We start from the raw sequence: 72,089 nt of genomic DNA, 5'->3' as shown, positions 1-72,089 counted from the left end.
CTAACCCTACCCCTAACCCTACCCCTAACCCTGACCCTAACCCTATTCTAACATTAGTGGAAAAAAAAAATTTCTTTATTTTTTTATTGTCCCTACCTATGGGGGTGACAAAGGGGGGGGGTCATTTATTATTTTTTTTATTTTGATCACTGAGATAGATTATATCTCAGTGATCAAAATGCACTTTGGAACAAATCTGCCGGCCGGCAGATTCGGCGGGCGCACTGCGCATGCGCCCGCCATTTTGGAAGATGGCGGCGCCCAGGGAGAAGACGGACGGGACCCCGGCTGGATCGGTAAGTATGATGGGGTGGGGGGGGACCACGGGGGGGGGGGGGGGATCGGAGCACGGGGGGGGGAATCGGAGTGCGGGAGGGGTGGAACGGAGCACGGGGGGCGTGGAATGGAGCACGGGGGGGCTGGAATGGAGCACGGGGGGGTGGAACGGAGCACCGGGGGGGGGTGGATCGGAGTGCAGGGGGGGTGATTGGAGCACGGGGGGGTGATTGGAGCACGGGGGGAGCGGACAAGAGCACGGGGGGGAGCGGAGCACTGGACGGAGGGGAGCCGGAGCAGTGTACCGGCCAGATCGGAGGGCTGGGGGGGCGATCGGAGGGGTGGGGTGGGGGCACACTAGTATTTCCAGCCATGGCCGATGATATTTCAGCATCGGCCATGGCTGGATTGTAATATTTCACCCGTTATAATGGGTGAAATATTACAAATCGCTCTGATTGGCAGTTTCACTTTCAACAGCCAATCAGAGCGATCGTAGCCACGAGGGGGTGAAGCCACCCCCCCTGGGCTAAACTACCACTCCCCCTGTCCCTGCAGATCGGGTGAAATGGGAGTTAACCCTTTCACCCGATCTGCAGGGACGCGATCTTTCCATGACGCCGCATAGGCGTCATGGGTCGGAATGGCACCGACTTTCATGATGCCTACGTGGCGTCAAAGGTCGGGAAGGGGTTAAAGACCGGGCCAATTTTCACAATTCTGACCACTGTCCATTTATGAGGTTATAACTCTGGAACACCTCCATGGATCCCGGTGATTCTGACACTGTTTTCTCATGACATATTGTACTTCATGATAGTGGTAAAATTTCTTTGATATGACTTGCATTTATTTGTGAAAAAAACTGAAATTTGGCGAAAATTTTTTATTTTTCCAAGGGTATCCAGAGAAATTGGACGGCAAATGTTGTTGTGCAATTTGTCCTGAGTACGCTGATAGCCCATATGTGGGGAAACCACCATTTGGGTGCATGGCAGAGCTTGGAAGGAAAGGAGTGCCGTTTTGGAATTCAGACTTTAGTGCAGTGTTCCCCAACTCCGGTCCTCAAGAGCCACCAACAGGTCATGTTTTCAGGATTTCCTTAGTATTGCTCAGGTGATAATTGCATTACCTGGAAAGGCAAGAATTCTATCACCTGTGCAATACTAAGGAGATCCTGAAAACATGACCTGTTGGTGGCTCTTGAGGACCGGAGTTGGGCAGCACTACTTTAGTGGAATGGTCTGTGGGCATCACGTTACGTTTGCAGAGCCCCTGATGTACCTAAACAGTAGAAACTCCTCACAAGTGACCCCATATTGGAAACTAGACCCCCCCAAGGAACTAATCTAGATGTGTTATCCGTACAAAGGAACAGCGCTCCACCGGGTGTAGTAATCCAAAAGAAATCTTTATTCAGCCATATAACATCAGCAACGTTTCGACCATATGCTGGTCTTTTTCAAGCATACAAACATGGCGGCAGGGCGGTCTTAAATAGTGTGGACACCACGCAGGGAGCCAATCACCATCCAGTACCACCCACCTTATATCTTAATACAATGTATCAAAATAATAAACATCAGACACTGGTGTATACATATAAATAACATTTGAACAATATTCCCATTACAATAATCGCATTAATTTACCTAGAATCATATAAAAAGCGCTTTATTTACACTTCTCCTCCATAGATTTATCTGCCTTTCCATAGCCATAGTCCTCAGCAGCCAATAGGATATCCGCATTTCCGTTACCATAGCACTCAGCAGCCAATAAGATATCCATTCCAATATGCTTCCCAATAGCCATAGATCTGGCCAGCGCCGGAAACTTCATGCAGCCAATCCCTTTGAACCTATCTTCCAGGCCCCCCCACCTCCCCCAATCTAAAACCTCTATACTTCATGTGTACTCACATGTCATCACCGGCTTCCACCGGCGACCATGCTGAACGGCAGACGCCTGGGCAGTGAGGCGCGCGCGCACCAGCGTCATCCCGGGCTATCTCATGTCACATGACATGATCAGAGACACGCCCAGGGGCGGCGCAGGCTCATGTCGCACCACAGCAGCCCCGCGTATCCACCAAACAAACCAGTTGTACGGGGGAAGCAACAACGCATCACCATGGGAACCAACCCGCACGGCAGGCCGGGTCGTGGAGCACGCACGAAGGCGCATCATGTCAGGGTTGTATCTCCTCTGGAATCACCTTCAGAGACACGCCCCCACATGACGCAACCCCGCGTAACCCGGCAACCACTCTACAGCCTCACCGAGCAGACAGGCGACCAGGGAGCCATGTCCACATGTACGGAGGCACCTGATCAAATATCTAAAGCTACAACCTATTAATAATCCTACCATGGCTCCGAATGATGCATATAGCTTATTAATTAGCAAATTGATACAAAAGTAGTGCAAAAATAAGAAATCTGACAAAAGCACCCATGTGAACAACACAGAAAAAGTAAGCATAAACATACAAATATACGCCAATCACATAGGGGCAGTCGGGAATCAGGAGAGGAAAGATAAATAACATTATTCTCATGCAAATAATCCACATTTTAATATATTTTGTTATAATTTATTATCTTCATCCATATCCATCCACCGACTGTCCCATGTGTGGCGAATCTAAAAAACATATAAAAGGTCAATTAAAATCTCAATGTCTAAAACAATAAAAACAAATGACGATTGCAAATATATCCTCGGGGGCTATAGGTTCAATGGGTACACATCTGGAGATTGAAATCTATGTTTAAACCCCCTGGTTGTAGTGAACCCAGGGTATAGATCCATTTAATTTCTTTTGTTTTTAACATTTGTAATCTATCCCCTCCCCTTCTCAAAACAGGTACATTGTCTATGACTCTGAATCTAAGTTGATTCACAGAATGTTTTCTCTCTATAAAGTGTTTTGGCACTGGCAGCTCTATAAGTCCTCTTCTAATCGTACTTTTATGTTTTATGATGCGAGCTTTCACTTCCATAGTAGTCTCCCCTATGTAGGCGAGTCCACATGGGCAGGTAATCATATAGATGACATAGTTTGATGTGCAAGTGTACCTCTCTTTTAGAAAAAACTTCTTCCCTGTATGGGGATGGCAAAAAAACTCACCTTTAATCATATTATTACAGCAGGTGCAACCCAGGCACGGGAAATTCCCGTATCTCGGTGCACTCAATACTCTTTGACCTAGTGATTTGGAGGTACCAAAATCAGATTTCACCAATTTATCACCCAAGTTCCTACCCCTTCTGTATGACATCATAGGGAATGATTTAAAACCTGTCACTTGAGGTAATCCTCGTTGTAGGAGGGCCCAATGTTTCTTTATCACATCACTTATTCGGTTACTTATCGAGCTGTATGTAGAGACAAAAGGAATGCGATCACTAGCATTTCTTGAAGATGACTTTTTACGGACACTCTCTCTAGTACAATTCCGAGCCTTATTTTTAAAGATTTCAACACCTTTCTTAGGGTACCCTCTTGCTATAAACTTAGAGCTCATGTCATCCAGACGTTGATCCACCAGATTCTCATCAGACACTATTCTCCGTACCCTTGATAATTGGCTCATGGGAGCGACTCAATCATCTTCCTCGGATGGTTACTGTCAAATGACAGTAAGCTGTTCCTATCCGTTTCTTTAATGAAAATGTCCGTTTTCAATCTACCTCCTTCTTTGTAAACCAAAGTGTCTAAAAATTGAATCTAAACAGCCGAATATACCAGCGTGAATTGCAACTCTGCATAGATCTCATTCAAACTAGTGTGGAAGTTTTCTAGCTCCAGTGTACTCCCCTCCCAAATCAAAAAAATATCATCAATGTAGCGCCACCAAGCTCTGACGTGGCGCCAGAGGATGGAATTGTACACAAACTTGTCCTCAAATACTGCCATATAGATGTTGGCATATGTGGGGGCCACATTGGACCCCATGGTGGTACCTCTCAACTGAAGGAAAAACTTATCCCCAAAGAGAAAAAAATTTCTCCTGAGGATGAGCTCCAACAGCGTGAGGACAAGCTGTGCACACTCCGGGGCCACGTCAGAGCTCGATAGCGCACACCGTACGGACTCCAGACCCTTCTCATGTTCGATTGACGTGTACAGCGATGTCACATCGAACGATGCCAGAATGGATGTATCAGAGACTGTCAAACCCTCGACTTTATCCAAAAAGTCACTGGTATCTCTCATGTAGGAACGTGCTGCCACTGCATAGGGGCACAACACTTTATCTAGAAAGATAGCTGTTTTGCTGAATAATGAACCTCTCCCCGAGACTATCGGCCTACCCGGGGGATTCATCAGATCTTTGTGAATCTTCGGTAACACATACAACACGGGTGTAACCGGAGCTTCCACAGTCAAGAACTCCGACAGCTTGTGGTCAATGAGTCCCGAGGTCAAGGAGTCACTGATCACAAGCTGTAGCTCCCTCTGAAACCGTAAGGTGGGATTGTATGTCAGTTTTTCATAAACGAGGTGATCACTCAACTGTCTAAGTTTTTCCGCTTTATATTTATGGCTGTCCATGATGACCACTGCTCCGCCTTTATCGGCCCTTTTGATAGTTATTGCAGTGTTATTCGCCAAATTATTAACAGCTTTTCTTTCAATTGCAGTCATATTTTGATATGTAGCGGATTTATATGTCTTTTTCAGTTGGTTAACTTCATTCTGAATCAATTCTATATAGGATTCAATAAAATGGTTTTTGACAGGTGGCTGAAAAGTACTCTTATTAAAGAGGCCTAGTTCTTTCAATGAAAAACCTCGCACCGATATAGCCGTGTTCATGTTATCAGACTTATCTGAAAAATATGATGACAGTCTCAGCCTTCTAAAAAAAAGCCTGCAAATCAATCTCAACCCCAAACCAGTCAGGATGACTGGATGGGCAAAAAGACAATCCCTTAGATATAACTTTAAGTTCAATATCTGATAATGTAAAAGAAGAGATATTTACCACCAGTTCTTGATTATCTGTCAATGGTTCTTCGTGTTCCTCGTCCTCATTGTTGTTGTCCTCCCTTGTTTCTGTTCCCTGGGGTGTCCTTTGTTTTCTATGCTTCCGACCCCCTCTCCGATTCCGTTTCCTGGTGTGGTTTTGTCCATCCTTCCTGGTTCTAAAAAATGCGCTCCCCTGCTACTTCCCGCGGTCGATTCATCTGTAGAGTCGGACTCAGCCGTAGTAAATCCAAAATTTGAGTACCTCCGTACCTGTGGTCTCCTTCTTCTTGCTGTCATATTGGTTCCTTTATTATTTTTAGAGAATTGGTTAGATCTCATGTGCCAGGCAAATACTCGGCCACCTTTATAGTCCTCCATATCTCTGAACCATTTCGTTCTTTTAGTGGTTTCTATATCAGATCTAAATTTCATCAAATTCTCTTCTGTTTTAGTTTTAAGAGGGCTCCATTCCTGGGCTGTCAGTTGATTCATTAGCTGTTCTTCCCAGTCAGCTATATTCTTCCTGGTAGTCTCCATCTCTTTATTCAAAAATGTGATATTTAAGAGCATGATATCAAAAGCGAATTTATTTGAAATCACTTCAAATTTTGAGCAGAATTGTGTATTCTCCAGGAACAGGGTTGGCCTTAAATGTGGTCGCAACCCCCGTGGGATCCTCTTCACCTTATAGTACTCCGTTAAGGTTATAGCATGGAGTTCAGATGAAATAAGCTTCCTTCTTTCATTCTCCCACTTCCTTCTCAGCATATCAGCAGTTGGTTTACTTAGAAATGCAGTGTCAACATTAGAGCCAGACAATATTCGTGTTGCATCGTCATTAGTATAAGAAAAAGTCATGGCCATACCAGAGTCACCCATCTCTGTACTGGTAATACCTTCCATCTTTGTGGTTTTGGTGCACGTCAGCCTGGGTCCAATCCAGCAAATAAAGCAAACAGATGACCGACAGCAATTCTATCACCTGTGCAATACTAAGGAGATCCTGAAAACATGACCTGTTGGTGGCTCTTGAGGACCGGAGTTGGGCAGCACTACTTTAGTGGAATGGTCTGCGGGCATCACGTTTCACTAAAGTTTATAATGCAGAGCAGTGAAAATAAAAAAAAAATTTTTTCCTCAAAAATGATTTTTAGCTCCAATTTTGTATTTTCACAAGGATAACAGAAGAAATTGGACCCCAAAAGTTGTTGTACAATTTGTCCTGAGTATGCTGAAACCCCAAATGTGGGATAAAATAACTGTTTGGGCACACGTTGGGGCTTAGAAGGGAAGTAGTGATGTTTTGGAATGCAGACTTTGATGGAATGGTCTGCGGGCGCCATGTTGCATTTGCAGAGCCACTGATATGCCTAAACAGTAGAAATCCCCCACAAGTGATGCCATTTTTGAAACTAGACCCCCCAAGGAACTAATCTAGATGTGTGGTGAGCACTTTGAACCCCAATTGCTTCACAGAAGAATATAATGTGGAGTTGTAAAAATAAAAATCATGTTTTTTTCACAAAAATGATCTTTTTGCCCCCAATTTTTTATTTTCCCAAGGGTAACAGGAGAAATTGGACCCCAAAAGTTGTTGTGCAATTTGTCCTGAGTATGCTGATACCCCATATGTTGGAGTAAAACACTGTTCGGGTGCATGGCAGAGCTCGGAAAGGAAGGAGCACCTTTTAGACGTTTTCAACGTAGAATTGGCTGGAACTGAGATCAGACGCTATGTCGCGTTTGCAGAGCCCCTGATGTGCCTAAACAGTGGAAACCCTCCACAAGTGACGCGATTTTGGAAACTAGAGCAGCCAAGGAACTAATCTAGATGTGTGGTGAGCACCTTGAATCCCAAATTGTTTCACTAAAGTTTATCATGTAGAGCTGTGAAAATAAAAACAAATTTTTTTTCCCCACAAAAATGATCTTTTCACCCTAAAATTTTTATTTTCACAAGGGTATCAGGAGAAATTGGACTACAAAAGTATGTAAAAGTATGTGGGGGTAAACCACTGTTTGGGTACATGGCAGAGCTTGGAAGGGAAGGAGCAACGTTTGACTTTTTCAATGCAGAATTGGCTGGAATTGAGATCGGATGCCATGTCGCATTTGGAGAGCCCATGATGTGCCTAAACAGTGGAAACCCCCAATTCTAACTCCAACCCTAACCTCAACACACCTAACCCTAATCCCAACCCTAACCATAACCCTAACCACACCCCTAACCGGAACACACCCCTAACCACAACCCTAAGCCCAACACACCCGTTACCCCAACACACCCCTAACACTAATCCCAACCCTTACCATAACCCTAACAACACCCCTAACCACACCCCTAACCCTAACTTTATCCCCAACCCTAACTTTAACCCTAACCCTAACTTTAGCCCCAACCCTTACCCTAATGGGAAAATGGAAATAAATACATTTTTATTTTATTTTTTCCCCTAACTAAGGAGTGATAAAGGGGGGGTTGATTTCATATTTTTTAGCAGGTTTTTATAGCGGGTTTTTATGTTTGGCAGCTGTCACATGCTAAAAGATGCTTTTTATTGATAAGGCAGTTTTATTCTTGGGGTCAGTACGATTACAGCGATACCTCATTTATATTTTTTTATGTTTTGGCGCTTTTTTACAATAAAAATTATTTTATATAACAAATAGTTGTTTTTGCATCGCTTTATTCTGAGAGCTATAACTTTTCTATTTTTCCGGTGATGATGCTGTATGGTGGCTTTTATTTTTTGGTGGGAAAAGATGACAGTTTTAGCAGTACCATGTTTATTTATATCCGTCTTTTTGATTGTGTGGTATTCCACTTTTTGTTCGGTATGATGATAAACCATTGTTTGTTGCCTTGTTTTTTATTTATTTTTTTACGGTGTTCACTGATGGGTTTAACTAGTGGGACAGTTTTATAGGTCGGGTCCTTACGGACACGACAATACTAAATATGTGTACTTTTATTGTTTTTTTTCTTAATTTACATAAAGAATTGTATTTATTGGAACAATATATTTTTTCTATATTTAGGAACTTTTTAAAAATATTTTTATACAGTATAATATTTTTTTTTACCTTGTTACATTGTCCCAGGGTGGGACATCACTGTATAAAGTCAGATCGCTGACCTGACACTTTGCACAGCACTGTGTCAGATCAGCGATCTGACAGGCAGTGAAGGAGGCTTGCCACTGAGAAGCCACCTCCCTGCAGGACCCAGATGGACCCCACGGCCATCTTGGATCTGGGGGCCTGCAGGGAGGAGACCCTCTGAACATCGTGATCACATCGCGTTCTTTTGAGGGTCTCAGGGAAGCAAACAGGGAGCTCCCTCCCTGTGCGATGCTTCTCTATGCCATCGGAACGCTGCGCTCTTGTTTTATTGCAGTGTTCAGGGTGTTAAAGTGCCGGGAGCGGTCCGTGTCTGCTCCTGGCACTTAGTACCAGGTGTCAGCTGTGATAATCAGCTGACACCCGGCCGCGATTGGCTGTGCTCCCCCCGTGAACACGGCTGATCGCATGTGATATGTACTATTCCATCCATTGGGAATTAGGTTCCAGGTCACATGGACAGAATAGTACGTCGGGTAGCAGAAAGGGGTTAAAAAAACCAAAACTTGTTACATGCTCAAATATGATCCCAACTGATACCAGTCTGTGTTGATTGATTCCAAAGAAGGTAGAAGCATTAGACATTTGTATGGTATGTTTGAGTATACAAGAGCTACAGGTTTATGAAGGGATTGTCTTGAGAAGACAGCAGATGTAGCTGTGTTAAATGTTATAGTTTATTTATATGTGTGCAGTTCCTCTCTAGACTATATTGTATGACCTCTCAGTTTTGTCCCCTTCTGTAATCTTCCATGTTGGGATGATGCTGTTGATAACTGCAGTATAGAGCGTATCACAATTTGGTCCCATTCCCATCCAGAAAAGGAGGGACAATTTTTTCCTCACTTGTCATCCATGTTGTCAGGAACATGAGGTATTTGATTGTGTATTATCATGCACACTGAGCTCTGCTACATTCCACAGCGGAGCACAGACACACGCTGCAGATTCTACTCCCCTTCTTTTCTCTGCCTGTGTGTGAAATCCTATACTTCTCCCCCCCAAGAATTTATATGGCTTTACGCTGCACAGTCAGACTCTGTGAAAATCCCTCATTCCCCCTCCCACCTGGTACTGGTTAAAACTGGTACAGAAAGCATGAGATTCTATTGTTCTCTGAAGGTTATGTCTATTGGCACCGATCAGGGCTAGAGATAAAAGAATCATATATTCCGGATGTCCATCAAGGGATCTATAACTCTGAAATCGCTAGAAGCTATACCCAACGAGTGTAAAGAATGGATTTCTCCATAAGTGGGCCAATTACACCATGTTTACACTTAAAAGAAATCTCCTGATGTGGGGCACATCCTGATCAGTGTGTTTTTCATATACGAGATTCATACATCGAGCTAGACATAAAAATGGTGGCCATGACTCTAAGTAAAGGGGAAGTTTCACCCTCTGAGTGAGGTCACCACAGTGGGAGTGCCTGGGTTTTAGGCTAGGAAATAAGTGAGTGAAACAGCAGTCTTCACATGTCTTTGTCTGGGGTCCTGCTGAGAGACAGGGGTGATGCATCTGGATATATGCTCGTCCGTCCCCCCACAGCACACGGTCAGCCATGAAGTGGTATGACATAATGAAATGTAAGTGTTTTTCAACCTTAATCCCATTTTATTTGTAATTGTATTGTACATATGATATTTGTCTTCTTTATAATATCTTTTTATACATCTGTAAACACTGCCTACCTTTTTTTGGAGTAAAATATAAAATTACTAGCTTGTCTCTCTTTGCTCTATAACGTACGGTCACGTCCTCTGAAATGAATTACGCTACTAATCTGGATTGGCTCCAGACCCATTAATAATTAAAAAATCGGAGCTGGTGGCAGCAAACTTTGTCCTGTGCAATTGGGAGGCTTTGTAGCGGCCGGCGGCATTGATAGCTATTGTTCCTGCCTGAGTGGGAGTAATTTTATCACCCTCACTGCAGTGTGCCCAATATCGAGAACATAGCAGGCAGCCTTTCAGGCGACCAATTACCCTAGGCGCAGTACCCTGACTGACCTGAGGGAAAGAAGAGCGCCAGAGAGCTCTAAGTTCCAAACCCGGAACTGGGAAGTGGGATATAGATAAATCCTCTTCAGAAAGAACCAGGGGAAACCAAACAACCCCGGTTCATGACAAATTGATGTGGGTGGTGGGGATGATAAAGGTATCCTCCCCGTGAACCGTGACACATGTGCTTTCCGTTTGCAATCTGTTTTTTTACTCAACAGCTCTTAATCTTTTACAAGACCATTTACAGTTTTCCATCTTACACAATTTCAATTGGCCATTCTGATGTTCTGTATGGATTTTGATTTTTTTCTTGCACTCATCCAATTTTTTTCTTGAACTCATCACAGCATGCTACAATTGTATTCCTCACGCCGAATACAGCTGAGAAAAAATAGGCAGATCTGCGCTGCCTCATTGAATAACATTGGTCTGAGTGCAATCCCTTTTTTTATTTGATTGCCCTTGTTCGATTTATATGGTCGTGTAAGTGAGCCCTTAGGCTATGTTCACACTTTCAATATTAAGTCAGTATTTTACATCAGTAATTGTAAGCCAAAACCAGGAGTGGAACAGTCAGAGGAAAAGTATAATAGAGACACGTCACCACTTCTGTATTTATCACCCTCTCCTGGTTTTGGCTTACAGATACTGAGGTAAAATACTGAACATGTGAATGCGGACAAAACTGATGATTATTCTTCAATATCGTCTGAATGATTCTGCTGAAATATGCATCATAGTATTTGTCTGTTAGTATATGGCATTCAATTAATTTTCTCATTTTGATTATACGCTTAGTGAGTGCTGCTTGAGAGGACTACATTTTGCGCTCATACTCCTTAAAATTAAGAATTGTATACAATACACAATCATAAATATAAAATTTTACAAGTGATGAAAAGTTTACCCAATTTGACGGCAAATATGTACAAATATAAAAGATAATGCATGATTGCTGCTATTTTAAATATTTTTTAAATAAAATGTCAGGTTTATTGCTATTTTATTATATGCTCTATAAAGTCACAATACTAATATTACATTTATCCAAATCTTAACATTTTACATACTGCTTTATTGGGTATTATAAACCCATTGTTTATATATTTTTTAAAAAATAAATACAAGTTAAAAAATCATTTATGAAAATACCAACTACAACCCTCTGAAGTTGAGTGATTTTTTTTCTCTTTCCACAGTTGTCAGATATTAGGAAAACAAATGACATATTACAGAGCGAGGCAGGAGACGAGAAGTGAAGGCGGGGGCACTGGGATAAAATATATTGTTTACTTTTACATGCAGAGATGAGTAGTGGGTGGTCTAGAACGTATTGGCATTTCAATCAAGAATATTTACAGCAGCATAGAAGATATTAATGCCCATCGTCTACCTTGTAATATATTGTAAAGATGGCTGCAGGAACACTTCATTAATTAAATCAATCAGCAGGCCTAATGAGAATGACACGTAGGTGTTAAATTTATTAGAATGGAATTACTCATAGATGGCAGGACACCGATATGTGCTGGGCTATTTACAAGTGGCATTAATAGCTCAACTGCTACCAGCAGTCTAAAATGTTGCTTGTATACCCTCCAATATTCTATCATTTTAATGGTGCCAATGAAGTGAGGAAATGGAATGGAAAGTGTTTGAAGCAGATCTGCACATCAGTCCAGAAAAATAAATACATTTCCGCATGCAGCCGACAGTCTACTTCTGCAGATCACTCGTAGGACTTTAATGAATGCTAATTTATTTATACATGCATTAATGGGGGAGCTTCGCATATTTCATTTCTGATGTTTACATAGAATAGTAAAACTAGGGTTACATGCATGGATTTTCGCTCTCATCAGATGCCTGTCATAGTCATTTGTATTTGTGGGACAATATTGGTCTGAAAGGACCATTTAAAAATGTTGAATTGAAAAGACTTTAATTACCTATAGTGAGATTCATGTTTCAATTACTATCATAATGATGGCAATAATGATGATATCTGATGGATTCAATTTCCATGTGCACAAAACCTACAGATAAGCGTCTGATATAGTGAATAAATTATCTCCTCAAATAATCCATGTATGTAAAATGTAGATTTCTAGGAAAGTGAGGAAAACAGTGCTTTTCAAAGATGTCGCAGAAAAATTAGAACAGGGATAAGGGCTATATCGAAAGAATGGAGCGCAGGCTTGTCATCTTAGCTGTGTAGACTGAGCAGGATACTGTATATCAAAATAATGGAGAGCACAGGATGGGCAGGGAAGGAGGAGAAGATATGGACAATGTCAGAAAGTGCAGCAGGACCAATCAGGGTCCTACCAGAGCCAGATACACATGATGTAGGCAGAAAATATAACTGACACCACCTGCAGGATGCAAACCTGAACCCAGAATGAGGAAGAGCAAAGTTAGCCCTTGACATGATCAGTCCGGGAAAAGAGCAGACAGGACTCAAAACCCAGACTGGATCATGACAATATTCAGGGGAAACAGTGCTTGCTAAATTTATATTCCGGCAGCACAATGGTAGTTTACATGAAATTCAGGGGCACAGCAATGGCTTGATGTATATTGATGGGCGGATATTGGTGGCAATATCGACAGTGAGTGAAATAAGTATTAAACAAGTCACCAATTTTCCAAGTCATTATATTTGCAAAGGTGCTATTGACATGGAATTCTCACTAGATGTTGATAACAAACCATACATTCTACACAGGCAAAGAAATCAAATCATAAATGTGTAGTAATGAGAAATGACACAGGTAAAAAGTAGTGAACACGCTTACTGAAATTTATTTAATACTTTGTACAAAAGTATTTGCTGGTAATGACAGGTTTAAGTTGCCTCCTGTATGGAGAAACTAGTAGCATGCATTGCTCTGGAGTCATTTTGGACCATTCTCCCACCCAAACACTCTTCAAATTCTGAAGGTTCCATGTGCTTCTTCTATGAACTCGGAGCTTTAGTTCCTTCCATAACCTTTCTATTGGATTCAGGTCAGGTGACTAGCTGGACTATTCTTACAGCTTTATATTTTTCTCTGAAACCAATTGAGAGTTTCCTTAGCTGTGTGTTTTGGATCATTGTCTTGCTGAAATGTCCACCCTCATTTTATCGTCATCATTCTGGTAGATGCCAGCAGATTTTATAAAGAATGTCTCAGTACATTTCTCCATTTATCCTTCCTGCTATTATATTAAGTTTGCTTCATATCATGATGTTACCACCCCCAAACATCACTGTTTGGTATGGTATTTTTCGAGTGATATGCGGTGTCTTTTGGCCTCCAAACATGGTGTGTTATGGCGTCCAAAGAATAAAATTTTGGTCTCATCTGGCTAGACTATATTCTCTCAGTATTTTGCAGACTTTTCTGACACAAAGTGAAAACATAAAGTAAATAGTCCATACATTAGTGTGGGCTCACCTGCTAGGGTAAGGGTAAGTTTCCACGGTCAGGATTGCATCAGGATTTGCTCAGGAATTGACGCAGGTAAAATCGGCACTAAATCTGCACCTGAGGTCACTGGCAAGTCACCTGCGTTTTTGATGTGTTTTTACATGAGTTTTTGATGAATTTTTTTATGCGTTTTTCATGCGGATTTGTGTGTGTTTTTGTAAGCTAAATAAAGATATGCAAAAAAAAAAAGAATTGTGATGTCATTTCTTGTCCAACCTCTTCATTTACATACTCCATTGAAGAATAATGTTTACACACGGAGATAGATAGATGATAGATAGATGATAGATAGATAGATATGGGATAGATAGACAGATAATAGATAGATAGTAGATAGATAGATCTATCGCTCCTATCTATCGTATCTATCTATTATCTATCCATCGTATCTATCTATCGTATCTATCTATCTATCTATCTATCTATCTATCTATCTATCTATCTATCTATCATATCTATCTATTATCTATCGTATCTATCTATCTATTATCTATCGTATCTATCTATCTATCTATCTATCTATCTATCTATCTATCTATCTATCTATCTATCGTATCTATCTATTATCTATCTATAAATATTTATCTATTGATAGCTAGATAGATATATCAATAGATAGATAATAGATTGATAGATACGATAGATAGATAGATAATACCAAGCCCAATGCTTAGTAATAAATATAATAAAATGGTACATAAAGAGTTAGGCCGGGATCACACATGTGAGAAACTCGGACGAGTCTCGCCTCAATACCCAGCACTGCCGACGGCACTCTGGAGCGGAGCGTGCTGTTGCATTTATTTCTATGTAGCCGCACGCTCCGCTCCTGAGTGCTGGCGGCAGTGCCGGGTATAAAGATGCGATGCTCGTCCGAGTTTCTCGCATGTGTGATACCGGCATTAAATAAAAACACACACACATGAAATCTGTGTTAGACCGGGATCACACTTGCAAGAAACTCGCACGAGTCTTGTGTTATGATCCGGTGACCTTGGAGCTGCATGAGAACTTTCACTGGAGAAGGGAGCCACTATACTGACCGCAATCCTGAACTTAACACCGCAACTAGAAGTAGCCGTGGAGTGTACCTAACACACCTAGACACCTCGTCACAGCCGGAGGACTAAATACCCCTAAAGATGGAAATAGGAAAACTATCTTGCCTCAGAGAAAATCCCCAAAGGATAGACAGCCCCCCACAAATATTGGCGTTGAGTCGGAGAGGAAAAAACATACACAGGCAGAAAAACAGGATTTAGCACAGGAGGCCACTCTAGCTAGATAGGACAGGATAGGACAGAGTTCTGTGCGGTCAGTATTAAAACCCTTCAAAATATCCACAGCAGAATATACAAAAAACTTCCTACATCTAACTAAAAGATGTAGGAGCGTAAATCTGCAACTCCAGTGAATCCTACAATCAGAGCAGGAATAAAACTGAAACAAGCACACAGCAGTGTGCCACAGAAACAAAAACCAAACACTTATCTTTGCTGAATTTGGCAGCAAGCAGGAGAAGCCAGAAAGTGATCCAACACTTCACAAGGAACATTGGCAACTGGCAAGGGCTAAAGGATCCTGCACACCTAAATATCCCAGTCAGAATTGTAATCATCCGATACACCTGGCCAGGACTGCGAGTCAGAGACAACTGCATTCCCACCTACAACCACTGGAGGGAACCCAAGAGCAGAATTCACAACAGTCTCGCACCTCAATACCCTGCACTCCCGCCGGCGTGCAGGATCGGGCGTGTGGGACTGGGGAAAGTGAGCAGCCGTTATCATTGATGGCTAGGTCTGGTGGAGGGGTAGAGTGAGATGGGGGAATATGATGAATTCTGTTTTGTCCATGTTCAGTTTTAGAAAGCGAGCAGAAAAGAAGGCCGAGATAGCAGACAGACAGTGTGGGATTTTGGTAAGTAAGGAGGTGAGGTGAGGTCCGGAAAGGTTGATCTGCGTGTCATAGGCGTAGAGATGGTACTGCATACCGTGGGATTCTATGAGCTGTCCCAGGCCGAAGGGTGTAGATGGAGAAGAATAGGGGTCCTAGAACAGTCACTGACAGACAAGGGGCGAAGTGAGGAGGTGGTGTGGGGGAGGGGGACACTGAATGTTCGGTCTGTCAGATATGAAAAGATCCAGGATAGGGCCAAGTCTGTGATGCCAATAGATGAGAGGATCTGTGGCAGAAGGGAGTGGTCCACCGTGTCAAAGACAGAAGACAGGTCTAGGAGAAGGAGGACAGAGTAGTGTTGCTTGCTCTTGGCAGTTCGTAGGTCATTGGTGACTTTAGTTAGGGCAATTTCAGTTGAGTGATGGAGTCATAAGCCAGATTGTAACCGATCAAAGAGGGAGCAGGAGGAGAGGTGGGAGGACAGTTCAAGATGGACGTGCTGTTCCAGTAATTTGGAGGCGTAAGGGAGAAGATATATCCGCGATAGCTAGACACAGAGGATGAGTCGAGGGAGGGTTTTTGAGGATGGGTGTGATCTTGGCATGCTTGAAGGATGAGGGGAAGACACCTGTTGTGAGTGAGAGGTTGAAGAGGTGCGTTAGGGTTAGGATGAAGACTGTGGCAAGGTTAGGGATGATGTGGGACTGTAGTGGGTCAAGCGTGCAAGTAGTGAGGTGTAATCTTGACAGGAGGGTGGAGAGCTGATCTTCTATCATGATGGAGAAGCTGGTTTTGGGGGAAAAGGGTTGAGCAGCTAAGAGGGTCATTGGGTGCTGTGGGCCGAAGCTTTCTCTGATCGTATCGATCTTCTGTTTAAAGTAAGAGGCAAAATCTTCAGCAGAAATGAGAGGGGAGGGAGGAGGTGCGGGGGGACAGAGTAGAGAATTGAAAGTGTTGAAAAGCTTTTTAGGGTTGTGAGACAGGGAGGATAAGAGAGATGAGAAGTTTGTTTTGCATCAGTGAGTGTGGACTTGAAGCTGGCGAGGGACTGCTTGTATGCAGTGAAGTGGTCAGCAGAGCGGGATCGCTTCCAACTCCGCTCAGCGTTCTTGGAGGCCCGTCTCAGTTCTTTGGTCAGGCTGGTAAGCCAGGGCTGTCTGTTGAGTGTACGAGTTTTGCTATGCATGAGGGGGGCGGCTGATGAAGGGAGGCTATGTCATGAAGGGAGGCTATGTCTGTAAGAGGGAGAAGGGACTCCGAGAGTGACTGTAAGTTGAGGTGTTTGAGATTTCTGCGAGGGTGAGTGAGTTTGTGAAGTGGGGGTTGCACACTAGGAGAGGAGAGGGAATAAAATGTCAATAGGTTGTGGTCAGACAGGGGGAGGGGAGAGTTAGTGAGATTAGTAAGGGAGCAGAGGCGGGTGAAGATGAGGTCTAGCGTGTGGCCATCTTTGTGAGTGGCCTCAGAGGACCATTGGGTGAGGCCAAAGGAGGCAGTCAGTGATAAAACTTTAGAGGTAGCTGAGGTGGAAGTGTCAATGGGGATGTTGAAGTCACCCATGATGATAGTGGGGATGTCAGCAGAGAGGAAATGAAGTAGCCAGGTGGTGAAGTGGTCAAGAAAGGTGGAGATGGCTAGTTCTGGGGGTGGTAGATGACAGCCAGCCAGGAGGTTGGAGGGGGAATAGATGCGGATGGAGTGGTGGAGGGTGGTAGCGGGATTGGAGTAAAGGAGCAGGTGTCAGACCGGAGCAAGCCAACTCCTCCACCATGTTTGTTGCTGGGGCGAGGGGTGTGAGAGAGGTGGATCCCACCATAGGACAGCGCAGCTGGGGAGGCAGAGTCAGAGGGGGTGAGCCAGGTTTCAGCGATGCCAAGGAAATAGAGCTTGTTGGTGATGAAGAGGTCATGGATGAATTGCAGTTTGTTGCAGACAGAGCGTGCGTTCCATAGTGCTCCAGGTAGAGGGACCGAGGGAGTGGGGGCTGGATGAATGGGTGAGGTTATCATGGTTGGGAAAGCATGCAGAGGATCGTGGCAGGGGGAGGATGGAGGGAGAAATGACTAGTTCTTTACTAGGTGGAAGGATTGCAGGAGATTATAAGAAGGAAAGTAGTATGGGAGAGAAAGAGAAAAGAAACCAAAACATTGTGGAGGTTTGCTATTCCGTTACCTTCCAGTCAATTCTAGTCCAATTCAGCCTTATTCAAAGTAAATAAAAAGATGTAATTTAAAAGATGAATGGAGCAGGGTACGTCTGGAGCAGACGCCTGCATGTGAATATATGTGTTGGTAAGTGGGTTCAGCTGTGAGAGCATGTGTGGCCAGAACACATGTTTAGAGTAAAACAAAGATCATAAAAAGGGGAGAAGGGATTAGACTGACCACTCAGAGGTATGCATGGAAGACACCAGAGAAGTGAAGTGAAGTACATTATGGAACAAAAGTTAAGGGTGGGCAGTGCATACCAGAGAAAAAAAAATGGAGATCAGATAGACATCCAGGTGTTTAGGAGAAGCTGGAGACAGTCAGTGCATACCTGTGTGAAGAGGAGAACAGCTCGAGTTAGATAGTACAGATGATGATGATGATAATATTGTAGCAGTGATGAGGGGCCAAATGCATTCTAGAATTCAGTCTAATTCAAAGTAATTTAAAAGATGTAATTTAAAAGATTGAAGTTAAAAGATGAAGATGGCTACGTCTGGAGCAGATGCCTGCATGTGAATATATGTGTTGGTAAGTGGGTTCAGGTGATTCCTGGTTTGTACAATTAATTGTCTGGGGCCAGGTGGTTCTCTAAAGGTACCGTCACACATAGCGACGCTGCAGCGATACCGACAACGATCCGGATCGCTGCAGCGTCGCTGTTTGGTCGCTGGAGAGCTGTCACACAGACAGCTCTCCAGCGACCAACGATCCCGAAGTCCCCGGTAACCAGGGTAAACATCGGGTAACTAAGCACAGGGCCGCGCTTAGTAACCCGATGTTTACCCTGGTTACCATCCTAAAAAGTAAAAAAACAAACGCTACATACTTACCTACAGCCGTCTGTCCTCGGCGCTCTGCTTCTCTGGTCTGGCTGTGAGCGCCGGGCAGCCAGAAAGCAGAGCGGTGACGTCACCGCTCTGCTTTCCGGCTGACCGACGCTCACAGCCAGTACAGGAGGAGTGCAGAGCACAGCGCTGGAGGACAGACAGCGGTAGGTAAGTATGTAGTGTTTGTTTTTTTACTTTTAGGATGGTAACCAGGGTAAACATCGGGTTACTAAGCGCGGCCCTGCGCTTAGTTACCCGATGTTTACCCTGGTTACCAGCAAAGACATCGCTGAATCGGTGTCACACACGCCGATTCAGCGATGTCTGCGGGGAGTCCAGCGACGAAATAAAGTTCTGGACTTTCTTCCCCGACCAGCGACAGCACAGCAGGGGCCTGATCGCTGCTGCCTGTCACACTGGACGATATCGCTAGCGAGGACGCTGCAACGTCACGGATCGCTAGCGATATCGTCTAGTGTGACGGTACCTTAAGGTTAAGTTCACATTTGCGTATAAGTCCTCAGCGTATCGTCTGCATGGGCAAGCGCATGCAAAAACGCATGCAAATGCATGTGTACTCAGCGTTTTTTATCCGCATGCTCTTACCCATGATGTAAAAAAAGTGATTGCATGCATTTGTATGCATTTTTGCATGCATTTGCGTTGTTTATGCACATGCGTACGGTATTCCCAATGTGCGTGGCTTATGGGTTTTCTATATATAGAGACACTGCACAGCAGAGCTTCAATATGAATCTGGATTTATCTTTGAAATTTACTTTTGCTTTCGCTGTGGCTTGTGAGGAAGAAAGGAAAAGAGAAAGATGAAGAAGATAAGATGTCGTCGTCGCTTTTGGCAACACCCTATTGTTGAACTCTGACAGAGCTATGGAGCCTACCACTCATTGTACACAGAGCTTCGTGAAAACCCGGCAAAGTTTTTTGACTGCACCATGATGTCGCAACACAGCTTTGATGATTTGCTGCAACGTGTCCGAGGATACATCAGCAGGCAGGACACCCAACTACATACTGCAATTCCTGCTGAGGAACATCTGTTGGTGACCATAAGGTATGTAATTTTGAACACCAAACACCTGTGGTTACTATTATTGTTAGAAAAGCCATGTACTGATTTATTTGTTCCTTTTTTCTGTTCCGCAGATTCTTGGTTACCGGAGAGACCTTAAGATCTCTACATTTTCAGTTTCAAATTGGACTGTCCCACCCTTTCTAGGATTGTTGGAGACACCTGCCATGCATTGTGTGACGTTCTGCATGCCGACTTGTTCCCCAGCCCACAGCTGAACTCTGGATGAAAAATGCAGCAAAATTAAATGAAGTGTGTAATTTTCCTAACTGCGTGGGGGCTGTGGATGGCAAACATATTCGGATTTTCCTAACACTGATGGACTGCCAATGCTGTTTGTTATTGTTGGTGATGAGGCCTTTCAAATGTCTGGCAACCTCCTAAAACCATACTCAAGTCGGGACTTGAGTCACACAAAAAGGATTTTGAACTACCGACTTACAAGGGCATGAAGAACTGTGGAGTGTGCCTTTGGTTTGCTGCCATCTAAATGGTGCATTTTGGGCACAGCCATAAATCCAAAAATAGAGACAATTGATGAGGTTATGAAAGCATGTGTTGTTCTACATAACTACATCCTGTCAAAAGAGCAACCCCACTTTGAACTTGAGGAAACTGTCAATACCACATTGCAGGATTACCAACATCCCCCTCTCAGGACTACAGTCAAAGTTGCCCAAATGAGGGATACATTTGCAGCCTATTTTATTTCTGATAGTGGTTTAACCTGTAAATAAAATGTACCTGTAATGTTATGTACTTTTAATGTTATGTATTTGTAATGTTATGTACCTGTAATGTTATGTACCTGTAATGTTTTCTGACTCTAATATTAATACCTTGAATCTAACTTGTATAACACCTTAACTGATTCACCGGTTCATACTTCACTCAACAATACACGCATGGTTAAAGGGAGCCTGTCACCACCACCCCCAGGCATTTTTAACTAAAAGAGCCACCTTGTGCAGCAGTAATGCTCCATTCTGACAAGGTGGCTCTTTTAGTTCTAGGTGCTGTAACTGCCAAAATAATCAGTTTTGTAATTTGTCCTAAATACCTTTTCTTCAGTCAAGGAGGCAGGCCTTTCCCCCCTGCTGCAGATGCCACACAGCCGTCAGTCAAATCTTCTTGGCGCCGGGCGCCGCCTCCTCACCACCGCTGTTTTGAAATGAGCCGGCGCCTGTGCTCTTTTCTCCTGCCTTGGGCAGGCGCAGTGAGCGCTGCCCATCTGTCCTCATATGCAGTCCAGCTGACTGCGCCTGTGCGGACGCCCTGCCTGTGAATCCCAGCCCCGTAGTATGAATAAATAAGAAGACAGTGCGGGGCTGGGATTCACCGGCAGGGCATCCGCACAGGTGCAGTCAGCTGGACTCACTGTGCCTTCCCAAGGCTGGAGAAAAGAGAGCAGGCGCCGGTTCATTTCAAAACAGCAGTGAGGAGATGGCGCCCGGCGCCAAGAAGGTTTGAGTGACGGCTGTGTGGCATCTGCAGCAGGGGGGAAAGGCCTGCCTCCTTGACTGAAGAAAAGGTATTTAGGACAAATTACAAAACTGATTATTTCGGCAGTTACAGCACCCAGAACTAAAAGAGCCACCTTGTCAGAATGCAGCATTACTGCTGCACAAGGTGGCTCTTTTAGTTAAAAACGCATGGGGGAAGTGACAGGTTCCCTTTAAATAAAGCGATAAAGAAAACACAATGAGACCGGTATTGTGAATCAAAACAATTTTTACTAACAGAAAAAAAAAATTACCATTTTTTTTTTTAAAAAGGAAAAATGATTAATTACTTTCGGGGTCTGTGGGAGGGATGTTATGAACTGGTGATTCAGAAACACAATGGACCTGGTGGTTAAGAGCACACAAAGTGACCTGATAGTTACTAATAACATAGAACGAGCTCTGAGATGTAGGAACTCTGCTGACCGCAATCCCTAATCATATCACACCACACTAGAGGTAGCCGTGGAGCGCTCCTGACCAGACCTAGGCGCCTCGGGCACAGCCTGAGAAACTAGCTAGCCCTGAAGATAGAAAAATAAGCCTACCTTGCCTCAGAGAAATTCCCCAAAGGAAAAGGCAGCCCCCCACATATAATGACTGTGAGTAAAGATGAAAATACAAACACAGAGATGAAATAGGTTTTAGCAAAGTGAGGCCCGACTTACTGAATAGACCGAGGATAGGAAAGATAGCTTTGCGGTCAGCACAAAAACCTACAAACAACCACGCAGAGGGCGCAAAAAGACCCTCCGCACCGACTAACGGTACGGAGGTGCTTCCTCTGCGTCCCAGAGCTTCCAGCAAGCAAGACAAACCAAAATAGCAAGCTGGACAGAAAAAATAGCAAACCAAGAAACACAAGCAGAACTTAGCTTATGCAGTGAAGACAGGCCACAAGGACGATCCAGGAGAGAGCAAGACCAATACTGGAACATTGACTGGAGGCAAGGAACAAAGAACTAGGTGGAGTTAAATAGAGCAGCACCTAACGACTTAACCTCGTCACCTGAGGAAGGAAACTCAGAAGCCGCAGCCCCACTCACATCCACCAGAGGAAGCTCATAGACAGAACCAGCCGAAGTACCACTCATGACCACAGGAGGGAGCTCGACCACAGAATTCACAACAGTACCCCCCCTTGAGGAGGGGTCACCGAACCCTCACCAGAGCCCCCAGGCCGACCAGGATGAGCCAAATGAAAGGCACGAACCAGATTGGCAGCATGAACATCAGAGGCAAAGACCCAGGAATTATCTTCCTGACCATAACCCTTCCACTTAATCAGGTACTGGAGTTTCCTTCTCGAAATACGAGAATCCAAAATCTTCTCCACTATATACTCCAACTCCCCCTCAACCAAAACCGAGGCAGGAGGATCAACGGATGGAACCACAGGTGCCACGTATCTCCGCAACAATGACCTATGGAATACATTATGGATGGAAAAAGAAGCTGGAAGGGTCAAACAAAAAGACACAGGATTAAGAACCTCAGAAATCCTATACGGACCAATGAAACGAGGCTTAAACTTAGGAGAGGAAACTTTCATAGGAATATAACGAGACGACAAGCAAACCAAATCCCCAACACGAAGTCGGGGACCCACACAGCGCCTGCGGTTAGCGAAACGTTGAGCCTTCTCCTGGGACAATGTCAAATTGTCCACTACATGAGTACAAATCTGCTGCAACCTATCCACCACAGTATCCACACCAGGACAGTCCGAAGACTCAACCTGCCCTGAAGAGAAACGAGGATGGAAACCAGAATTGCAGAAAAACGGCGAAACCAAAGTAGCCGAGCTGGCCCGATTATTAAGGGCGAACTCAGCCAAAGGCAAAAAGGACACCCAATCATCCTGATCAGCAGAAACAAAACATCTCAGATATGTTTCCAAGGTCTGATTGGTTCGTTCCGTTTGGCCATTTGTCTGAGGATGGAAAGCCGAGGAAAAAGCCAAATCAATGCCCATCCTAGCACAAAAGGCTCGCCAAAACCTCGAAACAAACTGGGAACCTCTGTCAGAAACGATGTTCTCTGGAATGCCATGTAAACGAACCACATGCTGGAAAAACAATGGCACCAAATCAGAGGAGGAAGGCAATTTAGACAAGGGTACCAAATGGACCATCTTAGAGAAGCGATCACAAACCACCCAAATGACCGACATCTTTTGAGAGACGGGGAGATCCGAAATAAAATCCATATAGATATGTGTCCAGGGCCTCTTCGGGACTGGCAAGGGCAAAAGCAACCCACTGGCACGAGAACAGCAGGGCTTAGCCCGAGCACAAATCCCACAGGACTGCACAAACGAACGCACATCCCGCGACAGAGACGGCCACCAAAAGGATCTAGCCACCAAATCTCTGGTACCAAAGATTCCAGGATGACCAGCCAACACCGAACAATGAACCTCAGAGATAACTCTACTCGTCCATTTATCAGGGACAAACAGTTTCTCCGCTGGGCAACGGTCAGGTCTATTAGCCTGAAATTTTTGCAGCACCCGCCGCAAATCAGGGGAGATGGCAGACAAAATTACCCCCTCTTTGAGAATACCCGCCGGCTCAGGCAAACCCGGAGAGTCGGGCACAAAACTCCTAGACAGGGCATCCGCCTTCACATTCTTAGAGCCCGGAAGGTACGAAACCACAAAGTCAAAACGGGAGAAAAACAGCGACCAAAGAGCCTGTCTAGGATTCAACCGTTTGGCAGACTCGAGATAAGTCAAGTTCTTGTGATCAGTCAAGACCACCACGCGATGCTTAGCTCCTTCAAGCCAATGACGCCACTCCTCGAATGCCCACTTCATGGCCAGCAACTCTCGATTGCCAACATCATAATTACGCTCAGCAGGCGAAAACTTCCTGGAAAAGAAGGCACGTGGTTTCATCACCGAGCCATCAGAACTTCTTTGCGACAAAACAGCCCCTGCTCCAATCTCAGAAGCGTCAACCTCGACCTGGAACGGGAGCGAAACATCTGGCTGGCACAACACAGGGGCAGAAGAAAAACGACGCTTCAACTCCTGAAAAGCTTCCACAGCAGCAGAAGACCAATTGACCACATCAGCACCCTTCTTGGTTAAATCAGTCAACGGTTTGGCAATACTAGAAAAATTATTGATGAAGCGACGATAAAAATGAGCAAAGCCCAGGAACTTTTGCAGACTCTTCAGAGATGTCGGCTGAGTCCAATCATAAATGGGCTGAACTTTAACAGGGTCCATCTCGATAGTAGAAGGGGAAAAAATGAAACCCAAAAATGAAACCTTCTGAACACCAAAGAGACACTTAGACCCCTTCACAAACAAAGAATTCGCACGCAGGACCTGGAACACCATTCTAACCTGCTTCACGTGAGACTCCCAATCATCCGAGAAGACCAAAATATCATCCAAGTATACAATCAGGAATTTATCCAGGTACTCTCGGAAGATGTCATGCATAAAGGACTGAAATACTGATGGAGCATTGGAAAGCCCGAATGGCATAACCAGGTACTCAAAATGGCCCTCGGGCGTATTAAATGCTGTTTTCCATTCATCGCCCTGTTTAATACGCACAAGATTATACGCACCACGAAGATCTATCTTGGTGAACCAACTAGCCCCCTTAATCCAAGCAAACAAATTAGACAGCAGCGGCAAGGGGTACTGAAATTTGATTGTGATTTTATTTAGAAGGCGGTAATCAATACAAGGTCTCAACGAACCATCCTTCTTGGCCACAAAAAAGAACCCTGCTCCCAATGGCGACGACGACGGGCGAATATGACCCTTCTCCAAGGATTCCTTTACGTAACTCCGCATAGCGGCGTGCTCAGGCACAGACAAATTAAACAGTCGACCTTTAGGAAACTTACTACCAGGAATCAAATCGATAGCACAATCGCAATCCCTATGCGGAGGTAGGGCACTGGACTTGGGCTCATCAAATACATCCCGGTAATCCGACAAGAACTCTGGGACCTCAGAAGGGGTGGATGATGAAATAGACAGAAATGGAACATCACCATGTACCCCCTGACAACCCCAGCTGGACACAGACATAGACTTCCAATCCAATACTGGGTTATGGACTTGTAGCCATGGCAACCCCAACACGACCACATCATGCAGATTCTGCAACACCAAAAAGCGAATATCCTCCTGATGCGCAGGAGCCATGCACATGGTCAGTTGAGTCCAGTACTGAGGCTTATTCTTGGCCAAAGGCGTAGCATCAATTCCTCTCAATGGAATAGGATACTGCAAGGGCTCCAAGAAAAACCCACAGCGCCTAGCAAACTCCAAGTCCATCAAATTCAGGGCAGCGCCTGAATCCACAAATGCCATGACAGAATAGGATGACAAAGAGCAGATCAAAGTAACGGACAAAAGAAATTTCGACTGTACCGTACCAATGGTGGCAGACCTAGCGAACCGCTTAGTGCGCTTAGGACAATCGGAAATAGCATGAGTGGAATCACCACAGTAAAAACACAGCCCATTCCGACGTCTGTGTTCTTGCCGTTCAGCTCTGGTCAAAGTCCTATCACATTGCATAGGTTCAGGTTTATACTCAGATAATACCGCCAAATGGTGCACAGTTTTACGCTCACGTAAGCGTCGATCGATCTGAATGGCCAAAAGACATAGACTCATTCAGACCAGCAGGCATAGGAAATCCCACCATGACATCCTTAAGGGCTTCAGAGAGACCCTTTCTGAAAATTGCTGCCAGCGCACATTCATTCCATTGAGTGAGCACAGACCACTTCCTAAACTTCTGACAATATATCTCTACCTCATCCTGACCCTGACAGAGCCAGCAAATTTTTCTCTGCCTGATCCACTGAATTAGGTTCATCATAAAGCAATCCGAGCGCCAGAAAAAACGCATCAATATTAAATAATGCAGGATCTCCTGGCGCAAGGGAAAATGCCCAGTCTTGAGGGTCGCCACGTAATAAAGAAATAATGATCTTAACTTGTTGAACTGGGTCACCAGAGGAGCGGGGTTTCAAAGCCAGAAACAGTTTGCAATTATTTTTGAAATTCAGAAACTTAGCTCTATCTCCAGAAAACAAATCAGGAATAGGAATTCTAGGTTCTAACATAGATTTCTGAACCATAATGTCTTGAATTTTTTGTACTCTTGCAGTGAGATTATCCACACAAGAAGACAGACCTTTAATGTCCATCACTACACCTGTGTCCTGAACCACCCAAATGTCTAGGGGAAAAGAAAGACAAAACACAGTGCAGAGAAAAAAAAATGGTCTCAGAATTTCTCTTTTCCCTCTATTGAGAAGCATTAGTACTTTGGGCCTCCAGTACTGTTATGAACTGGTGATTCAGAAACACAATGGACCTGGTGGTTAAGAGCACACAAAGTGACCTGATAGTTACTAATAACATAGAACGAGCTCTGAGACGTGGGAACTCTGCTGACCGCAATCCCTAATCCTATCACACCACACTAGAGGTAGCCGTGGAGCGCTCCTGACCAGACCTAGGCGCCTCGGGCACAGCCTGAGAAACTAGCTAGCCCTGAAGATAGAAAAATAAGCCTACCTTGCCTCAGAGAAATTCCCCAAAGGAAAAGGCAGCCCCCCACATATAATGACTGTGAGTAAAGATGAAAATACAAACACAGAGATGAAATAGGTTTTAGCAAAGTGAGGCCCGACTTACTGAATAGACCGAGGATAGGAAAGATAGCTTTGCGGTCAGCACAAAAACCTACAAACAACTACGCAGAGGGCGCAAAAAGACCCTCCGCACCGACTAACGGTACGGAGGTGCTTCCTCTGCGTCCCAGAGCTTCCAGCAAGCAAGACAAACCAAAATAGCAAGCTGGACAGAAAAAATAGCAAACCAAGAAACACAAGCAGAACTTAGCTTATGCAGTGAAGACAGGCCACAAGGACGATCCAGGAGAGAGCAAGACCAATACTGGAACATTGACTGGAGGCAAGGAACAAAGAACTAGGTGGAGTTAAATAGAGCAGCACCTAACGACTTAACCTCGTCACCTGAGGAAGGAAACTCAGAAGCCACAGCCCCACTCACATCCACCAGAGGAAGCTCATAGACAGAACCAGCCGAAGTACCACTCATGACCACAGGAGGGAGCTCGACCACAGAATTCACAACAGAGGGAGTAACATGGTGGACCAGGGGAGTGTCAGGCTTTGATGGTAGGTTAGGAGTGGTTGGGGAAGTTGTTACAGGGGAAGTGTAAGACAATTGGAGGATTGGGTCAGACACATTTGGGGAAGACACATTATGGAAGACACATTGGGGGAAGAGGACACTTTAGGAGTGGAAAACAAGTTGGAAGGGATTGACACATTGAAAGGGAAAGAAAGAAGCGAAGGTGAGGATAGACTAGAAAACATTAGGAGGTGAGGGTTGAGGGGGTGCATGTAATATTTTTTTCTTGCTTTTTCTCCTCCGGGACTTGGTTTTTGCTGCTTTTTCCCCTGGTGCTGCATTGGTGTAGGAGAAGTGTGGGCTGCTGCACTCAGCATGATAGTGGAACAGGACGGCTGAGCTGCTGCACTCGGCTGCGTGGTGGTGAATGTGGATGGCTGGGCTGCTGCACTCAGCTGCATGGTGGGGGATGTGGATAGCTGGGCTGCTGCACTCTACTGCATGGTGAAGCTGAGTAGTCTTGGCAATGTTATAATGACCAGTGGTGCTGGTGGTAGATAAGTCCCTTGGCGAGTTGGTGCTGGCGGATTCTGCCACAGCTGCTGTCATGGAGCTTGTTGCCCTGTAGGGAAAGAACTTTATGCCTGCTGCTGATAACAGGACCGCTGCATGGCCTCGGTATAAGCATCCTGACAGGCATTCATCACAAACAGCTGGAGATCAGGACTAAGGTTTTCCATCATGCCCCGGTTCTATAGTGGAAAAAGAATGTTGCGCCGGTCTATTAAGGTTGCCTTCCAGGTGGTCAAGGCGTTTGTGGACTTCCTGGAAGAATGTGTTCACATGAGTGAACCCACTCATCCTATCCACAACTGCCTTCATCCCAGCCCGGAAGACCGAGCTTAAGTGAATAAACTTAGGCATGACTGACCTCTCCCAAGCCCTCTGCCGCTGCTGAGGAGACCCAAGTAAAGTAGTGGCAGAGAGCTGGGAGAGAGGAAAACCAGAAGGACCGACTTCTTGTTCCCCAGTCTGTGAAGCCTGCCTGGCTGCTGCATCGCTGGTGGATGATTGGGATGATTCCGGTTTGTTGGCTGGTCAATGAGGGGCCGCTCCAACAGAGGAAGATCAAGCTTCTACAGTGCTGCTCTAGGTTCTGTGTGGAAATGAAATAAAAAAAGATTATTACAAAAAAGAATAAAATAATAGTGAAAGACAACACAAAGTATACTCACGTTCGCTGAGCAAGCACTGGCTTCAGAAAAGAAAGCTCTTTATGATATTTATATTTTTTTAGTTTTCGTGCTGCACCACTTCGAACCCAAATCTGCTCTCTCATGTCCTTATTGAAGTGATCCTTAATCATACGCCAACAAACTTTTATTCTCTTCTCTGTGAAGGGGGGGAAAAATTGTTAAAAGACAGCAAAATTTACAGAAAAAGAGAGGCGGACAAAATAGCTATACTTACAAAAAACCTTTCTGACTTTTGGCCTTGCATGGTCCCAATCATCCATCAGCGATCTGGCCACTTCTTCCCAGAGTCGTCGGATCAAGACTGAGTCGGAATGATTACGATCACGTGGGTCCCACAACGCTGCTCGGTCTTGCACAACTTGAATCAGTCGGTTATTATCTATGTCACGTTGTGGAACCTATAGATGAAATACAAAAAAATAATTTGTTAGTAAAAATGACAACAAATTCAATAACAACTCTGATAAAGGATACTTACACAACGTCTTTCCTCCTCACCAACCCTGGGAAGAATCAGTTCCACTTGACTGCTCCTGCTCTTCTGCAGTGTCAGGTACCTAACACACACTAAAAAGGATGATACTAGGTCGCTATGGTATCAAGAAATATATAACTTTATTATTAAAATCACCAAACACAGGTGAACAGAGTGACATAAAGAGCCGTACCTAAAAGAATGCTATGCCGGAGGCGCATGCCCAGGGAATCAGATGCGACATATATTTACTAATACTAACAGATCCCACATCTCTAACTTGCAGACATCTGTGTTATTAGTTCCATAATCAATAATAAATATCCGAATCTAAGTCTGTTTTAAATAACCCTTTAAAGGTATATGGGATAATGAACTATTTTCTGCAATTAAACGTGGTTATAGCAAGCGCATGTTCAAGAAAGCCTTTAATAGGGCAAAACATACTTCCAGGCATGCTATGCTATATGGAACCAAAACCAATCAAGATCGTGACATTGTCTGTTTTGTTACTAACTACCACTCTCAGTTCCCACAAATGAGAAGGATTTTGGAGAAATCCTGGCATGTCCTTAGGGCCGACCCCATAATTTCATGTTATATCCCTAAGAGAGCTGGCATCGCTGTCAGACGTTCTAGGAATCTAAGGGATATGTTGGTCCACAGTCACTATACTGGTGCACCAGTGACTACCTTTTTGGACTCTATGGCAAGGAGTAATGGATGTAGTCCGTGCGGCCGTGGCGTTGCTTGCCCCAACATTGAACGCTGTGGGGTTTTCTCTAGTTCAGATGGATCACGACAATTTGTAATTTTAGAAAAAGGATAACATGTGCGAGTAGAAATGTTATCTACTACTCAGTATATCAGTACAATAAAATTTATGTCGGGATGACTACACGTCAACTAAAAATACGCATTAGAGAGCACGTGTTGGGCATTAGCGCAGCGGCTGACATTGAAGATGCATTTATGTTAAAAACACTCCCTCGCCACTTTAAAAGATTTCATGAGAGTGATGCCACCCTTCTCAGGGTCAGGAGTATTGATATGCTGGATGTGGGGATTCAGGGTGGTGGTACTTTCCAGCGACTTGCACGGATGGAATCCAGATGGATCTGGACACTGAATACAGTCCATCCAGCAGAACTAAATGACAATGTCAGTTATGCCCCTTTCCTGTGATCATTGTTTTGTGCTGAGTTTTTGAGCTGTGTTGTGTAAGAGTGCTGTTCTTGATTTTATACATTTTTTATTTTTTTAGTTTCGTTCTATATTTGATATTGATCTTGGCGGTGTCAGCACGACCATTGAACCCATTCTGCATGCAACATCATTATGTGTAATTTCTACCTGGATCGCCATCATGACAAAGAAGGGACAGTAATTTGATTGCTTATGAGGCCTAAGAACTATTACTATTTTCCAATATGAATTCATGATTTGCATAATTGGAGTAACGTATGAACTCACAAATACAGACATTTCGTGTATGGATTACGTCTTAGAGGCCTACAATGGCGTTACTTAGAAATCTTATATGTGTTATGCTATATAATCCTATATATCCTTTGATGTCTAAGTATAGATGGTATTTGGAACTTTTGAGATGTATGTGGGCCCCTTTTTTCTCCTCACCTTTCCCCCCCCCCCCCCCTTTTCCTTTTTCTCCCTCTTGTTTTCTTCCCCTTTTTTCCCCCTTCCCCTCTCCCCCCCACCCTTTTTCTCTGCGAGTGTACATATGTTACAATAATTGATGGCACACTATGTATTTTCTACATATTAATAACTAATATTTATGATTGTAATATAGTATTGATCTTATGCCACATTATATGCCGGTTATTTTTGCTCCGATATGGACCCTTGCAGTAGTTTACTCATGGCCCCATATTTACTATAATGATTATTATACTATGGAATGATTAATCTGATCATGGTAAGATATTGTAATATCTAATGGAACTAATAACACAGATGTCTGTAAGTTGGAGATGTGGGATCTGTTAGTATTAGTAAATATATGTCTCATCTGATTCCCTGGGCATGCGCCTCCTGCACAGCATTCTGTTAGGTTCGGCTCTTTATGTCACTCTGTTCACCTGTGTTTGATGATTTTAATAATAAAGTTATATATTTCTTGATACCATATCCGACCTAGTATCATACTTTTTAGTGTGTGTTCTATAATAACGATGATAGGTCAAATAGTCCTGTCTTACATAGGTACTGATAATTAAACTATTTATGTACCATGCCAAAATACTATATAAGCTGTTATTTATTTAGTGTTGGGTACCTGTAAAGAAAATACATGATTTAACACATGTCTAGTATTGACAGGCAATACATACCATTCAGTAAATCAAATGTGATTACATAATCAGTGTCATGGGCACTTTCGGAACCTTCAGTGGAGGACATGTTGAGCAGGTAGTAGTCAAGTGAAACACTAGAGAGAGGTAAAAAAGACCAATGTAACTTGGTAAAAGCAAAACACAATTTAGCAAAAAAAAAAAAAGGACATCTATACTTACATTACAGGCAGTAGTCCAAGCACACAGCAGGCAGGCACCACACAACAGGAACCGCAGCACAGCACCAGGATGGACTGAAGAACAGCATCAAGACAGCAGCATCGGGACCAAGACAGCAGCACTGGGACCAAGAGAGCGGCACCAGAACCAAGACAGCAGCACCTAATCTACAAGGAATGGAAACAAAAATTCTGTACAGAGTACAGAGCGCAAAAGACAGAAACACATTTTCAAAGCTTCTATAATTACATAGACGGCAGCACCAGGATCTAGACAGCAGCACCAGGAATAGTACGGCAGCACCGGGACCAAGACGGCGGGACTGGGACCAAGACGGAGGCACTGGGGCCAAGACAGTGGGACTGGGACCAAGATGGACTGGGACCAAGATGGAGGCACTGGGACTAAGACGGCGGTACTGGGACCAAGACAGCAGCACCTAATCTACAAGGAATGTAAAAAAAATCTGTACGGAGTACAGGGTGCAAAGACAGAAAGACATTTTCACATCTTCTATACTTACATATAGATGGCACCACTGGGACCAAGACGGCGGCACTGGGATCAAGACGGCGGTACTAGGACCAAGACCAAAACGGAGGCACTGGGACTAAGACGGCGGTACTGGGACCAAGACAGCAGCACCTAATCTACAAGGAATGTAAAAAAAAAATTGTAGGGAGTACATAGTGCAAAGACAGAAAGACATTTTCACATCTTCTATACTTATATATAGATGGCACCACTGGGACCAAGACTGCGGCACTGGGACCAAGAAGGCGGTACTGGGACCAAGACAGCAGCACCTAATTTACAAGGAATGGGAAAAAACATCTGTACGGAGTACAGAGGGCAAAGACAGAAAGACATTTTCACATCTTCATACTTACATATAGATGGCACCACTGGGACCAAGACGGCGGCACTGGGACCAAGATGGCAGTACTGGGATCCAGACGGAGGCACTGGGACCAAGACAGCGGGACTGGGACCAAGACGGAGGCACTGGGACCAAGACGGCAGGACTGGGACCAAGACAGCAGCACTTAATCTACAAGGAATGTAAAAAAAAAATCTGTACGGAGTACAGGGTGCAAAGACAGAAAGACATTTTCACATCTTCTATACTTATATATAGATGGCACCACTGGGACCAAGATGGCGGCACTTGGACCAAGACGGCGGTACTGGGAGCAAGACGGTGGTACTGGGACCAAGACGGAGGCACTGGGACCAAGAGGGCGGTACTGGGACCAAGACAGCAGCACCTAATCTACAAGGAATGTAAAAAAAAAATCTGTACGGACTACAGAGTGCAAAGACAGAAAGACATTTTCACATCTTCTATACTTATATATAGATGGCACCACTGGGACCAAGATGGCAGCACTGGGACCAAGACACAGGTACTGGGACCAAGATGGTGGCATTGGGACCAAGACAGTATCACCGGAATGGCAGCAACAAACAGTCTAGAAGCAGCAGAAAAAAGCATAAGTACAGAGTACAGAATGCAGTGAGAGACAGACAAACCTTTTCAAAGCTTCTATACTTACATCCAGAGTCTTCTGCCTTCATCCAATGTCCTGTGCCCGCATCCAGAGTCTTCTGCATTCTTCCAATGTCCTGTGGCCGCATCATGAGTCTTGAGAGTAATGGACTTCCTGTATCCAGGCCCCCTTTTATACAGCTGGCAATTTTCAGGTGGTTACATGACTTCCAAGGCAAAATTAGTCAGAAGTACACATGCGTATCGAACGCAAGGGTACGCATGTCCTTTCATAACCATGTGTAACCATTGACAGTAATGCGTTTTTTTACACAATCATCCGCAATCGTATGCATGCGGATGATTTAGCAATTTTTGCCTCTACAAAAAATGCAACATATTGCGTTCGCCAGAACCCGCCGCTCACCTCCAAATGACGCATGTGTACGCATCCGCAAGCAATCGCATGCAAAAACATGTCACTGCATACACAATGTTAAAGATATGTAGGCATGATGCATGCAGATCAATGCGGATTATACGCTGCGCCCACAGACGCAAATCTGAACCCGGCCTAAGTTAGACCTCACGGGAGCATATAATCTCATCCGTATACTGGAGGGGGATGAGTGGAAAACTGCATTTCTCACCTCTGAGGGTTTATTTGAGAATTTGGTTATGCCCTTTGGTCTGACTAACGCGCCAGCAGTATTTCAGAATTTTATTAATCATGTTTTTCTGATTTTATTGGGCGCTTCATGGTAGTTTATCTGGATGATATCCTGATATATTCCGCTGATAAACAGAACCATATGGGTCACCTCCGCGCTATCCTCCAGAGGTTTAGGGAGAACTCACTCTTGGCTAAACTGGAAAAGTGTTAATTTTTTGTTCAAGAAGAGCAGTCATGGACCGCTCCCGGCACTTCAACCCCTAGAACACTGCAATCAAACAAGATAGCAGCGTTCCCGTGCCAGCAGAGGCATAACGAAGCATCACGCAGGGAGGGGGCTCCCTGCGTATTCTTTCCTCAGAACAACGCAATGTGATCGCGTTGTCCTGAGGGTCTCCATGAAGATCCCTGGCACTAAGATGGCTGCAGGGTCCTGCAGGGTGGTGGCTTCTCAGTGCTTGCTGAGAGCAGGCACAGGCAAGCCACCTTCACTGCCTGTCAGATCTCTGATCTGATACAGTGCAGTGCAAAGTGTCAGATCAACGATCTGACTTTATATTGTGATGTCCTACCCTGGGACAATGTAACAAAGTAAAAAAAAAATATTAGCATGTGTAAAAATATATATTTTTTAAATTCCTAAATAAAGGAAAAAAACATTTTTTTTCCCAATAAATACATTTCTTTATGTAAATAAAAAACAAACAAACAATAAAAGTACACATATTTAGTTTCGCCGCATCCGTAACGACCCGACCTATAAAACTGTCCCACTAGTTAACCCTTTTAGTGAACCCCATAAAAAAGCAAGGATAAAAACCAATGTTTTATCATCATACCGCCGAACAAAAAGTTGAATAACATGCGATTAAAAACAGATATACACATGGTACCGCTGAAAACGTTATCTTGTGCCGCAAAAAATGAGCCACATACAGCGTCATCAGTGAAAAAATAAAAAAGTTATAGCTCTCAGAATAAAGCGATGCAAAAATAATTATTTTTTTATATAAAATAGTTTTTATTGTATAAAAGTGCCAACACAAAAAAAATGATATAAATGAGGTATTGCTGTCATCGTACTGACCCGAAGAATAAAACTGCCTTATCAATTTTACCACATGCGAAACAGTATAAACGACCCCCCCAAAAGAAATTCAGGAATTGGTGGTTTTTGTTCATTCTGCCTCACAAAAATCAGAATAAAAAGCGATCAAAATGTGTCATGTGCCCCAAAATAGTACCAATAAAAAACGTCAACTCGTCCCGCAAAAAACTTGGAAAAATTTTAGCAAAATGTGGTGATGCAAAACCTATTTTTTTCAACAAACAGTGTATTTTTGTGTGTGACAGCTGCCAAACATAAAAACCCGGTATAAAAAGTAAATCAAACCCCCTTTATCACCCCCTTAGTTATGGAAAAGTAATAAAATAAAAAAATGTATTTATTTCAATTTTCCCATTAGGGTTAGGGCTAAAGTTAGAGTTGGGGCTAAAGTTAGGGCTAGGGTTGGGACTAAAGTTAGGGTTAGGGTTGGGGCTAAAGTTAGGGTGTGGGTTGGGACTAAAGTTAGGGCTAAAGTTAGGGTTACAGTTGGGGCTAGAGTTAGGGTTTGGATTATGCTTACGGCTGGGATTAGGGTTAGGATTGGGATTAGGGTTAGGGATGTGTCAGGGTTCGGGGTGTGGTTAGGGTTATGGTTAGGGTTGGGATTAGGGTTAAGGGTGTGTTGGGGGTTAGAGGTGTGATGGGGTTAGGTGTGGTTAGGGTTGAGATTAGGGTTAGGTGTGTTTTTGGGTTAGGGGAGTGGTTGAGGTTATGGTTGGGATTAGGGTTAGGGGTGTGATATGGTTAGGGTAGTTAGAATTGGGGGGGTTCCACTGTTTCAGCACATTAGGGGCTCTCCAAATGCGACATGGCGCTCGATCTCAATTGCGGCCAATTCTGCGTTGAAAAAGTAAAAAGGTGCTCCTTCCATTCCGAGCTCTGCCGTGCCCCCAAACAGGGGTTTACCCCCACATATTGGGTATCAGCATACTCAGGGCAAATTGGAAAACAACGTTTCCAGTCCAATTTCTCATGTTACCCTTGTGAAATTAAAAATTTGGGGACTAAAAAATCATTTTTGTGCGAAAAAAAAATATTTTTTATTTTCATGGCTCTGCGTTATAATCTTTAGTAAAGCACTTGGGGGTTCAAAATTCTCACAACACATCCAGATAAGTTCCTTGGGGATTGAAGACACAAAAACGCACAGAGAGGTCAAAAATACTCTGTTGTTAAAAAAAAGTCACAGTAAATAAGCAAGTGCTATTCAAAAAATGAAAAAAATACAGGGTATTTAGTTAATACGTTTTTTTGCAAAAAAATGTATGTTAAGCTGCTCCACCAATCGCCAAGGTATACCCATAATAGAGCAGTCCTATCTAATGTATATAATCCCTATCTGATGTATTTAAAAACCTGATCATCTGTATAGTACCTGTATAAGCAGGGTTCAGAGAGAAAAAATTTACATGTGGACATGCAGGATGGAACAGCTACAATGCAAATGACCCACAGAGGAGTGGTGGACTCCCCAGTCTTGTAGAAACAAGAGAACAATTATAGAACCAAAAACACATGGGCTACTTGTATAGTGAACAAGTCTGTAGAAACCGTATTAACTAAATACCCTGTATTTTTTCATTTTTTGACTAGCACTTGCTTATTTACTGTGACTTTTTTACAACAGAGTATTTTTGACCTCTCTATGCGCTTTTGTGTCTTCAAGTTCTTTGGTGGTGTGAACAGGTTTCTACAGACTTGTTCACTATGCAAGTAGCCCATGTGTTTTAAGTTCCTTCGGGGTCTAGTTTCCAAAATGGTGTCACTTGTGAGGGGTTTCTACTGTTTAGGCACATCAATGGCTCTGCAAACGCAACATGACGCCCGCAGACCATTCCATCTAAGTCTGCACTACTTCCCTTCCGAGCCCTGACGTGTGCCCAAACAGTAGTTTTCTCCAACATATGGGGTATCTTCGTACTCAGGACAAATTGGACAACAACTTTTGGGGTCCAATTTCCCCTGTTACCCTTGTGAAAATACAAAATTGAGGCTAAAAAATCATTTTCGTGGAAAAAAAGATTTTTTTTCACAGCTCTGCGTTATAAACTTTAGTGAAACACTTGGGGGGTTCAAAGTTCTCACAAGACATCTAGGTAAGTTCCTTGGGGGGTCTAGTTTCCAAAATGGGGTCACTTGTGGTGGGTTTCCACTATTTAGGCACATCAGGGGCTCTCCAAACGCGACATGGCGTCTGATCTCCTTTCCAGCCAATTCTGCGTTTAAAAAGTCAAACGGTGTGCCGCCCCTTCCAAGCTGCCATACGCCCAAACAGTGGTTTACCCCCACAGGGTGTCTACATTCCAAAATGTTGTCAGATGTGGGGGGTTTCCACTGTTTAGGCACTGTTAAGGCACATCAGGGGCTCTCCAAACGCGACATGGCGTCCAATCTCAATTCCAGCCAATTTTGCGTTGAAAAGTCAAACGGCGCTCCTTCCCTTCCAAGCTCTGCCATGTGCCCAACAGTGGTTTACGCCCACATATGGGGTATGGACATACTCAGGACAAATTGTACAGCAACTTTTGGAGTCTATTTTCTCCTGTTTCCCTTGGTAAAATAAAACAAATTGGATTGAAATAAATTTTTTTGTGAAAAAAAGTTAAATGTTCATTTTTTTAAACATTCCCAATATTCCTGTGAAGCACCTGAAGGGTTAATAAACTTCTTGAATGTGGTTTTGAGCACCTTTAGAGGTGAAGCTTTTAGAATGGTGTCACTTTTAGGAATTTTCTATCATATAGACCTCTCAAAGTGACTTCAAATGTGATGTGGTCCCTAACAAAATGGTGTTGTAAAAATGAGAAATCGCTGGTCAACTTTTAACCCTTATAACTCTCTAACAAAAAAAATTATGTTTCCAAAATTGTGCTGATGTCAAGGAGACATGTGGGAAATGTTACCTTTTAAGTATTTTTGTGACATATCTCTGTGATTTAAGGGCATGAAAATTCAAATTTGGAAAATTGCTAAATTTTCCATATTTACACCAAATTTCTGTTTTTTTCACAAATAAGTGCAAGTCATATCAAATAAATTTTACCACTATCATGAAGTACAATATGTCACGAGAAAACACTGTCAGAATCACCAGGATACATTGAAGCGTTCCAGAGTTATAACCTCATAAAGGGACAGTGGTCAGAATTGTAAAACTTGGCCTGTTTATTAACATGCAAACCACCCTTGGGGGTAAAGGGGTTAAGGGTGACCCTGCTTTTCACACCAGTCCCAGAAAAAAAGCAAAATCCTGCCCTATTATTATAGAGTGTAATCGTTCCTTGACTGCTCCAATGTCATGGGTCGTTTGTGTTAATGAGCACACGAGATCCAAGGTAATTTTTAGGGTACCCATGGATACACTGGACTCCCATCACTTTTGCAGAAACCAACCAATGAAGAAATGTGGTTCATACCAGGTTTGTCAATAGACCAGTCACTGACATCTTATTACCGACACTGGTCGTGCTTGCAGCCTCTCGTCAGGTTGACGGTCAGTACTGAAGTCAGGGTATGCAAAATGTGAGCAGCGCCAACCTATCCTGCGGTTCCCATTGGCTCGATAATCATAGAGCAATGGGTGACTATGTTTCCCTGGGCTTGTCATCTCTAACAAACCAAGTTATTTGATGGGGCCTTCATTAACATCTCAGATGCTTCCTTGGTCCTTGGATGCTCCCTGATGTAACATAGTAACATAGTAACATAGTTAGTAAGGCCGAAAAAAGACATTTGTCCATCCAGTTCAGCCTATATTCCATCATAATAAATCCCCAGATCTACGTCCTTCTACAGAACCTAATTGTATGATACAATATTGTTCTGCTCCAGGAAGACATCCAGGCCTCTCTTGAACCCCTCGACTGAGTTCGCCATCACCACCTCCTCAGGCAAGCAATTCCAGATTCTCACTGCCCTAACAGTAAAGAATCCTCTTCTATGTTGGTGGAAAAACCTTCTCTCCTCCAGACGCAAAGAATGCCCCCTTGTGCCCGTCACCTTCCTTGGTATAAACAGATCCTCAGCGAGATATTTGTATTGTCCCCTTATATACTTATACATGGTTATTAGATCGCCCCTCAGTCGTCTTTTTTCTAGACTAAATAATCCTAATTTCGCTAATCTATCTGGGTATTGTAGTTCTCCCATCCCCTTTATTAATTTTGTTGCCCTCCTTTGTACTCTCTCTAGTTCCATTATATCCTTCCTGAGCACCGGTGCCCAAAACTGGACACAGTACTCCATGTGCGGTCTAACTAGGGATTTGTACAGAGGCAGTATAATGCTCTCAAATGTGACTTTAGTTTTCTTCTTTTGGGAATCAGCCACCCTTTGGGAACCCCAATATGGAGATGTTAAGACCATTTTCTTCCCCAAGGATCTCTTGACTACTTGGTACCTTTTCATCAGGCTCACCAGGTCATCGGCATTCCGGAGATCTTCCTGGGCAACTAAGTCCTGCGCTGGCCTCGGAAGGGAGTATATGAACCTGTCCATGATGACCCACTACACCATTTGCACTGGGAGGAGAATTCCAATTGTAACCACTTTTGAACTAGGTGTAATAGGTTGAACATTTGGGACCGAGGAGTTTTGTCACTGTGATAGGGTCAGTGGTGCACCTGCTGCGTTCTTACAGTCAGATTTACTCCAAAGCATGACGAGATCTCCATTTTCAACAGTGAATAATAGGCCTTCTTTGGTTACCCCATTAGACATTGAACCACAGCCTCCGCCCACTGCTCTGGAGGCAGTTCCGCGACCGTTTCAAACACTGTCAAAAACGCCTTGTTAGGGCTAGCGGAACGCACCAAATAATAGGGTGATAGATACGAGGTGCGTTCGCAGTCCACCATGCAGAGATACCTGCTGCAAGTAATGGCGGATGGACACTGAGCTCACACGTGGGTTAAACTTCACCCCGTGTGAAATGAAAGTGAGCTCTGTTGCCTCACAGAGTCGCTCTGTACACAGGAACTAAAACCCTAACTAAAAGTTGTGCTTGCTCTGGAACTCTTCTGTGCTAACCGCACACATGAAGGAACCAGATGCTAAACCAAGGCTGATTGCCCCCACTGATGCTAGCTGCCTGCCTGAGTGTACAGCCCCAAGGCTAAACAGACTCACCCCACTTATATACAGTGTGGCAGAGTATCCACTGGCAACTGCCAAACACAAATGATACTAGCGACTGGCCGTGCGGTCAAGCGAACCTTTTATAGCTGTACAAGGAAAAATAGTGAAAAACCAGCTCACCTATTAGGCATTTGTTGTGGGGAAGCCCGGATACCGTGCAGTCATCACGTGGAACGATAAGGCAAACAGGAAAAGAAATCCAGCTTCCAAAAATATCAAGATTTATTGAGGATAAAATCCAAAGTCCAATGACATGGTTCAAAGGAGAATGAGTAGCAGCAGGCTACGCGTTTCGAATAATGAGTTCTTTTTCAAAGTCAGTGTGGCAGAGTATCCACTGGCAACTGCCAAACACAAATGATACTAGCGACTGGCCGTGCGGTCATGCGAACCTTTTATAGCTGTAGCAGTTCAGGACCTTCCTAGTGGACCAATAGGAGCTGCTACAGGACCTGAGTGTGTGACCCTCTGACCTCCAATGAGAGGACTTCCCCTGGGCATGCTCAGGAGGGGAAAAGCAGGACTTAGTCCCAGGAGCGCCTGCTCACCGCCAAACGGCACTAGTTATAATGGCTGAACCTGAAAGGGCAGCAGTAACCAAACGTGCAGTATATGTCCTGGCCAGGTGCTGGGACTGACGTCTCCGTTGCGCAGGCTCCACTGCGGCTGGAGAAGAATGGGAGACCGCAGCGGACATGGCTTAAGATTCCCCCGTGCAGCGGCAGGAACTCGATGACTAACATGCCTCTACATCATCACCCGGGGTCATCTTCTGCATGACTCTTATTGTCTTCCTCATGTGTGATTCATCAACTTTCCTTGTGGGTGGGGCAGTTGCACTGCCATGGATCACATTTGTTAGGAGTTTCATCTGTTGCTGGAGCACCTACTGCTGCCTCTGTAACTTGTGTTGCTGTTACTGCTGGATATACTGGATCATGAGCCTGTTGGTCTCCTTCTGCACGTGTTGCTGCATGACCTATTCTTTGACCACGACCTACATTGTATTGGACTTCGTTTTCTTTTCACTCTTATGGCTGCCTTCACATAGGACATACAGTTTTCCCACAGCCATCATCTTTGCTCTTGGGACTCTTGCCCTCACTTCTTGCACCAATTGCAGGGTTTCTGTTCATTCAGTTGTATTTTGAGATAATAATAATAATAATAATCTTTATTTTTATATAGCGCTAACATATTTCGCAGCGCTTTACAGTTTGCACACATTATCATCACTGTCCCCGATGGGGCTCACAATCTAGAATCCCTATCAGTATGTCTTTGGAGATAGGCACGGGACGCGGATTCAGTCAAACATACAGGCTGGATTATTAAACCTCCATAAACCACTAAGTATAAAAAGGCAAAAACAGCATTTTCTGGCACAGAGTGAAAACATAAAGTAAATAGCCCATATAGTAGTGCTGATTTGAGCACTCAGGTTAATTTCCAGCTCTTTAGACCTTGGCAAAAAGAAACAACACTGGAGATATGCACAATTCCACTCATAGAACTTGAATGAGACAACTGGTCTTTTTATCTGCCATACCACGCCCCAGGAAGGTGATATGTGAGCATCCTGTCCCATCCATCTCCTGATTGCTTGTAAACACGGCTCTGACATGCTCTATTAACTCTTTCAGCACTATACGTGCTGGAGCCTGCTTTTCTGGGCTTACATCGCTGAGGCTACCAACCTCGATGATACACATCTCCCGATGAAGACCTGTCCGGCGACCATCTTGCAGTACATATACAGTACAGACCAAAAGTTTGGACACACCTTCGCATTTAAAATTTTGTCTGTATTTTCATGACTATGAAAATTGTACATTCACACTGAAGGCATCAAAACTATGAATTAACACATGTCGAATTATATAGTTAACAAAAAAGTGTGAAACAACTGAAATTATGTCTTATATTCTAGGTTTTCAAAGTAGCCACCTTTTGCTTTGATGACTGCTTTGCACACTCTTGGCATTCTCTTGATGAGATTCAAGAGGTAGTCACCGGGAATGGTCTTCCAACAATCTTGAAGGAGTTCCCAGATATGCTTAGCACTTGTTGGCCCTTTTGCCTTCACTCTGCGGTCCATCTCATCCCAAACCATCTCGATTGGGTTCAGGTCTGGTGACTGTGGAGGCCAGGTCATCTGGCGTAGCACCCCATCACTCTCCTTCTTGGTCAAATAGCCCTTACACAGCCTGGAGGTGTGTTTGGGGTCATTGTCCTGTTGCAAAATAAATGATGGTCCAACTAAATGCAAACCGGATGGAATAACATGCGGCTGCAAGATGCTGTGGTAGCCATGCTGGTTCAGTATGCCTTCAATTTTGAATAAATCCCCAACAGTGTCACCAGCAAAGCACCCCCACACCATCACACCTCCTCCTCCATGCTTCACGGTGGGAACCAGGCATGTAGAGTCCATCCGTTCACCATTTGTGCGTCGCACAAAGACATGGTGGTTGGAACCAAAGATCTCAAATTTGGACTCATCAGACCAAAGCACAGATTTCCACTGGTCTAATGTCCATTCCTTGTGTTCTTTAGCCCAAACAAGTCTCTTCTGCTTGTTGCCTGTCCTTAGCAGTGGTTTCCTAGCAGCTATTTTACCATGAAGGCCTGCTGCACCAAGTCTCCTCTTAACAATTGTTGTAGAGATGTGTCTGCTGCTAGAACTCTGTGTGGCATTGACCTGGTCTCTAATCTGAGCTGCTGTTAACCTGCTATTTCTGAGACTGGTGACTTGGATAAACTTATCCTCAGACACAGAGGTGACTCTTGGTCTTCCTTTCCTGGGCCGGTCCACATGTGAGCCAGTTTCTTTGTAGCGCTTGATGGTTTTTGCCACTGCACTTGGGGACACTTTCAAAGTTTTCCCAATTTTTCGGACTGACTGACCTTAATTTCTTAAAGTAATGATGGCCACTCATTTTTCTTTACTTAGCTGCTTTTTTTCTTGCCATAATACAAATTGTAACAGTCTATTTATTATTATTATTAATATTATTATTTATTTGTATAGCACCATTAATTCCATGGTGTTGTACATGAGAGTCGATTCAGTAGGACTATCAGCTTTGTATCCACCAGACTTCTGCACAACACAACTGATGCTCCTAACCCCATTTATAAGGCAAGAAATCCCACTTGCCCATGACAGGGCATACCTGTGAAGTGAAAACCATTCCCGGTGACTACCTCTTGAAGCTCATCAAGAGAATGCCAAAAGTGTGCAAAGCAGTCATCAAAGCAAAAGGTGGCTACTTTGAAGAACCTAGAATATAAGACATATTTTCAGTTGTTTCACACTTTTTTGTTACGTATATGATTCCACATGTGTTAATTCATAGTTTTGATGCCTTCAGTGTGAATGTACAATTTTCATAGTCATGAAAATACAGAAAAATCTTGAAATGAGAAGGTGTGTCCAAACTTTTGGTCTGTATTGTATATATGCCAGTGATGCCTATGACATGATATTTCTCTTCCTGTGTTAGCAACTCCAATTCTCTTTGTTTGTCTCCCATGCTCTGTGCATTTGTAAAGACATATTTTAGTTTGTAGTCGGTTTCTCTTGCTCCTCTATTTTGATTCAGAGTTTGTTGTCTTTGTTCTTTATTTCCACTTCTAATAGTAGGGTTCTCAAAAGAATTCATTAGCTGCATAATTTTTCCTGGCTGTATATTTGCTAGTGTAAACATCTCCTGATGAGTGCAGCAAGGCGTCTGCCAAATACATGTTTTCCTGCAACCCATCTCCAGCACGGAGTCTATAATGCAGGTAATTCACTCCATGGTCAAGAAACCCAAAACGTTGTTCACGGCACCATCGACAGCCAGTTGTTCACCTGTAAAGCCCTGTTCAATTTCTTTTGTCCATGTCCACTCACTGGGTGGATGGATGAGAAGACAACCTGCACTCCCAGTTCCTTGACTTTCTTGCCTAGGTCTTCAAAGTCTCTGCATATTGTTTCCACGTCATTCTTTTCTTTTTTTCTTCTTTTGTTTTTAATGCACTTTAAAAAAAATAACATAATAAATTAGCATATAACATGAACATATGTGGTACCTCTGTAATCATAACAATTCATTAAATTCAGTGCACAGTTTATTTACAGTAATCAGTAAATGGCTTAGCCCCTTCACCCTCGAGTACGTTGTCACCTTCCTGACCAGGCCAAATTTTACAACCTTAACTTATGAGGTAATAACTCTGGAACGCTTCAGTGTATCCCAGTGATTTAGAGATTTTTTTTAATGACACATACTTTATAGTAGTGATAATTTAGTTAGATTTCTTGCATTTATTTGTGAAAATATCAGAATTTTGGAAAAAAGTGTCCAATTTTCAAACTTTAAATTTGTATGCCCTTAAACCAGATAGTTTTCTCATACAAAATAGTTGACAAATAACATTTACTACATGTGTACTTTACATCAAGTCATTTTTTGAAGCATAGTGGCTTTGAGGCAGCTAAATGAAAAAAAAAAATACCCCAAATTTACATAGAAGTTTATTAAGCCTTCAGGTGCTTCACAAGAATTAAAGTAATGTGGAAGAAAAAATACAAATTTTACTTTTTCACACGAAAAATGTTCCTTTGGCCCCGGATTTTACATTTTCATAAGGATATCAGGAGAAATGGACCATATAGTTTGTTGTGCAATTTCTCCTGAACATACCAATAACTCATATGTGGTGCAAAACTATTGTTTGGGCGTACAACAAGGCTCATGACGGAGGACGAGTCAATTGACTTTTGGAGTGCAAAATTGGCTGGAATAGATAGCACTGTATTTGCAGAGCCCCTGATGTGCCTGAACAACATAAACCCCCACAAGTAACCCAATTTTGGAAGCTACACCTCTTTAGGATTTCATCTAGTTGTGTAGTGAGCATTCTAAACCCTCAGGCGATTCACAGAATTGGATAACATAGGGCTGAGTCATTGGAAAATTAAAATTTTTCCACTAAAATGTTGATTTGGCTCCAAGTTTTTAATTTTCAAAAGGGATGATATGAGAAAATAAATAGTACATTCTGTTATGCAATTTCTTCTGAGTACACCAATACCCCATTTGTGGTGAAAAACTACTTTTTAGGCACAGAGCAACGCTAAGAAGGGAAGAACCACCATATTGGAGTTTAAATGTTACTGGAATGGTTTGAGGGCACCACATCACATTGGCAGAGCCCCGTAGGTGCCAGAACAGTGGAAATCCCCATAAGTGACCCCATTTTACAAACTACACCCCCCTATGAATTCATCTAGGGTTCAGTGAGCATGTTGACAGCACATGTGCCTCATAGAATTTTAAAGAAAGAATAATTACATTTTTACCATTAAAATGTTGTTTTAGCCCAATATTTGTAATGTTTGTAAGGGCTAATATGAAAAAATGGAGCTCACAGATTGTTTTTCAATTTCTCCTAATGACAATAGCCTGCATGTAATCGAGAAATACAATAGCGACCAAAAGTTTTGCTTTTCTTAAATGTGTGTTTACTTCTGTCCGGTTGTTGTGATGCCATTTTCCTGGTGATAAATTGAAAGTGAAGTTGTCATCATGCAAGACCTTCATTTTAACCAAAATGCTTAAGAATACAGGTTTTGTCATTTAATTAAAGAAAATTGACTGCCAAAAGTTTTGCATATACTATTTAATGATCAAAACATTGAGAGTAATTCATTGTTTACAAAGCCATAACTTAGTATTTTGTAGCATAACTTCTTGCATTTATTGCTGCCCAACACCGATGGCCATTTAAGCCACTAGGGTATTCAAGACATCCTGAAGTATTTTGCTCCATCCATTTGCAAATCTGCAAACAATTCACCATTTTTGCTATGGGTACGGGCCCCAACTCATCACCCTAACTCATCCCAAAGGTGCTTTATAGGGTTTAGATCAGGTAACTTGGCCATTTCAACAGGTGAACATATTTTTAACTAAATTGGATGTCTGCTTAGGATAATTTTCTTGCCGGAATTTCCAGCCCCTGTCTACTTTGGTTTTACAACGTGGCAGCATTACATTCTCCAGTACAGGTGCATCTTACAGAATTAGAATATCGTCAAAAAGTTAATTTATTTCATCTCTTCAACACAAAAAGTGAAACTCATATATTATATAGAGTCATTACAAACAGAGTGATCTATTTCAAGTGTTTATTTTTGTTAATACTGATGATTATAGCTTACAGCCAATGAAAACCCAAAAGTCATTATCTCATTAAATTAGAAAACTTTATAACACAAGCTTGAAAAATGATTTTAAAATCTGAAATGTTGGCCTACTAAATGCATGCTCAGCAAATGCACTCAACACTTGGTCGGGGCTCCTTTTGCATCAATTACTGCATGAATGTGGCGTGGCATGGAGGCGATCAGTCTGTGGCACTACAGTCTGTGACACCAATACCGATATACATGACTAATAACGATAAGACCATACTATCGGAATGAAACAACAATTTATCTCTACGCCGCGGAATGGTAACTTCCCATGCTTAAGTTGCCTACAGTGCTCTAATATCACCAAAGGCGATTTTTTTACACATCCTCGATCAGGAAAGAAATTTCCTATACAAGGCCATTACACTTGTGACTCTACATATGTCGTCTACCTTATTAAGTGCCCCTGCGGTCTCGGATATGTTGGTGAGACTACCCAACATATCCGAGACCGCATTTCACAGCACAAGTCCACAATACGCTGTGGTCGTACCCTACTTCCTATTCCTGCTCATTTTTTGGAATGCAAACATCAGATTTCTCAATTAAGATATCAAATTATCGATCATGTGCCTACTATGAGAAGAGGAGGTGACCGTATTAAGAAATTAAAAGAACGCGAGTCATTTTGGATATACTCCCTGCAGACCTTATTTCCCTTAGGTCTTAACAGGGAGTATGAGTTTTCACATTGACTGTTTCCCGATTATCCCCTTATTAGATATTAGGGTACCTTTTATTAAAAATGTTCTTAGGGTACTACATTTATATTCTATGGTCTTATTTTTGGGTTGCTGTTTCTTTAGATTCCGATAGTATGGTCTTATCGTTATTAGTCATGTATATCGGTATTGGTGTGCCTATTTCCTTGTTATTTTCCTTTCCCTTTTCTTCTTCTCTTCCTTGTTTTTCATCTTTTTTATCTTTTCTCTTTTCATCCCCTTCTTTCCCTTTTCCCAGTTGCTTATCAATTTGCCCACTTATTAATTCCAACCTTTTTTTTCTTCTATTCCGCAGTATGCAGGAACAGAGAGCCGATAATTCTGGTCTTCGGATCTTCTTGGACACTTGCGCACTCTCACTTAGCCATCTTCTGTGAATCACAACTTACGCACGTACGCTGGAGTGAAAGGGGTTTCGGACGCATGCGCACTCTTATTCATACCGGCACCATTTCCGCGCCTGCGCATTCCTTATTTTTTCCTGAACTCTTCACCCGGAAGTACCTCGCACCGGCGCGGTCATGATAAAAGGACGCACTCTGTCCCTCTTTTCATTCCCGTCTTGGACTACGGCGACTCCCTCGTTCCGGACTTTATCGGGCTCCTACTGCCTCACAGCTCCGTAAGCTGTGCCGCCGGACTATTACCCTCAGGTAGTCTGTTTCATGAGTCAGACTGAGATCTTTTTATTTTTATTTTTCTATTTAGGTGGCGTTTTGTTTCTTCATGTATATACATATATATTCTTTGCAGGGGGATGTCCTTCCTTTTTTGAGCTATTTCCATATGAGAGTAGCATATGCCTGCAGTGACTTCCCTTACATGTATGTATGCTACATCTCTGAGCGGTTTTCCTTGTCCTGGGTGTGATCTCCTATACCTTTTGGTTGTAGCCATTATTTGCCATTATTGCCTTTTTCTGGTGTTTTCCATATTTCTGACCTGGATGGTCTACTTTTTCCTTTTCTCCCTTTCCCCCTTTTTTTCCTCTTCTTTTTTCCTTTTACCATATCAGCTGTTATAATATATTTTCTGTTTGTATATTTCAGAACACAGACTTAACTTGAAAAAGGCATATAGCCGAAACGTTGTGTATTTACTGTCTGTGAAACCAAAATTCTTACGCCCACGTTTTTTATGGCGTTGTATGAAGCTTGCTGAATATGGAATATTGTTCCTGTAATAAAGAAATTATATGAACTTGATTTTTGAGTGCCGGAGTTCATCGTTATAGACTACTTATATTTCTCCAGAGCACCTACATTAACTGTGAGCACCCCATTAACTGTGTGTATTCATTTACTGAACATACATTTGAATAGGTCAACATTTCGGATTTTAACCCCTTAACCCCATGTGACGTACTATCCCGTCAAGGTGACCTGGGACTTAATTCCCAGTGACGGGATAGTACACCATATGCGATCGGCCGCGCTCCCGGGGGGAGCGCGGCCGATCGCGGCCGGGTGTCAGCTGACTATCGCAGCAGACATCCGGCACTATGTGCCAAGAGCGATCATGGACCGCCCCTGGCACATTATCCCCTGGCACACAGTGATCAAACATGGTCGCAGTGTTCTGGCGGCAGATGGAAGCATTGCACAGGGAGGAGGCTCCCTGCGTGCTTCCTTCTCCTACCTTCTTCTCCCTGCAGGCCCTGGATCCAAAATGGCTGCGGGGCTGTATCCAGGTCTTGCAGGGAGGTGGCATACCAGCACCTGCTCAGTGCCACGTCCGTAATGACACCACCTATAAAACTGTCCTGCTAGTTAACCCCTTCAGTGAACGTGGTAAAAAAATGAGGCAAAAAACAACGCTTTATTTTCATACCGCCGAACAAAAAGTGGAATAACACGCGATCAAAAAAACGGATATAAATAACCATGGTACCGATGAAAATGTCATCTTGTCCCGCAAAAAACGAGCCACCATATAGCATCATCAGCGAAAAATAAAAAAGTTATAGTCCTCAGAATAAAGCAATGCAAAAATAATTATTTTTTCTATAAAATAGTTTTTATCGTATAAAAGTGCCAAAACATAAAAAAAATATAAATGAGGTATCGCTGTAGTCATACTGACCCAAAGAATAAAACTGCTTTATCAATTTTACCAAACGTGGAATGGTATAAACGCCCCCCAAAAAGAAATTCATAAATAGCTGGTTTTTGGACATTCTGCCTCACAAAAATCAGAATGAAAAGCGATAAAAAAATGTCATGTGCCTGAAAATGTTAGCAATGAAAACATCAACTCGTCCAGCAAAATATAAGACCTCACATGACTCTGTGGACCAAAATATGGAAAAATTATAGCTCTCAAAATGTGGAGACGCAAAAACTATTTTTTGCAATAAAAAACGTCTTTTAGTGTGTGACAGCTGTCAATAAAAAAAATCCGCTAAAAAACCCGCTATAAAAGTAAATCAAACCCCCCTTCATCACCCCCTTAGTTAGGGAAAAATAATAAAATTTAAAAAAATTATTTATTTCCATTTTTCCATTAGGGTTAGGGCTAGGGTTAGGGCTAGGATTAGGATTAGGGTTAGGATTAGGGTTAGGGTTAGGGTTAGGGTGAGGGTTAGAGGTAGGGTTAAGGCTAGGGTTAGGGTTAGGGCTAGGGTTAGGTTTAGGGCTAGGGTTAGGTTTAGGGCTAGGGTTAGGGCTAAGGTTAGGGTTAGAGCTAGGGTTAGGGCTAGGGTTAGGGCTAGGGTTAGGGCTAGGGTTAGGGCTAGGGTTGGGGCTAGGGCTAGGGTTTCAGTTAGAATTGGGGGTTTCCACTGTATAGGCACATCAGGGGCTCTCCAAACGTGACATGGCGTCCGATCTCAATTCCAGCCAATTCTGCGTTAAAAAAGCAAAACAGTGCTCCTTCTCTTCTGAGCTCTCCCGTGTGTCCAAACAGGGGTTTACCCCAACATATGGGGTATCAGCGTACTCAGAACAAATTGGACAACAACTTTTGGGGTCCAATTTCTCTTGTTACCCTTGGGAAAATAAAAATTTGGAGGGCTAAAAAACCATTTTTGTGGGAAAAAATGATTTATATTTTCACGGCTCTGCGTTATAAAATGTAGTGAAACACTTTGGGGTTCAAAGTTCTCACAACACATCTAAATAAGTTTCTTGGGGGTCTAGTTTCCAATATGGGGTCACTTATGGGGGTTTCTACTGTTTAGTTACATCAGTGACTTTGCAAATGCAACGTGACATCTGCAGACCAATCCATCTAAGTCTGCATTCCAAATGGCGCTCCTTCCCTTCCGAGCTCTGCCATGTGCCCAAATGGTGGTTCCCCCCCCCACATATGGGGTATGATCATACTCAGGACAAATTGGACAACAACTTTTGGGGTCCAATTTCTCCTGTTACCCTTGGGAAAATACAAAACTGGGGGCTAAAAATTATTTTTGAGGAAAAAAAATGATTTTTTATTTTCACGGCTCTGCGTTATAAACTGTAGTGAAACACTTGGGGGTTCAAAGTTCTCACAACACATCTAGATAATTTCCTTGGGGGGTCTAGTTTCTAATATGGGGTCACTTGTGGGGGGTTTCTACTGTTTAGGTACATTAGGGGCTCTGCAAACGCAATGTGAGGCCTGCAGATCAATCCATCTAAGTCTGCATTCCAAATTGCGCTTTTTTCCATTCGAGCTCTGCCATGTGCCCAAATGGTGATTCCCTCCCACATATGGGGTATCAGCATACTCAGGACAAATTGGACAACAACTTTTGGGGTCCAATTTCTCCTGTTACCCATGGGAAAATACAAAACTGGGGGCTAAAAAATAATTTTTGTGGAAAAAAATGATTTTTTATTTTCACGGCTCTGCGTTATAAACTGTAGTGAAACACTTGGGGTTTAAAGTTCTCACAACACATCTAGATAAGTTCCATGGGGGGTCTAGTTTCTAATATGGGGTCACTTGTGGGGGGTTTCTACTGTTTAGGTACATTAGGGGCTCTGCAAACGCAATGTGATGCCTGCAGACCATTCCATCTAAGTCTGCATTCCAAATGGCGCTCCTTCCCTTCCAAGCTCAGCCATGCACCCAAACGGTGGTTTCCCCCCACATATGGGGTATCAGTGTACTCAGGACAAATTGAACAACAACTTTTGGGGTCCAATTTCTCCTGTTACCCTTGGGAAAATACAAAACTGGGGGCTAAAAATTATTTTTGAGGAAAAAAAATGATTTTTTATTTTCACGGCTCTGCGTTATAAACTGTAGTGAAACACTTGGGGGTTCAAAGTTCTCACAACACATCTAGATAATTTCCTTGGGGGGGTCTAGTTTCTAATATGGGGTCACTTGTGGGGGGTTTCTACTGTTTCGGTACATTAGGGGCTCTGCAAACGCAATGTGATGCCTGCAGATCAATCCATCTAAGTCTGCATTCCAAATTGCGCTTTTTTCCATTCGAGCTCTGCCATGTGCCCAAATGGTGGTTCCCTCCCACATATGGGGTATCAGCATACTCAGGACAAATTGGACAACAACTTTTGGGGTCCAATTTCTCCTGTTACCCATGGGAAAACACAAAACTGGGGGGTTTCAATGTTTAGGCTTATCAGGGGCTCTCCAAACGCAACATGGCGCCCCATCTCATTTCCAGTCAATTTTGCATTGAAAAGTCAAATAGCGATCCTTCCCTTCCGAGCTCTGCTATGCGCCCAAACAGTGGTTTACCCCCACATATGGGGTATCGGTGTACTCAGGACAAATTGTACAACAACTTTTGGGGTCCATTTTCTCCTGTTACCCTTGGTAAAATAAATCAAATTGGAGCTGAAGTAAATTTTTTGTGAAAAAAAGTTAAATGTTCATTTTTATTTAAACATTCAAAAAATTCCTGTGAAACAACTGAAGGGTTAATAAACTTCTTGAATGTGGTTTTGAGCACCTTGAGGGGTGCAGTTTTTTGAATGATGTCACACTTGGTTATTTTCTATCATATAGACATCTCAAAATGACTTCAAATGAGATGTGGTCCCTATAAAAAATGGTGTTGTAAAAATGAGAAATTGCTGGTCAACTTTTAATCCTTATAACTCCCTAACAAAAAAAACTTTGGTTCCAAAATTGTGCTGATGTAAAGTAGACATGTGGGAAATGTTACTTATTAAGTATTTTGTGTGACATATCTCTGTGATTTAAGGGCATAAAAATTCAAAGTTGGAAAATTGCGAAATTTTCAAAATTTTTGCCAAATTTCCTCTTTTTATTACAAATAAACGCAAGTCTTATCGAATAAATGTTACCACTATCATGAAGTACAATATGTCACAAGAAAAAAATGTCAGAGTCAAGTTATAAAGTATTCTAATTTACTGAGATAATGACTTTTGGGTTTTCATTGGCTGTAAGCCATAATCATCAACATTAACCCCTTTCTGACATTAGACGTACTATCGTGTCGAGGTGGGGTGGGCCCCTATGACCACCGACGGGATAGTACGTCATACGCGATCTGCCGCGCTCACGGGGGGAGTGCGGCCGATCGCGGCTGGGTGTCAGCTGACTATCGCAGCTGACATCCGACACTATGTGCCAGGAGCAGTCACGGACCGCTCCCGGCACATTAACCCACGGCACACCGTGATCAAACATGATCGCGATGTTCCGGCAGTACAGGGAAGCATCGCACAGGGAGGGGGCTCCCTGCGGGCTTCCCTGAGCCCCCCACAGCAACGCGATGTGGTCGCGTTGCTGCGAGGGTCTCCCTACCTCCCTCCCTGTAGCAGGCCCGGATCCAAGATGGCAATGGCATAAGGGTCCTGCAGGGAGGGAGGTGGCTTCACAGAGCCTGCTCAGAGCAGGCACTGTGAAGCCTGCAGTGCTCTGAGACAGATTGGTGATCTGACAGAGTGCTGTGCAAACTGTCAGATCACCGATCTGTGATGTCCCTGTGATGTGATGGGACAAAGTAAAAAAGTAAAAAAAAAAATTTCCAAATGTGTAAAAAAAAAAAAAAAAATCCTAAATAATGAAAAAAAAAATATTATTCCCATAAATACATTTCTTTATCTAAATAATAATAAAAAAAACTATAAAAGTACACATATTTAGTATCGCCGCGTCCGTAACGGCCCGACCTATAAAACTGGCCCATTAGTTAACCCCTTCAGTAAACACCATAAGAAGAAAAAAAAACGAGGCAAAAAACAACGCTTTATTATCATACCGTCGAACAAAAAGTGGAATAACACGCGATCAAAAAGACAGATATAAGTAACCATGGTATCGCTGAAAAGATCATCTTGTCCCGCAAAAAAGGAGCCGCCATACAGCATCATCAGCAAAAAAATAAAAAAGTTATAGTCCTGAGAATAAAGCGATGCAAAAATAATTATTTTTTCTATAAAATAGTTTTTATCGTATAAAAGCGCCAAAACATAAAAAAATGATATAAATGAGGTGTCGCTGTAATCATAGTGACCCGAAGAATAATACTGCTTTATCCATTTTACCAAACGCAGAATGGTATAAACGCCTCCCCAAAAAGAAATTCATGAATAGCTGGTTTTTGGTCATTCTGCCTCACAAAAATCGGAATAAAAAGCGATCAAAAAATGTCACGTGCCCGAAGATGTTACTAATAAAAACGTCAACTCGTCCCGCAAAAAACAAGACCTCACATGACTCTGTGGACCAAAATATGGAAAAATTATAGCTCTCAAAATTTGGTAACGCAAAAAATATTTTTTGCAATAAAAAGGGTCTTTCAGTGTGTGACGGCTGCCAATCATAAAAATCCGCTTAAAAACCCGGTATAAAAGTAAATCAAACCCCCCTTCATCACTCCCTTAGTTAGGGAAAAATTAAAAAAAATGTATTTATTTCCATTTTCCCATTAGGGCTAGGGTTAGGGCTAAGGTTAGGGTTAGGGCTAGGGTTAGGGCTAGGGTTAGGGTTAGGGCTAGGGTTAGGGCTAGGGTTAGGGTTAGGGCTAGGGTTAGGGTTAGGGCTAGGGTTAGGGTTAGAGTTGGGGCTAGGGTTAAGGCTACAGTTAGGGTTGGGGCTAAAGTTAGGGTTAGGGTTGGGGCTAAAGTTACGGTTAGGGTTTAGATTACATTTACAGTTGGGAATAGGGTTGGGATTAGGGTTAGGGGTGTGTCAGGGACCGGATTAGAGGTGTGGTTAGGGTTACTGTTGGGATTAGGGTTAGGGTTGTGTTTGGATTAGGGTTTCAGTTATAATTGGGGGGTTTCCACTGTTTAGGCACATCAGGGGCTCTCCAAACGCGACATGGCGTCCGATCTCAATTCCAGCCAATTCTGCGTTGAAAAAGTAAAACAGTGCTCCTTCCCTTCCGAGCTCTCCCGTGTGTCCAAACAGGGGTTTACCCCAAGATATGGGGTATCAGCGTACTCAGGACAAATAGGACAACAACTTTCAGTGTCCAATTTATCCTGTTACCCTTGGGAAAATACAAAACTGGGGACTAAAAAATAATTTTTGTGGGAAAAAAAAAGATTTTTTATTTTCACGGCTCTGCATTATAAACTGTAGTGAAACACTTGGGGGTTCAAAGTTCTCACAACACATCTAGATAAGTTCCTTGGGGGGTCTAGTTTCCAATATGGGGTCACTTGTGGGGGGTTTCTACTGTTTAGGTACATTAGGGACTCTGCAAACGTAATGTGATGCCTGCAGACCATTCCATCTAAGTCTGCATTCCAAATGGCACTCCTTCCCTTCCGAGCCCTCCCATGCGCCCAAACGGTGTTTCCCCCCACATATGGGGTATCAGCATACTCAGGACAAATGGGACAACAACTTTTGGGGTCAAATTTCTCCTCTTACCCTCGGGAAAATACAAAACTGGGGGCTAAAAAATAATTTTTGGGGGAAAGTTTTTTTTTTATATTCATGGCTCTGTGTTACAAACTGTAGTGAAACACTTGGGGGTTCAAAGCTCTCACAACACATCTAGATGAGTTTCTTAGGGGGTCTAGTTTCCAAAATGTTGTCATTTGTGGGGGGTTTCTACAGTTTAGGTACATTAGGGGCTCTGCAAACGCAATGTGACACCTCCAGACCATTCCATCTAAGTCTGCATTCCAAATGGCGCTCCTTCCCTTCCGAGCGCCCAAACAGTGGTTCCCCCCACATATGGTATATCATCGCACTCAGGACAAATTGGCCTACACATTTTGGGGTCCAATTTCTCCTGTTACCCTCGGGAAAATACAAAACTGGGGGCTAAAAAAACAATTTTTTGTGGGAAAAAATTTTTGTTTTATTTTTACGGCTCTGCATTATAAACTTCTGTGAAGCCTTTGGTTGGTCAATGCTCTCACCACACCTCTAGATAAGTTCCTTAGGGGGTCTACTTTCCAAAATGGTGTCACTTGTGGGGGGTTTCAATGTTTAGGCACATCAGGGGCTCTCCAAACGCAACATGGTGTCCCATCTCGATTCCAGTCAATTTTACATTGAAAAGTCAAATGGCGCTCCTTCGCTTCCGAGCTCTGTCATGCTCCCAAACAGTGGTTTACCCCCACATATGGGGTATCGGTGTACTCAGGACAAATTGTAAAACAACTTTTGGGGTCCATTTTCTCCTGTTACCCTTGGTAAAATAAAACAAATTGGAGCTGAAGTAAATTTTTTGTGAAAAAAAGTTAAATGTTCATTTTTATTTAAACATTCCAAAAATTCCTGTGAAGCACCAGAAGGGTTAATAAACTTCTTGAATATGGTTTTGAGCACCTTGAGGGGTGCAGTTTTTAGAATGGTGTCACACTTGGGTATTTTCTATCATATAGACCCCTCAAAATGACTTCAAATGAGATGTGGTCCCTAAAAAAAATGGTGTTGTAAAAATGAGAAATTGCTGGTCAACTTTTAACCCTTATAACTCCCTAACAAAAAAAAAATTAGTTCCAAAATTGTGCTGATGTAAAGGAGACATGTGGGAAATGTTACTTATTAAGTATTTTGTGTGACATATCTCTGTGATTTAATTGCATAAAAATTCAAATTTGGAAAATTGCTAAATTTTCATAATTTTCGCCAAATTTCCATTTTTTTTCACAAATAAACGCAGGTACAGTACTATCAAAGAATTTTTACCACTATCATGAAGTACAATATGTCACGAGAAAACATTGTCAGAATCACTGGGATCCGTTGAAGCGTTCCAGAGTTATAACCTCATAAAGGGACAGTGGTCAGAATTGTAAAAATTGGCACTGTCATTTACGTGAAAACCACCCTAGGGGGTAAAGGGGTTAACAGAAATAAAAACTTGAAATAGATCACTCTGTTTGTAATGACTCTATATAATATATTAATTTCCCTTTTTTTAATTGAAGAACTGAAATAAATTAACTTTTTGATGATACTCTAATTTTGTGATAATGCACCTGTATAGCCTTGTACATGAAAGCATTCATATTTCTATCAAGTCTAGGGCCAAAGGCAGATGCAGAATCGCAGCCCCAAGCCATGACATTGTCACCACCTTGTTTCACCGTAGGGTTTTTGTACCTTACATAATTTCATTTTCCAATTGGGCGCTATATATAGTGCTTGCTATCACTACCAAACAGATTGAACTTGAATTTATCTGACCACAACACCTTAGACCAATCTGTCTCTTACCATTGGCTGTGTTCTTTGGCAAACTAAAATCGGACCTTATGGTTCTTTACAGAGATGAAAGGATTCTTGATTGGAACTTGTGCATTCAACCCTACTGCTCTTACCCATCACACCACAGTTTGGCGACTCACTTTGTCCCCATATTCTTAGTTTATTTAGTGCAAAATCTCTACAGCATGTTTATGGACATCAGATACTGACTTTTTCTTAATAATGTGATCAACTTTAGAGGAAGTTTTCCGTGGTCATCCACTTCTAGGTTTATCAGCTGTTCCTTAGCCTTCTTTTTCTTTCTCTATTATATGTGACACTCGACTTTGAGAGCAGTTGAATTCCATAGCTACTTCTTCATAGCTTTCGCCTGACTTCACCCTCAGAATAATATGCTTCCTGACATCTGGTGATACATTTGGCTTTGTCTTTGCTGTGTTTTGACCCCAAAAAACACAAACAAAATTTTTTTTAACTAACAATGACTACCAAAAAATTCAACTACCCATGACAAAATATGCAAAACATTTGGCACAACCAGGGTCATAGATAACACAGTGATAACTCAGTACAGTTAATACAGTAGATATTACCTGCAGTCTTATGTAACACCACTGATAACACAGTTATAACTCACTACAAACAATGCAGTTGATGTCACCTGCAGTCATATGCAACAGCAAGGTTAACTCAGTGATTATACATGGCAACAGAATCATACCAAAGTGCAAAGATACGTGTTGGGAAAAAAAAGTTGCTTGGAAACTGTGAATGTCATATCATAGTCTACTTTTTCATTTGTATTATGAAATGCCAGATATCTGTTCTGTTTTTAGAAACAAACAGAATAAATTGTCTAAAATGAATCTGCTACAAAACTGATACAAAGGAAAACAGTGGGATCCCTCTGATTATTATGAGGTGTATCTGAGTTCTAATATGTTCAGTTTAAGAACAGAAAATCAATGCTTCTATGATACTCCCAGATAACCCCCACAACAATTAATGGGTCTGTTTCAGAAAACGATAAAAGTAATGTCAGAATGCAGGTGTGATGTGGCCTAAGATGGTCAAGATCGATGGCCGTATTCCATTGTCCTTGTACGGAGGACAATGCCCAGATTGATCACCTATCTCCTGACTTAGACTGAACCTCCTAGAAAAACAAGGGCCTAATGAGCTGAGGTGAGGAGTTCTGTGGATGGCGTGAACATTGCACTCTGTACATGGGCCGTGAAATGCTGTGTCAAAACCTGACCCAAAGGCACCACATTTTTAAAACTTTTTAAAATGGCTTATCCGGGACTATTTTATTTTTCTTCTCACGGGACTAAGAACTTATAGGTCTACCTGCCCGTTCTGCCTGCTGCCACGTCCAAATGTTCACTGACCACTCCTGCCAGTCGTTAAGAATTTTCACATGAGCAATTTTGTTACACATAGCAAAGCTGCAGATAATCGCAGCTTCAAATCTTCTAAGGAGGCTATTGAAGCATGAAAAAAGTGAAAAAAAAAGTTAAAAAACATTAAAAAACAAGGAAAAATAAAATCACAAATACACATATTTGATATCTCCGCGTTCAGAAACGCCCCATCTGTCAAATTATGAAAATAATGAATCTGATCGGTAAATGGCACAGCGAGAAAAAAATCAAAATGCAAGAATTACGTATTTTTGGTCACTGCAACATTGCAATCAAATGAAATAACAGGCCATAAGACATCGCATCTATCCCATAATGGTATCAATAAAAGTGTCAGCTTAGAAAATACTCAGCACACTCCAAAATGTCTGATGCAAAAAGGGGGTGTTTAATACATACAGTATTCACATTCACAAACGTTTCGGTCTGCAAAAACCTTCATCAGTTTTGCTCTATTGTTTTAAGACAAAGGGCGAATATTGTACACCCATATTTTTTAGAGAATTTTGCATCAGGAAGTGCTCATTACTAGAGCGCTAAACTAGCCGATCACGCCAATATGAGATCCATGGGTACCGCAAGTGAACATGGTAGAAAAAAACAACACAATTGTGGAATTGCACTTTGTTTGCAATTTCACCGCACTTGGAATTTTTTTTCCCATTTTCCAGTACACTCTATTGTAAAATCAACACAACTCCTCCTACGAAAAACAAGCCCTCAGATGGTCATATTGACAAAAAAAAAGTTATGGCTCTGGAGGGGAGCGAAAATCGAAAAAACAAAAATGGAAAAACTCAAGGTGATAAATGAGTTAAATAATAAGTCTTAAATATACAAAATAATATTGGAGCTCAAGCAATTTTAAGTAAAAAAATTCAAAACCCTATACTATGTCATGAATGAATAGTGGGTAATGACATGTAAATCTAATCCTCAGCGTGATGTCTGTTTGCTGCCCCTCTCAAGGTTTGAGAGTGTGCATGCTGTTTTAGTACAGTGCCTGAAGCGCGGCCCTGTGAAGCCTGGGGAAGCATGCAAAGCAAAACCATCTCCCCATTGACAGCTGTTCTGCTCATTGGTCTTGTCAGTGTGAGGCTTAAATCCCCAAATTTGCAAATTAAAGTGTAATGTCAGTAGCTGTGTTGAATGAAGAACTCACTTTTCTGTTACTTTTTCATGGAATATATTAACTTTAAAGTTTACATAACATCAATACTGTGAGTCCAGATTTCTGAAAGTCCTTGCTTATTTAATAGTAAGCGCTGATGCTTGTGATAACAGACACAGGGCTGTATGAAAGAATGACCTCTTTGGTGCTTATTATTGGAATTCTGCCCTCAGTGTTGGATCTTTATGTTTTGAAAAAATTACAAAATGTAAAATAAACCATTTGAATAATTTTGAACACTTACTGATATAGGTTTAATTACAACACTGTTTCAAGTCAGCGATCTGACAGGCAGTGTAGTAGGCTTGAAGGACCCGAAAGGACCCCGCAGCCATTTTGAATCCGGGGTCTCCATGGATCGCGTCGTTTCGGTGGGAGAGTGCAGGGTGCACGCTCCTTGCGCAATTGTTCTCTATTCCGCTGTCACTACTGACAGCGGCATCAGAGGGGTTAAATGCCCACGATTGACACCAGCACCGATCGTGGGCATTGCTGCGGGGTGTCAGCTGTCACATACAGCTGACACCCGCACACAATCGCCGCGGTGCTAACCATGTACTAGCACTGCGGTTTTGCGGGAATGCAGTTCCCGCAGAGCAGCACTAGTACATCGCATGTCGGGAAGGGAAACTGTATGGAAATATTTGGTAAACATATGGCACTATATAATATGATTGTTTGCACACTTTATAAATGACTAGCTTTACATTATAAAATTAATAGTGGGCGGTTTGCTCCAGAGCGCCAAGAAGGTAGCCCCAAAGGAAGGGGGAAAGTGCAAAGTCCTCCTGCAGCTCCAGCCGAACACCTCCAATGGAGGATACAGACACAGAAAAAAAATTAAAGCTCAGTCTAAGGCCGGCCTCATACTCAGCGTATAAAAATACGGCCGTAATACGCCACAAAATTCCAAAAATGGTGATCTGTGAGTACTCCGTAGGCAACGTGTGGTCACGTATTTTGCACATGTAATGTTGTGTATGTAATCCGTATGCCCACCGTAATGTGTATTTTTCACGCAACCTGACAAAATGGACATTTAACGGTTTTGGAGGCTGAAATTGATTAAAATCACCATCATCAACCCTATTTAAGGCCTCTACAACAGGTGGCTCACTCCCATATGGCCATTTTGTGGTTTTGCATCTGTTGAAGTGTTGTGGCAATGTTTGCACCATGTCTGACCTCCTGCAGTTCACCCCAACGCAGCGGGTTTTGTTTAACTGGGTCTTGTTGCGTCGGTTTGGCCAGCCATATCCTGTGGTTGTGGATCCGCGAAGGAGGAGCAGATGAATGTGGGTTCATCCTCTTTTGACTAAACGCCTCACTAAAGGCCATTTTCATAGGCTATATACAGCACTGCGGGAACATCCAGAAAAATTCTATCTCTACTGTCGCATGACAATCCAAATATTTGATAGATTGTTGGAGATATTACAGCCAGGAATCACATATCAGGACACAAGGATGCGCAAAGCCATATCCACCGAGGAGCGTCTTCTCCTTATCTTACGGTATGTATTCTACATCCTCACATACTGTATGTTGATGATCTTTTTTTTTTACGTGTTTGTTTCTATCAGGTATTTTCATGTTTATGTGTACATTAGGTCACAAGCAGATGTAAAAAAGTTGGGAAAATGTTATAGTTAAGCACCCTAAGGACATTTTTCAGTTTACAGCATTAAGCATGTTTGTGAAAATATAAAATATGATTGGGCTTATTCATGTTTTGTCTGAACTATTGAAACCTACCTAATATTGCTCTTTTGTTCACTTTCAGCTTCCTGACCACTGGATTGTCATTTGCGGGACTCCACCTGGAGTTATTGATTGGCCGATCAACAATTTCTGGCATTGTGCGGTCAACCTGTAGGCAAATATGGGATAGACTCCAGGACCTTGTGATGCCTGAGCCAAAACAGGCTGATTGGCTCAAAATTGCCCGTGGGTTCCAGGACAATTGTGACTTTCCAAACTGCATTGGAGCGGTGGATGGGAAACAGATCAGGGTACGTAAGCCGCCGAACTCTGGCTCCCAATTCTACAATTATAAGCAGTTTTTCTCTGTAGTTCTGTTATCTGTAGTTGACTGTAACTACAGGTTTATAATTGCAGACATTGGGGCCTATGGCCGAACTGGAGACTCTAGGGTCTTCAATTCGTCCATTATGGGTCGGCGGCTACGTGACAACCAGTTAGACCTCCCCCACCACAACAACTCCCAGGCTCCACTGCAGAAGCACTGCCTTTTGTTTTTGTTGGAGATGAGGCGTTCCAACTGACCAGACACGTTATAACTCGAGGCCTTATCCCCGACGCAACCTCGACCACCGTCGGAGGATCTTTAATTTGCGCCTTTCTAGGGCGTGGAGACTGGTGGAGTGCGCCTTTGGTATTCTGGTGGCCAAATGGCGTGTCCTACAGACTGCCATACAGCTCAGTGAGGCTACAGTCAATGAAGTTATCAAAGCCTCAGTAATTTTCACAATTATACCCGCAAACATGATTGCTTGTCAAATGGTAATGATGAACACATGTTGAGTAGTGTAATTAGGCCTACACCACATGGCCCTTCTCCGCGCCGTCCCCTTTCTGGCATAAAAGTTAGGGATGTTTTCACCAATTTTTTTGTTTCTCCTCAGGGTTCTACTCCCTGGCAAGATTATGCTGTTTCTCAGTTGTGATTTCCTTATTTTCTAGATATATTTGTCAAATATAATTTTTGAAGCCACTGAAACAGTACTGTGTGTGTTGTCTTTCCTTAATGACCAGATGTTTATGTTTAGAGCATATATGTGTGATATAATAATGATTGGTCCACAAACATCAATTGGCTTTTGTCAAAATTGTTTACTACCATAAAAAGCCTTTTTTCTTAAACTTGTAACCATATTTTAGTCATATGGATTTTTTTGTTGTTTTTTTTTTTTTTTTTTTTAAAAAACAAGTAACCACAACAAAGTGTAAATACTGCCCCCCCAAAAAAAAATATGGTTGGCAGCTCAAAAAAAAGAAAGAAGATAAACAAACATACAAAAAACATTACAGATCCCTGTAAGTTGGCGGGGGAGATGGCGGCAGCTCAGGGTCCTGTTCAGGGGGCCTTTGTTGGGCCAATTGTCCTTCACCCTGTGAGGATGCTGTGGCTTGTGGTGCAGAATACTGGCCTTGTCCATACTGGCCAGTTGTGTGTTGTCCATAAGCTAATTGTCTCTGGCCCTCATGCTGACAGACATATTGGCCAGCATCATACCCAACCCCAAAATGGCCATGTTGTCCAAACCCAGGTTGGGACCACATTACATCACTGGGTCTGGAAAAGTGGCCATATTGGGAATGTGGGTTGTAGGCTGCCGTTTGAAACAGTGCTGGCCTTTGTAGATTTTGGGGTGGGAGGGGTTGAGGTATAGGCATACGTGGAGTAGGTGCTGCAAATCCTGATTGACCCTGCACCTGTTGAGTGAATTGAAGGCGCAAGAGGTTTGTTTGGGAAAGCTGCCTTCGTTCCAGAAATTCAAACACCTCATAGAGGTTATTTGGAGGGGTGCTTAAATCAATCAGGATTTGCATACACCCTCTCACACGTAGCCTCACCTCACGGGGAAGAGGTCTAAGGTAACGGGCAAGGCTGCGGGCAAAGGCCTCCTCTCCATCATCCGTGGCTGCCCTAGCCAAATAATTGAGGACCCCAGCGTCCACATCACTCCTTGTGGCTTGTAGCTCTCTCCTTCGACGGCCTCTACGTGAAGCCCCAGCTGCCTGTGGGTAGGACACCAGTGGGCCTGTAGGGCTGCTGCTCTGGCCATGTTCCTCATGCCTTCCCTGATCATGTGCTGCTGAGGGTGGTGGTGCTGCATCTTCCTCACTTGCTGCTGCCTGCAGTGATGATGAAGCTGATGGCTCTTCAAGGATGGATGTGGAAGATTCCAAAGATGGGCCTGCCACCTCTTCATCCAGACTTACGGGATCTATCACAGCCTACGATTCAGACCCAGTCTCCCTCTCTGTGAGGTTGGACTGTGTTCTGTTATTAAACAATAAATCAAAGAAAAATGAATTCAAAGGTTATTTAGTAGTGCGCATTCTTTTATTACACATCTGTGAGCTCTTCGCACAATAATTACCTACACACAACCTCAGATCAGCACAAGATCTCCTTCTGTACTCCCCTCTTATCTCCTATTCCCACAATGGTAGGCAAGATTTATCTTCTGTATCACCCCTACTGTGGAAACCACTACCACAACACATCATACTGTCGCCTACCATTGAAAGCTACATAAACAGCATGAAGACCCACCTCTTCAAACAATCAGATAACCTGCAGTAACCACCCATCGAACAAACCACTGCATGAACATCTCTAAAGGCCCCGTCACACATAGCGACGCTTGAGTGATTCCGACAACGATACGACCTGTCAGGGATCGCTCAAGCGTCGCTATGTGGTCGCTGGTGAGATGTCACACAGTGCGATCTCCCCAACGACGCAGCAGCGATGCGGCGACCTGTAGCGACCTGTAGAACGATGCTATTTCATGATGATTCAATGGGACGTCCTGTCAGCTAGGTCGTTGGTAAGGTGTCAAACACAGCGATGTGTGCTACCCAGCGGGACCTCCAACGATCAAAAAATGGCCCAGGCCATTCCGACACGACCAGCGATCTCACAGCAGGGGCCTGATCGCTGCTACATGTCACACATAGCGAGATCGCTACTGAGATCGCTGTTGCGTCACAAAACTTGTGACTCAGCAGCGATCTCGCTAGCGATCTCGTTGTGTGTGACGGGGGCTTAACCTCGCCTACTATATTCTCACCCATCCCTTGTTGTAGCTTGTGAGGCTTTGCGGGCACGGTCCAGGACCCTTTTGTTATTTTTTGTTGTAAACATTATTTTTTGGACTAGATTTACACATCCTTACATGTAATTTGCAATGGACTAACCATAACAAATAATCTTAATAAGATCTTTTTTCCTGAAAAATGTGTTGTGTGGATATTACTTACTGTCTTAGATCCATACTGCCATCCAAAAAGGAAAGATGGTCGTAATATATATATTTTTTCTTCTTCGGTGGGGCTGCTGACCCACTTCTTGCTCGCTGCTGCCTTTCCCGCTGGTACTGGTCCCGGATGCTGCGCCATCGTGTCATTACATCATCCACTGCAATTACATGGTAACAAATATTGTTTAAGCCCATTATGCACATAGCTTAATCCAGTTGTCAGTGATATATTATTATGGTTTATTTTTCTTGCACCATTATTTCTATGGTGCTGTAGATGAGAAAGGGGTTACATGCAGAATTCTAGATATCGTTCACAGTAAACAACTTTACAGTGACAGACTGGTACAGAGGGGAGAGGGCCCTGTCCTTGCAAACATACATTAGCTAAGATTTGACCGAGGATAACAAAATGCCTTCTTAAATAATTATACTAAAGTTTAAATTTAGGGAAAAACAAATAACAGGGTCAACATCCCTCTGAACGAGGTATAAGGCCAAAAAAAGAGTTACCAACGCAACATCAATATTAGCTATGTACCTAAACACTTTATCATGTTAATCAGCTTTGTTTTTGGACAAAAATGCCGAAAAATTACATAGAAAGATAAAAATGATTATTCCAGTAATCATGTATGGAAAGCATCTTTCAAAGTAAATTATTGTGAATACATTAGTGTACTTACAAAGTCTTGTCTGCTCCACACGTGGCCGTTGGGCATAATCTGGGAATAGGATTCCACAGATGGTCCTCCAAGCTGCCTCTTTCCTGGCCCGGTTGGAATAATTAGGATCCCGCTGGTCCCATATTTCTGGCCTTTCTTGGACCGGGATGAGGAGCATATCCACGTTTATGATGCTGGCCATGCTGCTTGGAACTCCGTGGAGGCGAGCGCCAGACTTCCGGGATGTCTGTGTGGCTTTTTGAGCTAATTAGCATGTCTGAGCTGTTTCCTTTTATTTATTTTTATTTTATATTTTTCTTTCTTTATTTTTATTTTTTATTATTAATTTCACTATTTTGATTATTTTTTATATTGTGTGTTTTTTTCTTTGTTTTTTTTTGGGATGTGAGAGGTTTCTACCTCATATGTTTTTATATGTTCTCAATAGCTGTTTAGGGCTATACATTGTAATAGCTCTTCAGGGCTGAACATTGTGACAAGCTGTGCTATGTAAATAATTTGCATATGTAATTTTAACAGTGTTGTGATTGGTTGTTTTTCATTTATATACTGCCTCCTTGTTGTCACCATTAAAATGTCCACCTGATGAAGACGGTATTTCCGTTGAAACGCGTTGTGGCTTAACCCTATTCTGGTGTCAGAGTCTTCTATCTGCGCTCCTTAGACTGAGCTTTAATTTTTTTTTTCTAGCCTTACATTATGGCAGTACTAGGCATTTTGCTTTTCTGCAAAAGTGTGGCAACAGCATTTTGAATATTCCCTGACCGAACTGTACAACATTTGCATCTCTCATATCTTATCGACCTACTGCAGTTGCATGTACTGTATATATTTTGGATGGAGATTTTTCCATTTTCATTTATTGTGCCACTATTTACAACACTGCATCCCCATCTGTACAAGAAGTTATTTTATGCATTTTTACGCACAAACTGCTATACAGGGTGCTCTTAAGGACACAATTTAGACAGGGCTCATGATAGGCGGTTGCACTAGAGTGTCCATATTATGTAGTCTTTCATTCTGGTTAAGATTTTGCAGCATTTATTTACCATAAGTGTTATGTTTTAACTTGACTTTCATCTGAAAACAAATCCCAATATTTATATTTTAAGAAAATAACACTAAATATGTCCACAATAAATAATAATTTGACGAGGTGATGCTGTTACTTTAAGCAAAATTGGAATAAAATATTCCCTTCCAAGAAATTTAGATGAACACAATAAATAAGAATTTGAAATCCATATCCTGCAGACTTGCAATGCTCCCTATTAACATGTCTGATAGGAGTCCCTGAGAAAAGGGATCATTAGCATACATACATTTTAACAAGGTTCACTTATTATGCAGTGGCCTCTGGAGTTTCACACAAGATCACATCTAAAAGAGAACTGCCCAGGTTTGCAAATTGGCCACCCATGGGTCTGGGTTTAATGCCAAGAACATTGACCAGGATCTCCTGCAGCTTTCTAACCAACAGACCAAATTCATCGTCCAGTATATGCATAAAATCTCTCATTAATATTGTTGTTAGCTTTTACTATATCCAGCAGTTCTGTATTCCTAAAATATAACTGTGTCCCTGCATACCTTGTGATGCTTTTCACCCTCAGTATTTTGTGTGATTATATTCTTATACATTATTATGATGAAGAGCACAACCAACCCGTAATTTTATTTTTACCTTGATCAGGTGAGGTGCCAAGGTTTGTTATGGCTTACACTATATTTTCCATATATTTTTTTTAGATATGTGCTTCTTCATCAAACTAAAGGGACAATCTTATAAAGCTAACCCTTTTTGAATTGAAGCTGGAATGGAAATCAGTGGATATTTACATGTCTGGCCCTTAATATGGCATAAAGATAGAGGTTCTCTTCATGGGATAATCAATTAAACGGAGAAATTGGACAGATTTACAAATCCTATCCTACATATATATAATGCTGACTAAAGGTCCATTTATTTGAGCCGACTTTACAGCATTAAACGACCGCCGATTGGTAAATATTCAGACAGTACTACAGATGCACAATGAATGATCTAGAATACATCGCCCAGTGTGCAAAGGCTACCATTGTTCTTGACAGTGCAAGTTCTATGTACACAGGATGACATGCACCGAGAGCGATAACTTTTGTGTGCCCAAAAGATCTTTTCACTTGGCAGATTAAATTAATTTTGTCTGCTTGTTTAGACTGCACAAACATTGTGCAATGAGCATTCCTAAAAAGGTTATCTGGTTCAGTTTGGGTTCTGATTTGGATATCCTGTTTTTTTAATTTATCATTTATCATTATTATTTATTATTATAGTGCCATTTATTCCATGGCGCTTTACATGTGAATAGGGGTATATATAATAAAAAACAAGTACAATAATCTTAAGCAAGACAAGTCTCGACTGGTTCAGGAGGAGAAAAGACCCTGCCCGCGAGGGCTCACAATCTACAAGGGATGGGTGAGGATACAATAGGTGAGGATAGAGCTGGTCGTGCAGTAGTTTGGTCGAGCGGTGGTTACTGCAGGTTGTAGGTTTGTCGGATGAGGTAGGTCTTCAGGTTCCTTTTGAAGGTTTCCATGGTAGGAAAGAGTCTGATATGTTGTGGTAGAGGGTTCCAGAGTAGGGGAGATATGCGGGAGAAATCTTGTATGCAATTGTGGGAAGAGGAGATAAGAGGGAAGTAGAGATGGAGATCTTGTGAGGATCGGAGGTTGCATGCAGGTAAATACCAGGAGACGAGGTCACAGAAGTATGGAGGGGACAGGTTGTGGATGGCTTTGTATGTCATGGTTAGGGTTTTGATCTAGAGTCTCTGGGTAATTGGGAGCCAGTGAAGGGATTGACAGAGGGGAGAGGCAGGGGAATAGCGAGTGGATAAGTGGATTAGTCGGGCAGCAGAGTTTTCAATAGATTTGAGCGGTGTGAGAGGGACGCCACAGAGTAGGAAGTTACAGTAGTCAAGACGGGACTGGGACTGGGGAGAGCAGCCATTTAATTTAATGCATAGGTTCGTTGGGGGGTCAAGTGAGATTAGGGAAAGATGAGATGATGAATTCTGTTTTGTCCATACTAAGTTTTAGAAATCTAGAGGAAAAGAAGGATGAACTAGCAGACAGACTTGTGGGATTCTGATTAGTAAGGAGGTGATATCTGGTCCAGAGAGGTAGATCTGTGTGTCATCAGCATAGAGGTGATACTGAAAGCCATGAGATTCTATGAGCTGTCTCAGGCTGAAGGGGTAAATGGAGAAGAGCAGTGGCCCTAGGATTGAACCTTGCAGGACATTTGCAAAATGTTTTAAAATTAATAAATATGTACCTGATTAAAAAAAAAATAAAAGGTTCTCTTAGAATAATTGTGCAGTGTAAATTGACTCTTAGCCTAAACAGTCTGAAGATGTACTAAATTTATCATAGTGGCTCATGCTGGATGATCATTTGGTGCATCTTTAGTCACTTTTGTGTACCTGTAAACGTACACGGGGCAGTAGCCCTGATCGAGGGTCATTAGTATGACACGTTACAGAAAAACAGTGTCCTTGCTTCTTTACATGCATCTGCATATTTCCCATAAGGGATGGGGGCAGTGTTCTGGAATCACTGTGTTGAGAAACACGTGATGGTGTTTCCGCGGTGTTGGATGTTTTGGTCTCCCCGAGGCCAATCATCTGTGCCTTTATAGCCTTTTTACTAGGCACTGCTCCGAATAGCCAGATTCCTACTCCACACTGATGAGGGGCAAACACCCCGAAACAGCTGTCTGGAGTGAGGTTTTCTGGAGCAATCCAGACCCTTTTGCAGAGAATTCTGTTTTTTTCTGTGGTCGTTTGTACCGACAGCTTTGAAGATGAGTTATGTGAAGAACACCATCCGAGTGACGTTGGAGCCATCTATCCGGGCAAGGAACAGCGTGGTCTTTATTGTACGTGACCTTATTGAGGAAAAGGCTGGAGGAAAGAGGGAGAACATCTATAGCATCAATGAGTTCCCTAATCAAGGTAACTACGATGTTACTTTTATGTCGGAGCATTATTGCCTGAATGTCTATGAGTGGTTTCGGAATCATGCCGGAGATCCCTGTTTGAAGGGAGTCAAATGTGAACCACTGTTTGGTCTTCAGGAAAGGCAGGTGACTATCACTGTCTATAACCCCTTTACTGAACCTGCATTGTTGGAGAGCTTCCTCTCACAGTATTGTGACTTTGTTTCAAAGGGAGAGAAGCAAGTGAACTGTTTAGGAATCTTCAATTGTCGATACAAATATCGTGTAAAGTTCAGAAGAGATCCTGGCAGTGTGGGTGGGTTCAGACACCCTCCGGCGAACTTCTCTGTGGCAGGGCATAGGGGTTTCCTCACGTACCCTGGGCAGCCTCTGTTTTGCAGGAGATGTTTCTCTTTTGGACATGTCCAGGCAGACTGCCAGAAGGGGCAGTGTTGCCGAAACTGCAAGAAGGAGGGGCATATGGCTGGTGATTGCCCGATGGCTAAGACCTGTGACGTGTGTGGTAGTAGTGACCACATGTATAAGGATTGTCCGTGGAGGGCGCCTAGACGCTCAGAGAGTGAATGGAGAGAGGAGGAGGAGAGAAGGAGGAGGTTGGCGATTATCAGAAAGGAATCTGAAAGAATGGAGAGAGAGGAAAGGAGGGAGAGGGAGAAGGAAAGACGCTCTGTGACTCCAGATGACATTGTGCTAGCACCCCGTGGTACTATGAGTGATGCACAGAAGGAAGATAAGGAGTTTTGGTTGGCGGCAAAAAAAGTAGAGAAGGGGTTTAAGAAGAAGGAAGAAGATCAGGAAGAAGATGAGGAAGAAGATGATGACTCTACTGTGCCTGAAATGTTTTCTCTTGAGGAAGCAATGGATGCAACGGAGGAAGACGTGCGTATTTCTGAAGCTGAGAGCCCTGTGCACCCCTCAGATCCTCAGAATATTAGAGGGCTTTCTTCAGATCAGGACAGGGGTGCGAATAAGTGTCAGAGGGAGGAGGATGGGGAAAGTGATGAGGCATGCAGTAGTATGCCTAAGAGGAAAATTGGGCCAGCTAAAAAAAAATGGAGTGAGCACGAAGGGGCTAGTGGTTCAGAGACTTGCTGTTCAGTCCGAATGGCAGAGGAGGACAATGGTGATACTGGGTAAAATGAAAGCTCAGTGGATCTGTTGTTTTTTTTTTTCTCTCCTTTCTGTGAGTCTTGACCTTTGTCAAGGGCTTTTTGTGTAATGTGTGTAGTTTTGTGGTAATTTTTGCATTGTTTTTTTTGTTTTTATAGTATGGGTTTTTCTATAGTTTCTCAAAATGTGAGAGTTTTTAAGAGAGCGAGGAGGAGAGCAGCAATTTTGGATTTTTTAGCTATGCAGAGTGCATCTATTTTTTGTTTGCAAGAATGTGGGATTGTGGATGGTGTGAAAGGGGATGAGTGGTCTTATGGTGCGTCTGTGTGGTCTGGTAGTGCAAATAATAGAAATGATGGTGTGGGTATTTTAGTTAAGGGGCAGGAGGTGGTTTTGAATAATTATTTGGTGGTGGAGGTGGGGAGGTGTATCTTAGCAAATTTTGAATATAAAAATGCTAAGTTTTGTGTTATCAATATTTATGCGCCAGTAGAAAAAAATGAGCGTAAGTTATTATTTGAAAAAGTGAAGCTTTTTGTTCCAGGAAGAGTGCCTGTGGTGATTGTGGGTGATATGAATTGTGATGTGGGGGGAGTGAATGTGGATGTGTCTGGAAAAGTTTTGCTGGAGTTAGTTACTGACTTTGATTTGAGTGATATGCAGCGTGTGTGTAAGGTTAACCCTTTGTTAGATACCTTTTTTTCTGATAGTGGAAGAGCACAGTCCAGGTTGGATTATTGTTTTATTTCTAAAAATATTATTCCTGTTGGATATAAGCAGGATAGGGTCGTTTTTTCGGACCATGTTTGTGTGTTATGCGAGTTAGATATTAATGTTAGTGGTGTGTTTGGAAAGGGTTTGTGGAAATTAAATGTGAAATTGTTGGAAAATGAAGCTGTGAGGAAGGAGTATGTGAGAAAGTATGAACAGTGGTGTAAAAGTAAGGAAAGTTTTGGGAATGTTTGTGAGTGGTGGGATTGGGTTAAGAGGCAGACAAAAAAGTTTTTTAAAAGTGTGGGGTATGAATTTGCGGCAATTAAGAGGGAAAAGTTTGTTAAGTTGAATGCCCGTTTATGTTTATTGTATAAATTGAGGGAAGGAGGAATGGAGGTGGAGGAGGGGATAAAAAAGGTTAAAAAAGAAATTAACCCCTTAATCCCATATGACGTACTATCCCGTCCAGGTGACCTGGGACTTAATTCCCATGGACGGGATAGTACGTCATATGCGATCGGCCGCGCTCACGGGGGGAGCGCGGCCGATCGCGGCCGGGTGTCAGCTGCCTATCGCAGCTGACATCCGGCACTATGTGCCAGGAGCGGTCACGGACCGCTCCCGGCACATTAACCCCCGGCACACCGCGATCAAAGATGATCGCGGTGTGCCGGCGGTGCAGGGAAGCATCGCGCAGGGAGGGGGCTCCCTGCGGGCTTCCCTGAGACGATCGGTACACGGTGATGTGCTCACCGTGTACCGAGCGTCTTCTCCCTGCAGTCCCCGGATCCAAAATGGCCGCCGGGCTGCATCCGGGTCCTGCAGGGAGCACTTCCGGGTCAGGATCAGGCTGCAGCTGCAGCTCTAATCCTGCCCGGCTGTATGTCAGATCACCGATCTGATAGAGTGCTGTGCACACTGTCAGATCGGTGATCTGTGATGTCCCCCCCTGGGACAAAGTGAAAAAGTAAAAAAAAAAATTTCCACACTTGTAAAAAAAAAAATAAAAAAAAAATTCCTAAATAAAGCAGAAAAAAAAAAATATTATTCCCATAAATACATTTCTTTACATAAAAAAAAAACAAAAAACAATAAAAGTACACATATTTAGTATCGCCGCGTCCGTAACGACCCGACCTATAAAACTGGCCCACTAGTTAACCCCTTCAGTGAACACCATAAGAAAAAAAAAAA

The sequence above is a fragment of the Ranitomeya imitator genome, chromosome 2 (assembly GCF_032444005.1).
Source record: "Ranitomeya imitator isolate aRanImi1 chromosome 2, aRanImi1.pri, whole genome shotgun sequence".
In the NCBI taxonomy this organism is placed as follows: Eukaryota; Metazoa; Chordata; class Amphibia; order Anura; family Dendrobatidae; genus Ranitomeya; species Ranitomeya imitator.
Note: the sequence above shows the minus strand (reverse complement) of the source record.